This window comes from Thermobia domestica, chromosome 18 (genome assembly GCF_964235325.1).
Source record: "Thermobia domestica chromosome 18, izTheDome1.hap1.1, whole genome shotgun sequence".
Taxonomy (NCBI): Eukaryota; Metazoa; Arthropoda; class Insecta; order Zygentoma; family Lepismatidae; genus Thermobia; species Thermobia domestica.
Genome location: NC_137471.1, coordinates 127,267,216 through 127,336,811, shown reverse-complemented (window position 1 = coordinate 127,336,811; position 69,596 = coordinate 127,267,216). Strand labels below are relative to the sequence as shown.

Sequence of the window (69,596 nt, the reverse complement as noted above, 5' to 3'; positions counted from 1 at the left end):
AGCAAACAAGGAAGGAGATCAAACGGGAAGGATTTTCGCCGATTCCAAGAGGTTCGTCCAATACATGGCTGAAGTAGCATTCTTATTGGCCACATACGGATGACGTCACAAAGATTCAAGTTCAACTTGCTACTATGCGTGCTGCTTTCGTTTCTTTGTTTTTTTGTGTGTGCGTGTTTAAAAACAAAGAGAGGAGATTACGAATATTATTACCTGTGAAATACATTGAATTATAATTTTTTACGCTTCTTACACGGTGCAAATAAATTATCCTTAAGTAAGTCTTCGTCCAAATAAAAGTGCTGTAAAAGGCTCTTCACATGAATTGCAATTTTAAGATTTTTATTAAATCACAGAAACAATTTTAGCTGATGGTGCTCACAATGAATACACTGGCTATTGCATAAGTCGTGCACTTTGTTATGCAACAACTTTTTTGATTTCAAATTTACATACAGAACTTGGGTTCCACTCAATTGATGATGTAAAATTGAAAACGTCTTGGTTTTGTTACTTTACCACGTTCAAAAACGTTTCTAAGATTAACTTTACTTTACACGCTCCAATTCGTCTTTATTTGCATCCAAAAGTAGATCTGGTTTAGAAGTAGCGTTGCGTGTCGGCAAATAGCGGCAAATAGCGTTGAGTGTCGTTATTGATGAAACATGATCGGTTCAATTGCACGAGAAATGCTCACCAACTTGAACTAGATGGCCACTATTAGCTAGCATTCTTTATGAAAAACATAAGGATACCAACTGGAGTATACGAAATAAATTGCATTATATTTCGTTGGAGTTTAGCATCCCTTTCAACACCGAGGTTATAATGCGACATGTACTTACTGCTTCACGTGGAATCCGAACCGCATGGAATTACGCTGCTAATCGAATCCGGATCTCCTGGGCCAAAGACGCGTACGTTAACAATATAGTGACGATATATTTCCTGTAAAGTTAACCCTGCTTTTCTTTAGAATGAATATACCAGAGTCAACTTTATATCGACTTAGACTTTGAACCAGTGGTTCCCAAGGGCCTTCTGAAGGTGACTTGAAGAACAAGCCAGGGATCACATATTGACTACAGAAATAAACTATCAACTTGTGAAAAAGTTTAACAGATGTTACGTTTTTGATATTTTGTCTTTCTTATACTCCCATTCGAGACTTTTAAGTAATTAAACACTTAATAAATATGAAAACAAGGCGAGTGGTTTGGGGTTTGGAGTCCCGTTCAACAGCAAAGGTATATGAGACGTTAAAATACAGCTTAACGTAAAATCGTTACTACTTAAGTTCTCGCCGAAAATCAAACTCAGATCTCTCGCGCCGAAGACGTCTATGCTAATCATATAGCCATGGGCGGCGATTACGGGGAGCAAAGGGGGCCAGTTTCCCCCAGCTATTTTCAAGTGACCCATTGATGTATATAGTTTCATTTGGAAGTGTAAAGTTATTCTATATATTACTGATTCATAGAAAAGAATGATGCCATATATTTGCCGTTGCGTGAGTACGTATTGGTTATTTCTCTTCCCGTGGTGTTAAGAAAGCTACAAGAAATCCGTTTTAATTGCCACGGAAAATGGTCCAAAAATTTAACCTATTGGAGCGCAATAATTCCAGCGTACTTTCATTTCTTACAATGTTGTTCAGTCGCTTTGAAACTAATTGAGATAACATTTCGAAAAAAGTCTTTTACAAGCTATTATTTAATTGCATAAAAATTGACAGTTCCTAAAATGTAGGTCTATATTCTCCTTTTCTAATAGTAAGGAATATTGAATTAAAACAGTCATAAGAAACAACTACTTTTTCCATTGTTTTGCAGTGTAATATACGAGCGAAGTAGTGTGTTTAGGGATGTACGTGTGTATACACAATTAAATTTAGTGAATTCAACATAATTCTACGTTTCAGAATTCTTTTATATAACTATAGTGTGGACTGTTTCTAAGTATTATTGAGTTGATTTTGAGTTTAACGTCTTGTTCATCAGCCAGGCTATATGAGATGTGGACCTAATGATTAACACGGAATCCGAACCACATGAGCTCCCACCGGAAACTGCACCTAATGGCAACGAAGATATTTCGGGAAGCTACAAATATATTTCTTTAAATGTCGTAGCATACGCTCGTAATATTTACTGTCTTTCTAAGAGTAGTAACATACATTTAATAGCATGTGTGGAATTAAAAATATAAGTTGTTCATCAATCCCCTGTTTCAATGTAACTTTTGCAAAACATGCCTCATTATTCATTACTATGACTAATGTTATCCTTTCTATCTATTTGTTTTGCAAATTTGTTATTAAATAATCTGACCACACAATTTTCCAGACAGAATTTTAAGATGTTCATGAGGAGAAAATCAAACCTCTTCTTACACTTTCGTTGTTTAACAATACAAAGGATTAGTGCCTACTTGCGTTGCTCTTGTCAATTTCCTTAGTAAAATATGAAATACGATATGCGGTATTTTAACCGAAAAAATAGTATCCTATTAGTTATATAACCTTTCGTCAAACAAAGTGTTAGCATTAACCAGGTAAACTAACATTGATAAATAAATATTCAGATCATGCTTCGCCGCCCCACTTTTAACGTCCCTTCGCCGCCACTGCATATTGCTACGAGGAAACTGAAGATGAAAATATGGTCATGATTGCATTATCGTTATAATAATAATTATTATTAATATTATTATTATTGAAGACTTGAGATTTCAATGATGAATCTGAAATAAGACAAAAAGCACATATGCCAATGAGTGGGAGGGAGGTTAGCGAGAAGTACCGAGTATAAGAAGGAGGAGCCAAGTAAACGTTTGGGAACCACTGCTTTAAACATTATCACTTACAATTTATAAGCTCCCACTTGTGCTTCCTGCTTTGTCCTGCCCTTTTGCGGATTTGATGCAAAAGTAGCTTGTACAGACCAGTCAGCACAGATTGACTTGTATTTTACGCACTTGATAATATAATTGCATCAAGAAACCATTATCAATAAAGATACGACAATAACATCTGTTACAAAATATCTCTCCACGTCCAATGCACGTACAAACTACAGGAGTTCATTTTTTAAATTATCTCTATACGAAACTCGTAATGTTTAAATAGGCCTATTCCATCAGCGAATTTTCATTTTGCTACGAATGCTTTCAAAAAAGATTTCCTTCATAATCCTGGCAAGTGTAGGGACCTAAGAAAACAGACACCTGAATAGCATATGGAGTGAGGTTAAGAGCAAGGATAACAGATCTAAAAACACTAGCCGACAATTGTCTGTTGCATTTACTGCAGATTTTGAAACAGGCCGGTAGCCAGCCCAAAAATGTAGGGAGGGCTCGGCTGAAATTAGAAGGGCCCGATCCAACCATATTATAGTTCATTTGCAAGCCTACCGTGAAAATTTTAGGGGGCAGCCCCCTAGGCTTCGCTGGATACGGGCATGTTTTGAAATCACATTCCAAAAGCTGGCAATTTACAGGAAAGATGTAATAATTTAGATTTGATTTTCAAATTCAATTTAGCGTTCCTTTCAGCAGGAGACTTATGAGCTTCTGCGGGGAGTCGAACACGGACCCTCTGCGCCAAAGGTGTGTGCTCTATCCACCTACCATTAGGAAGCTATATGTAATAATTTAGGAACGAAAGAGAATTTCTGAGGAACTAGCTTGTCTATACACTGAACCATGTAAGTATAGTGTTACAAACTTATAAAAAGCAACACTAGACGTCTTCGGCGCGGGAGATCTGAGCTTATTTTCCGACGAGAACTTATGTAGTTTGGATTTTACGTTAAGCAGTAGCTTCAAGTCTAATATAGCTTTGCTGCTAAACGAGTCTCCAAACCTCAAACCACTCGCCTTGTTTTCATATGTTTATATTTATGAAGTGTTTAATTACTTAAAAGTCTCGAATTTGATTATAAGAAAGACAAAATATCAAACATGTAACACATTTTTTTGGACAATTTTATAGTTCATTTCTGTAGTCAGTTTGTTATCCCTTGCTTGTTCTTCAAGTCACCTTCAGAACCACTGGTATATAGTTTAAGGCGATGGAAAGTTGACTCTAGTACAGGGTGCGGCACGTAAAACCGGCCCGTAAAGTGAACACATAAAATGAAATGTAATGTATTGAATATGATTAACTACAACACATAAATGGAATGTAATGTATTGAATATGACTACTCACCTTCACAGCAGCCTTCACAGCAGGTGCTGAAAGTGTCCTCCACCCACTTCAACACACATGTGAGCACGATTTGGGAGATTCATATATACCCTTGTCAGTTCTTGTGTTGTAATGCTATTGGTGACATCCTGGATCCTGGTCTTGAGTTCTTCAATTGTGTGTGGATTTGTTTCGTATACTCTTCCGTTTAACAGTCCCCATAAGTAAAACTCACACGTGGATAAATCTGGTGACCAAGGAGGCCACAAGCCTTTGCTGATTGTCCTCTCTGGTGTAAACATCTCATGCACAAGCGACAATGATGCAGCTGATGTGTGGCATGTTGCACCGTCCTGCTGAAAGTAATATAACTGACGCTCCTCTTCGGTCAAGTGTGTATAAAACTCCTCCAGGATTCCCATGTACACGCCACTGTTCACTGTCGTCTCAAAGAATATGGGCCCAATAACGCGTGTGGCGGAAATGGCACACCAAACACCAATCTTCTCATCATGCAAGTTTACCTGGTGGATTGCGTGTGGATTTTCTGTCGACCAATACCGGTTGTTTTGGGAATTTACGTACCCAGATGGGTGGAACCACGCCTCGTCACTCATGATGAGCATTAGTGGATCCAAGAAACCACTGGCAACACGCTCGGGTATCGAATACGGCATTATCACACACTGACACTTACCCGGCTTAACACAACGAGGCCTTTTTCTTAACTGGTTTCGACAAGTTTCACTGGCTGCGGCTGCACGTAACTGCTGCAGGTCACGTAAGTCGACCCGACCTCGACACGCCGTCTCTTGGTAGGAAGGTAGATTATTTAAGTGTTGCCAAAAACACAATATACCAGAATATTACGACGGGCCGGTTTTACGTGCCGCACCCTGTATATTCATTCTAAAGAAAAGCAGCGTTAACTTTACAGTGTCTGGAACTATATCATGACTGTATCGTTAACACGCGCTTTTGGCCCAGGAGATCCACATTCGATTCCCGGCGTACTCTCATGTAGTTCGGATTCCACGTGAAGCAGTAGGTCCATGTCTCATTATAAACTTGGTGTTGAAAGGGATGCTAAGCTCCAACGAAATATAATACAATTCACATTGTTTGTTCCAGTTGGTACCCTTAAATGGTTCATGAAGAATGTTAGCTAATAATGGCCACCTTGTTCAGTTTGGTGGGCATTTCTCGTGCAATTGAACCGATTATGCCTTATCAATAACGACACTACAACGTTATTTGAGGCAAAATACTTCTAAACCAGACCTACATTTGCATGCAAATAAAGATGAATTGGAGTGTATAATGTAAAGTTAATCTTAGAAACGTTTTTGTACATGGTAAAGTAACAAAGCCAAGACGTTTTTAATTTTACACCATCGACTGAGTGGAACCCAAGTACTGTACGCAAATTTGAAATCAAAAGAAGGTGTTTCATAACAAAGCGCACGATTTCTGCAAAAGCCAGTGTATTCATCGTGAGCACCATCAGTTAATATTGTTTGTGTGATTTAATGAAACTGTAAAAATTGCAATTCATGTGGAGAGCCTTTTATAGCACTTTTATTTGGACGAATACTTATTTAAGGATAATTTATTTGTACCGCGTAAGAAGTGAACATAAATCAAGAATTATAGTGAAATGTATTTCACCGTTAATAATATTCATAATCTCCTCTCTATGTTTTTAAACACTCGCACACCAAAAACAGAGAAACGAAAGCAGCATGCATAGTAGCAAGTTGAACTTGAATCTTTGTGACGTCATCCTTACATGGCCAATGAGTGCTTCTTCAGCCATGTATTGGACAAACATCTTGGGATCGTCGAAAGTGCAAACGGCAATATTGTTTTCAAACCATTGTTGCCACACTTTTTACAATTGTACCAAATTCAGCCCTTTTTGTCGTTCATCGGCCTGTTGGTACCACGCTGGCTTTTTCAGCCCCCTTTGTGGAAAAGTTAGTACTATTCTACCCAATTCAGCACCATTTAACAAATGCTTGTCACATTTTCAAAAGTGTCAGTAAGACTTTCCCTACATCTCTTTTTTTTTTATTGTCTTTCAGGGAAGGTTCTAGGACACTATACGAAGGACCGCGGACACCTGTTACTTACTATGGGTAACCGGCTTGGAATACCCATCCGTCGTACCTGGATCGGTTTTACATTTTCTTTTACAAATGTTATTTTACTCACCTTATATTCTTCTTACATTCTATTATTCTCGTTCGGTCGTGAAATGAGCAACAATAAGAAGCAATAATTTATATTTTTATATTTTATAATGACGTACTATTTTTACACAAACTCAATGGTTGATTTGTTCCTAGTTTTATATTTTTTCATACACTGAGAAAAAAAATTAGGTGACGTACTTAAAAAGCTAGGTTACATGCGTAATTCTTGTAGTTTTTGGACTTAGCGTACAGCTGGCATGACATGTAACTGAAAACGTATGTTTTATAATACTTTCCGTATAAGTGTTCCATCTATACCTACTTTCCATATGAAAGAATATAGGCGGTCGGAAGTACATAACATAAAGCTGAGGAATGTAACATAAGTATATGCATGTGTTATACGGAAAATTGTTAGATGTCAGGCATTCTGCAACGGCACGATGTAACACCTAAGGGCAATGCGTATGTAGCATATGGATAACGTATGCTCCATAATGATTTCTACAGTAAGCAAGAGGATTCCATGTATTTGTACAATATAACGCTGTCCGGAGAATGGATTTTCCTCAGTGTATATATCCATAATACTTTTTTTTTGGTTTATTGCTAACTTTGAATAAAGCGCGTGTGATTTCCGTACAATACTTACTGAAAATGATAACTTTTTCCCTTTTAATTAACGTACAATAAAACTTTAATCTACTTCCACGGTTGTTCTAGTTACTCGTATTTGGATGATTTAAAAAGGGTAGTTTCTTGGTTTGCACTCTTGGAAGTGGGGGATGGGAATTTTCTAGAACTTCACCTCTTTTAGTTTCGCTGGTATAGAATAATGAAATCAGCCCTGTTTTAAACATTAGTCTTTTTTTTGAGTGTGATTGATTGTTTGACCGCGGGTATGTTTCCTCTTATGAGCGTTCTTGTACGCTATTATTACAGTATCCGGGTTCGAACCTTAATCGTCCCTGTGAAGGAAAGCCATATTAATACTGTAAGTGGTTCGTGTCCTGCGGTCCTAAGGTGTGCTTTCGCATTTACTATGGTCTGGGATTCGATTCTCCGTCGTTCGTATGTCTTCTTTAGATTTTAATAACAGGTTGGATCGACCACCAAAGCTGACCATATAGCTGGACAACACGGTCCAGAGTTTGGTCAGAACGTTCTGGGAAATCGACACAAAACCAGATTCTAATTGTACTCTCAGTGTTGATGCAATTTAATAATGTAGAAATTATTACGTTGCATAGGCGCTGGTTATTTGTGCTGAAAAGAAAATTATGTTAGATTATTTCTTAAAACTAACAAATGTAAATTTATGTCATAATAATTATTTGGGTAAAGGATACTCAAACCTTCACTTTACATTTTAATCAACAACACTTAAACTTCACGAACAAATATTACATTGCTTTTAGGCACTTTAATTGGATAACTTATTATGGTGATAATATTTCAATTTAGGCCCATTTATTATTTAGAACGCGGAGGACGCGGTCGTCACGAATTATTTGTTATATTTCATTACGTTATTAATTTCCGCAATTTCACTGGCACTGTTCACTCACATTGGCACTGGAAGGAAAATTATTTTTGGTGATTCCAGGGGGAACGTCCTGAAGGTTGTGGGTTTCCTTCCTTTCATCTTCTTTGCGATGGACAGGTAGGTTTTTACTGCTCCACCGTTTCCCATTATCGAACAATTTTAGATATTACTATTCATGTTGTAGAGACATTCATTTTACGAATACACCTTTAATGTATTATAACGTTACAATTAACGTTGTACGAAGAACATATTATTATTAATACAGTAGTGGGTGTTTATTCGTCTAGTTTAGCCTCCCTGGCAAACACAAACTGTTATCGCACCGAACATAATTGTCAGACTAATACACTTTTCTCTCCGTCTCCTCGTGTTGCTAGGAAACAGCTCGGTTCGCCACGCAGTTTGCTGCTGTCAAAGTTAAAAATTGCTATGACAACCCATAGGTAGGAATTTTTAGAGACGACGTTTGTTCTCTGTGCTGAATTTTAGCTCCTTATTTGGGGAAGCGAGAGGAACACTACGATCTCCGTCGCAGACGAGACGCACATACATATATGCATATTTGTTTGTTGGCTAAGAGAAAAAATCTTGAGAGCTCTTTTATACGAGGTTCATTTAGAAATTAAAATTTTCTTCATTAAAAATCGATCAACTAAACCGTATAGTTAAACTATTTCATTAACGCTACTAGCATAAATGAAAAAGGAAGTATCATGCTCAGTTGCCTATTCGTATTAAACGTGAAGTCATAATGGCCGGTGAGGCGTGTGTTTGGATTCGACAGTGGCTGTGCTAGTGAGTGCCTCGTGGCTGGTGATACTTCGTGAGGAAGAAGATGTAGTGGGCCCTGTGATATACCTACACTACACTTACACTTTCTCTTCCATTTATACGTACATAAATCCCCATCTTTTTTTACACTCTTTCTATTTTCATTTTATACTTCCCACTATCCTCTACTTTTTTGCCCTGTTCACCTTGGATTTTGGCCCTCCTTCTCTATCTGAACTTAATTCCCGATTTTAACTTTTTCCTGATTTTGACTCTTTTCCCGACTTGTGTCCTTTTCCCAATTGTGTCCTGTATTTTATTCTATTTTGCTTTTGAATCATAAATCCTCTGTTTGAGGTACACATTTGACCATTTTTGTAATACTAGCACATATGACTTGTTAGCCGGTGCTTCAACCTATATGACCGATGATGGTCTACGAAAGACAGGACAAGAGGCGTATATTAAGGTGGAATTTATGTGAAAACAAGAAATCGAGAATTGTTGTCCTCAGGAAGATTCACTCGAAGGGAAAGAGTGGACATACGAACTGATGACTGACAACAAAGAATTAATATCATCTACAACGGACGGAGATCAAACAATTGTGAAGGATGTAACTATGTATTCTTCGGATGTGACATTAAACATTGATGCAGTGAAATCAGAATCTGTAGTAGAAGAAGCGTCTGTATTTGAAAATAATGTAGATACCCTAAGAAAAACAGTGGCTGAACACACTTGCACGTCGTACTGTAATGACAACATAGAATTTACTACAAAAAGCTTAGATTCAGTTGGGCCAGAAAGGTAATGTTAAGTTTCCTATATTGTAATTGGTTCAGATTGATAATACAGTTACATGGGTTCTAAAATTTTATAGGTAAAAAGCAATACTTCGCGAGAAATACTTACCTGTGGTAGATTCCTCAAACGTAAGAAGACTCAGACGGTTAATATACAGTTTGGAAGTGCCACGGCACACATAAACCAGCTGTTCACAAGAAGACAATTCATCGATAACATCCATAGAAACCTTACGTAGCTTGTAACTAGTGATGGGTAAATTCCCGGGAAGATACTTTTTGGGAATATTCCCGGGAATTTATGTACAATCACAAAGAAAAGTGCATTCTATTACTTTCTTAAAATTTCGGAGTTTAATTCGTTTTTTTTTTTTATCAAAGTGTATTATTACACTTGTCTCCAGGGGATTCTTTAAAATGAATATTCAGAACGGTACTATGTTGCTATATTAATATTTTGTTATGTTTAGATAATACGCATAAATGTATAGGTATTAATTTACAATATGCTCTAAGAAATTAAATATGTGGAAAAATGGTATAGTAAGTCCACATATTTTTACACCGCTAAACAGTTTAAATTTTTAATTGGATTTTCTATACTTGACTCGACTATTGATATTGTAAACATATTACATTTTTAAATGTTATAAACAGATTGGGTAACGGCCGTAAGATACATGTCTCACATATTTATCAACATTTGCGCATACGCATTTATATTCAGAAAATTTTAGCACGTAACATTCCCATACACGACCTTTCTTCCTACCTATTTCACGAAATCTCTTGCATTAATTCACATGTAAGAGAAGTCCAAGTACCTCTTCAGAAATTCGAGTCAGAGAGAGGTGACAGACCGACGTATATTATTAACTTTGGTTAAGGGTTTATTAATAGCACTTGATTTCTATTTCTACATAATTCTACATTACAAAATAATTTCTTTTCATCATTTGTAAGTTAGTACTTTGCTAATTTTGGCTATTGTTTAGCATTGGGGTTCAGCTTTTGCACCACCTACTTTGCGATATTCTATTCCGATGCGGTTGTTTTATGGTTTCATACGTAAAATTACATTACCAACATTAAATTCAGACAGCACTGTAGAGCGAACGTCAGCGAGTGAAGGCTGGTTAGAGCTCCGCATGGCACGTTGCTTTCTATCTTCGTTACCAACAATTCACTTTCTTTTCTCCCATAAATCATTTTCACTTACGTTAACGGTTTGTACAAATCCCCTACTGCCCTAAAGAAAATTGTGTTCTATAATTTCTTGACTACTTGAACACCACTATCAACTTATTTCTTCCCTAAATCATCCTCTTTTTGTTAGTTTTGCCCCCCCCCAATATTACTATTATTATTAAATTTTTTTAAGTTCTTAAACCCCAATTTCTTTAAACCCTAAAAGTAAATCATAATATATTTAAATAAAGTAATTTGTCATATGGTTCTTATAATTTGGAAGATAAAGTAAACAAATGGAAATAAATTCCTTCCTGGGAATTTATAGGCCAGGGAAAAACCCCGGGAATATTCCCATTTTTTAAATTCCTTCCGACCGGGAATACTCCCGCTGCCTATCACTACTTCTGCCTGAATGAAGTAATGTTTATTATTGATTACCAATTTTGGGATTTGTGCTGTACCTCCGGACCACACGAAAATGGGAAAAATGTACTAAAATGTACTTAATTTGGTTCGACTACGTTACGTTATTTTAGGTTACATTATGTTGAGATAGCGTACGTTGAGTTACAAGTCAGTTACAAACAGGGACATATAAGCTTACAATTTAGAATACGGCGTCGAGATTAGTAATGAGCAGTGGGAATATTCCCGGCAAGAAGAAGAAAAAAAAAGGAAATATTTCATTCTCGTGTCAGCGCTGGTGCAAGCAAGTCATGTGGTACAACCGCTTCTGCAGATTTGCTTTCATTGCAAATATGTCTGACTTGAGTGGTAGTTGCATGAAAAAAATTTCAGCCGTCAATCTGAAAGAAATTATTTCATGTATCTGTCGTTGTGTTTATTATTTTCATGCCAAATGTACATCCTTGAAAAATGGAAAAAATATTCGAACACTAGGTGCAAGAAAAGAGCAGTGGAAGTGCGATGTGTGCAAGTCGGGCAATAGTGCGGAGCGTACGCTAAACCAAGATAGTGATTTGAAAAAGCTAGTGCAGCAAGTGAGTGAAATTCATGCAAATATACCTAAAATTATGCAAATGAAAAATAATATTCGTGATCTAGAGAAAACCATAAACTTTCTGTCGGACAAATTTGATGACTTACTAAGGAAATTTGTGATCTAAAGAAATCAGTTAGTGATCTAACGAAAAAGTCGGAAACTTTGGAAACAGAAAACAAAAAATTGAAAGAAGCAATTGGAACACTAGAGGACAAAGTTAGTGAACTAGAACAAAAACAGTTAGATAAAACTATTGAAATAGTTGGAATTCCCGAGACAAAAGAACAACAAACCACGAAATGGTAATGAAGGTAGCTGGAATAATAATAAAAGTGAAGATATACAAAAATCCTATAGACTGCCCACATCAAGAAGAGACAAGCCGAAAATAATTATAGCTAAACTTTCTTCAAAGGTAATTAGGGCCAACTGGATTCAGAAGTTTTGAGAAAAAAAGAGTTTATTAGCGTCAGAAGTTAAACCTGAGTTCCCGAACAATCGAGTTTTTGTTAATGAACAATTAACACCAAACAATCGAAAAGTGCTATACGAAGCAAAACAAATCGCCAGGAACAATGGTTTCCGATTTGTTTCTGTGCGTGATGGAAAAATGCTTCTAAGGAAAGACGAAACATATCAAAAAGCTAGAAGATCTACAAAGCATGCAAAACTAAGTGGCTCAACAGGACTGTCAACTTCACTCAAGATGGAACAGGTAATTAATGAAATTTTCTTATACCAAAATATAGACAGTAACACCTGTTATAATATAGACTCTTTTAATGAATTATTTAGTGATAAAACAGGAATCACGATTATTCAATTGAATATTAGAAGTGTTAGAAAAAATTTAGATGAATTTTTAGTATTGTTACAAAATATTGCTATAAATGTAGATATAATTGTCTTAACAGAAATATGGAAAAATGAAGCAACTTGTAACATTAGCATAAACGTATGTCACTGTTATTACACAAATAGGTCTTTAGCACGTGCAGATGGAGTCTTGATATTTGTAAACGAGCAAGTTGACATTAACTAGGTAACGGTACTGAATGCTGGCGGTACTGACGCCACTGGAATGCGCTAACATTTAAACAATGCAGAAGGTTGTAACATAATAGCTATATATCGCACTCGAAGTGGTGATGAGAAAGCATTTCTACAATCACTAAATAATGAGCTTAAAAATTCATCAACTTGCTCTTTGCTTTTAGGTGATGTCAATCTAGATATATTAAGTGACAAATACTGTGAAAATATAGACACGTATTTAAACTTACTATATAGTCATGGTTATGTTTCATGCATAAATAAAAACACTAGAGTTACAGAGTATAGTAAGACTTGTGTAGATGATATATTTTTAAAGTACCAAAGTCCACTGAATGTCACATCAGCTGTGTTGCAGACAAGTATAACTGACCACTTTCTCACTAGTATAAATGTTCCCATTACAATGCAAAAGAGGGAAAAAATATCATATGAAACAGCAATTATAGATTATACTTTATTAAATGAAGAATTGAAAAAAAATGTAACTGGAATCTGGTAATACACAGTAATTGTGTTAATAGTGCAACTTCGAATTTCATCCAAATAATGAAAAATTGTATAAGTAATTCACGTATTAACAATAACAATAAAAAAAGTTAGTAAATATCGCAAAATAAAACCATGGATAACAAGAGGATTAGTCAATTCTGTAAGAGAAAGAGATAGATTAAGCCATTTAAAAATAAAAAACCAAAACGATTTAGAATTTAAGGAATATTACAGAAGGTATAGAAATAAACTTATACAATTAATAAAAGAAGTTAAAAATGACTACTATAAAAAATAAATAACATTATGTTATAACAATGTTAGTAAATTATGGAAGGTAATAACAGACATTATAGATAAAAATGACAAAAAGTATGTAGAAATAAATGAACTAAACTAAAAATGGTCTAGTAACGTTTGAACGTGATCCAATGTTAATAGTTGAAAGTTTTAATGAGCATTTTTCCAGTGTTGGCAAAAAAAAAAATAGTTAACAAAGAGATTGATGATAAAATAAATTTGAATTTGAATTCCCAAACTAAAGTAGTAAACTCCATATTCTACACTCATATCACTGAACAGGAAATTGAACGCTTCATAAAGGAATTATCACCAAAAGCAACATCTGGTATAGACGGATTATCAGCAAGTGTATTGAAACATACGAAATCAAGTGTATTAAAACCTTTGCAGTATATCTTTAACCTTAGCTTAGAAACAGGTGTATGTCCTGATGATTTTAAGACTGCTGTAGTAAAACCTACTAGGAATGCAATGGATGTACCCGATTGCATGAAAGAGCTGAGCGAGCTTAAACTACGTAATCATTCCTGGCCATTATGCAATAGTAAATGCCATTTTTAATTATTGACAAAAAAATCGCGTGAAAACTTTTTCCCCATGTTAAGTCTATGCAAGCGTTTTTCGGTGATTATTCCTCGATGGTACATCGGATTTTTGATTTCGACCTATGTTGTCACTCAGCACGACATACTCTATCAGCGTGCTAAGTTTGGTTGAGATCGGCCAAACGGTCTAGGAGGAAGCGTTTTTCGGTCATTATTCCTCGATGGTACATCGGATTTTGATTTCGACCTACGTTGTCACTCAGCACGACATACTCTATCAGCGAGCTAAGTTTGGTTGAAATCGGCCAAACGGTCTAGGAGGAGTTCGCGGACAACCAAACGGCTAACCCGAGTATAAGAGCTTCGCTTCGCTCAGCTCAAGAAAAGGTCCAAAGGCTGATCCTAATAATTATAGACCTATATCAATCCTTAGTAACTGTGCTAAACTGGTAGAAAAATGTATGAAGAGAAGATTCAATACTTTTGTTAATTTTCTTGAACAAAATAAATTATTTTCTTCAAATCAATATGGATTTCAAAAAGGTAAAAGTACATCAGATGCAGTATACAACTTAACAGAGATTGTTTGTAAAAATGTTGATAAAACTGAAAAAGTAATTGCAGTTTTCCTAGACCTAGCTAAAGCATTCGACACAATATCACACAAAATTCTCTTAAATAAACTAGAAAGATGTGGAATAAGGGGGATATCGCTATCTTGGTTTGACAGTTATTTGAAAGACAGAAAACCGGCCGTCCAAATAGGTAATTTTCAAAGCAATTATTTATATGTAAAACAAGGAGTCCCTCAAGGAACTGTATTAGGCCCAATATTATTTTTAATTTATATAAATGATTTATATAATTTAAAAATGGACGGGCATATACAATCATTTGCTGATGACACCTCATTTATATTTACTGGTAAAACATGGACAGATGTATTCAAAAAAACTTAAGCAAAAATGAAGAAAGTAAAACAATGGCTTGATAATCATCAGTTAGTATTAAATGCTGAAAAAAACAGGTATATAACGTTTTCACCAACTTTAACAGGACAGCCAGAAAAATGTCACTAAAATTGCATCATTGTTAAAATATTGAAAAATGTAACTGTAAACCTCTTATTAGTGAAAATAAAGTAAAATATTTAGGTATATTTATTGATAAGCATCTAAAATGGTCTTCTGATATTACACATATCGCCACGATACTAAGAAAATTATTATATAAATTTGTTCAATTACGAAACATTGTAAGCATAAAAATATTACGTACTGTATATTATGCTCTTGTAAATACTATACTTACATATGGTATATTAATTTGGGGAGCTGCTTATTCTACTCATTTAAAACCTGTGATTGTTCAGCAAAATAATATTGTAAGAATATGTTTAAAAAAGGGACTTGAAAGTAGACTAGATAGAATATATGATCTATTCTCAGTATTACCACTTTCAAAATTATATTTGCAGAAAGTATTAATATATGTTAAAAAGAACAGAAACAAATTGGAAGTAATAAAACATTCGTATATAACCAGAAATGTAACAAACAAGAATTTAGAAATTAGAGCAACGAGTAAATCTATAACTCAATACCAAACATATTACAGAGCTCCAAAGATCTATAATAAACTCCCACTCCGAATCAAAGATGAAAGTAATTTCAAAACATATAAAAGGTTAATTTTACCCCGGTTAAAAGAATTAAAAAGTGTTTAAAAAAAAATATTGTTAGTTAAAAGTAAGAATAAACCTCATATGTTACGATAAGAACATAAATAAAACACGAGAATCAGGCTCACACACAAGCATTTGCTTATGTGAGCCATTTTCTTTTTTATTTTTTGCATAAAAAATACAAAAAATTCGCAATATTGAAATAAGTGCATTGAATTAAGTTACCCGATGGGAGATAGACATGACTTCTGGAAGTCCGAAGTCTTGTCATGTCTGAGTGCCGGGTACGTTAAACTCCACCAATAAAGGGAATCTAGGAAGTCCGATTTCCTTTAGAGAAGTATAAGTTGAAATTTTACTTGTTAATTTCTGTAGCAGTTACTTTTCTTATTCTTTTATTTTATTTCATTAATATTTTGTATGTTGTTATTTTGTAATTTAATATGTTTATGCATTTTTATGTATATTCTGTAATATATTGGATACATCTAATATATTAATTTTCTTCTTTAAATAAGTAAAAAAAATTCGGGTTTTTTGCCTGGCATATAAATTCCCGGGAAGGAATTTATTTCAATTTCTTTAACTTCTGAATTGTAAATGCCATGTGACTAATTACCTTATTTTCCAATATTATGATTTGCTTCTATGTTTCATATAATTTGGTGGTTAAGAAAATAAAATTCCTTCACAGTACTTTATATAACTAATAAGGTGATATGTTAAGTTCCATTTCCATTTGCACTAAAAAGTAGCAAAGTACTAATTTACAAATGATGAAAAGGTACCAGTTTTAAAGTAATGTAGAAATAGAGATGAGGAACCACCACCTAATGGACGTCGGTCTGTCTCTTGTCTCTGACTCGAATTTCTGAAAAGATGCTCGTACTTCTGAATTAAGGCATGAAATTTCAAGAAATATGTAGGAAGGAAGGCTGTGTGTGGAATGTTACGTACAAAATTATAAAACTACGTCAGTATCTTCCAAATATTGTGAACATTAGATACGTATATGCAAATGTAAATTCTGAGACATGGAGACATGTGTGTTCTGACAGTTACTCATCCTAATTTGTTTATCAGTAATAGAGGCAACTTTAGAAAATCCACTTATATATAAATTTAAACTATTTAGCGGTGTGAATGTATGTGCACCATAGATGGCCATTTTCCACTGGGCTCGCTCGCGCTCATCTGTCTCAAGTGGGCTCGCGCTCATCTCTTTTCACTGGGCTCGCACTCACTCGCGCCCGCGCTCAGCTTTCTCAACTGGGCTCGCGCTCACTAGCACTCGCGATCACTTCTCTGAACTGAGCTCGCATTCACTCAGGCTCGCGCTCATCTCTCTTCACTGGGCTCGCGCTCGCGATCATTTCTCTCAACTGAGCTAGCACTCACTCAGGCTCGCGTTCACCTCTCTTGACTGGGCTCGCACTCACTCGGGCTCGCGCTCACCTGTCTCAACTGGGCTCGCGCTCACTAGCACTCTCGATTACTTCTCTCAACTGAGCTCGCACTCACTCGGGCTCGCGCTCACCTGTCTCAATTGGGTTCGGGCTCGCGCTCACCTGTCTCAATTGGGCTCGGGCTCGCGATCACTTCTCTCAACTGAGCTCGCGCTCACTGTAGCTTATGTTTCCTTCTCTCGACTAGGCTTGAGCTCACTCGGTCTCACGCTCCCTTCTCTCGACTGGGTTCGCGCTCTCTTTCACTCGGGCTCACTTTTCTCAGTTGGGCTCGCGCCGACTTATTTCATTGGGGATAGGGCTTACTCGGGCTTGGGCTCAATTATTGTGTCCAAGTCCGGTTGAGTTCGAGTTCCGAGCTCGCGAGGTTTGGGTTCGGGAGTTTGGACATCTATGAAATTGGGTGTCAGACATAAGCTCACCGGGCATAAGCTCAGTGCCAAAAACCTCACCGGACATTAGCTCACTGGCAGTTTTATATTACAGGGCGGACAAAAGCTTACCGCTAGCAAACATGAACTCCCTTCAGAAACTTGTAATAAAATTCACCGAATATTGAAATTTACTCTTTGGCTACTTCCTAAACGGAAAATGGAGCTACTATCTTAGATCACTTATCATATATATATATATATATATATATATATATATATATATATATATATATATATATATATATAAGAAAAATAAGGATGTTGCGAAGTTGCGTTGTATTAAAACAAAGTAGAGTTTGAGGAACATCTAATAATATGCGCTGGATATTAAACTCTATCCTTTAACTGTAATTGTAAATAGACCTAATAACTTAGTAGAAAGTAGAGCTATTAATGTCGTATAGCAATTACCAGATACCAGAAAAAATATGGTTGCAAGTTATTTAGGATTTTCCTATAAACAAGAATAGCTCTTAAGAATGTTGAATACCTGCACCATCATGGTTCGCTAAAATTTAACTACTGTATTATATAATTTTAATATTTATAAATAAAAACTAAAACAAAATTACATTTATACACTGGCGCATATCCCGGGGGGATGAAGAGGGTTATGTCCCCATCAATCTTAGAATTGGGGTGCTGTCCCCCCAATAATCCAATGTGAAAAGTGTTTTTTGGGGATAAGTGAGATTTGTGTCCGACTGTCACAAAAGAAAGTGAAATGAAATTGATTTCTCTTGGCTTTTCCATTTCACCTTAATGATGTAAAGATTTGAAACTTCATTACATTAAATTTGTCATTAATTAGTTACTTTATTTCCAACTATTTGTTTAATTCCTGTAGCGATTGCTATAATGCTATTGAAATCAGCATCATATTGTTGTGTCATACATAATTAATTTTCTTTCTTCATAGTTTTGGGGAAGTCATTATTTATATTACTATAAAACAAGGTAATTAAATTTTAATGTGGATCATTGTGGATGCCTCAGTAGAAACATATCAATTATAAATATGAATATATTCAGATTTCAGAATGTGTTCACGACACTGATATGTACCACTACTTCATCTAGATCGCCGGATATGTAATACAACAGAGTTATTAGATTCATCTACTGTAATATGAGTCTCATCTCCCCCTCCCCCCCCCATTCCCAGAATAAGTATCAAATCTGCCCGCCTTCCAATGTTGACGACATTTGTGCTCCCTTCATCTTCCATTGTGCATTGTTTTTCCACTTCATAAATATTTTGAACATCGCTATATATTAAAAAAAAAAAAAAAAAAAAACGTTATGGGAACATTCTTACCCGTCCCCCCGAAAGTTGGACACACATTTGCGCCGCTGCGTTTATATATAAGAATATTTTTAAAGCAAGGAATATTTATAGAAATATTAAATGTAACGCGGAGTGGGTATTTAAATAGATCATTGCAACCTTTCACAACATAATGAGGAATGTTATCAGGACCACAATATGCTTCCGGTTTCAACGCTCGTATAGATTTTTCTATTTCTTCGAGGTTTATTTCATTTCATTCAAAATTATTTAATATATTACATTCGGACCGATTAGAAAGCTGAGTCAACGTTTTATGTGGCGGGTACATTGTTGTAAACTGTATGAAAATAATGTGCAAATGCCTGTGCTATTTCATTGGCACGTTGGATACGATGGCTATTGTACGTAAGGGTGCTTGATGACAAATGTGTTTTGCTTTTAAGAAAACAACAGATCTGGTTTGGGTCTTTTTGGATAGAGCATTCTGAGTTTAAAATAAAAGTATTGTAGGTTAATTTTGTCAGATTTTATTTCTTTAGGCAGTATTTCAAATTGATCGCAATGATAAAGTGCATTTATTGATTCCTTTTTCCACTTGTTAGAGTGGTACGTCTTCAATTTTATTTTCCTAATTATAAGTAAACCTACATATGGATTACTTCCGCTGATATGTCTTTTGGTTGGAACACACAGAAAATATGTTGTTAATCATTTGATAGAAGTTTGTTACTGCAATATTTACATCACCCGATTGCAAAAGGCAATCCCAGTTTACTTTAGAGTTCTATGCACATCTTTTGGAAATCTGTTTTTCTGAAATTAACACCCGATTCGTAACTTATTTCTTATGTTTCTGGAGGTGTTTAAATGGGAAAGAGATAAGTAAAGCTGGGAGATGAAATCATTAGTAACAAGAGAACACACTTTTATTACAGAAACGTCGTTAAGATTTAAGAGTACTGAGTCAAAGATTCGACCATTACTATTTTGAATGTCAATATGGGACATTTAGTCACACAGGGACATGAAGCTATTTAATTCTTTACATTTATCTGTTGAAAGTAGGCCAAAATTATAACATGTTATTTGATTTATATTAAAGTCCCCTATGAAAAGAACGTTACTCCCCTATTGAAACATTACTCTCAATAATTCATAAAACAATTCATATGTCGTTACAGTTGTATTCGGAGGAATGTATATTGCACAAATATACCTCTTTAGTGACTGACTGCAGAGCTTGACAATTACATATTCAAAATTTAGATCACAAGAATTTATATAGGATACATTGTAATTTTGATACTGTTATTATTACAACCTTCCTTTGTAATTATTTGATAGTTCAAGATTTCTGTCTTGACGAAAAACTAAATATCTTTTATCAAAGAATTACCTATCAATATGACAGGCTGCTAAAAAAAAAAAAAAAAACTTTTGATGATTGTGATTACATTATAATTATTTGATAGGGCTCTGGCCCGTAAGCCAAAATTAGTTTGGTAAAAGACTAACAATTTACAGGTATGATTTTGAAGCATGGTTTCCGATACATTCCTATTATCTACAGAGAACGACAATGAACGTGCCTCAAGGCTTGGCAATACAATAAAACTTGAAGTTGAAGGTCTGCTTTAACACATCTGGGATTTGCTAGTTTTTTTGTATACTTACTAATTAATGCAGTTCCTGACCACAAAATTCGCATCCGTTGTAGGTCAATTTCCGCTTTACCGACTCGGGGTTGAGTATTTGGTTTCTTAACAATGGGGATGGGAAGAAAGAGGGTTAACATTCTTCAGAGAACTAACACTTTCACTTTGAATGCCTTAGGCTGATTTGGTGACAGGGTTCAGAGCGAGGCTGACAAGAAAGGTGTAAGCTGGATTGTCGACCGCATAATGGTTCAATACTTGCACTATCACATTCTCAATAGTTTACGTTGACTAAACGATAATAAATAAAATCACCTGTAATTTATTCCTAATAAAAAATGAAAAAAATTATCACAAGCCTTCCGCACTTGTCTAGTGGCTAGTAAGCGTGCCTTTGGTGATCGATTCCCGGTGAGGGAGCTTTGAACGACAGTGTTCCGGATTCCACATTAAAACTGTAGGTCCACGTCTCATATAGTCTAGCTGATGAAAGAAGACGCTAAACGATAATCAACCAATCAATCAGTCAGCAGTAGGCCTATTGCAAATTTCAGCTGCGTAAACAACATCTTGTTGGACTGGTTACATTCATTTTGGTGAAGCAAGTGTTTTAGCAAAATTACAAAATGCTCCGGATTTTTAAATGTTCTTTGGTTACTAGTAAGCCTAGTTCGTCAATACAAAATAGGTTATATGACTAATGTCATATAGGAGATATCAGAATAAAATATTAATAATGTTGCAGACTTCAAGTCTTAAGACTGTCATCATACTTGCAGACCAATACTCATCAAATGAATCTCTTTCTTATTTACTAAGAACAAAACAACAACTTATGAGCCAAAAAAGGCTTAGTGTTAGTAAATAAGAAAGAGAATTCTTTGAGTATTGGTTTGCAAGCACGACGGCAGCACTAAGAAGCAAGGCCTAAAAATATCTAAGTACAATGAATTCGTTAAAAAAAATCAGATTTCCAAATCCTGTTAGCAAGCAAGCAAATTCTATTATGTGAGTATTCATGCCTAATGACGAAATTATTTTAATGCAGCAATGAATTGTCCGGCCTATAAGAAAAATTTGGTCCCAAATTTACACGGTACGTGACGTTTGGACGCCACCGTTTGGGCGCGGACGTTTGGGCTCCGCCGTTTGGGCACTGGACGTTTGGGCGCGAAGCCATTTGGGCGCCAGACGTTTGGACGCGAGTTAAATTAAAAAGTCATTATGTTAGGCGCTGAGTACTAAGTTCCAATCAAGATATCACAAGATGTCTACTGTAGTGGAAGTCCTTGAATTATACTGGATTTTGTTTTACATATTAGAAATACTGGAATTTCAAAATTCTAAAAACTGAATTAACAATTAAATTTTGTAAATTTAAGTTTCAACCAAAGTTAAGTGTGCTTTTTATTTGATAACTTTTCAAGCCAAAGGTAAGTAGACCAGACTAGATATGATTGACTGCATTACATACATAATGAGCCTATTCCATTAAAAAATTTAAACAGGCCTTCTACTGTAGTTATGCAATAAGTGTGAATGTCAAACACATTTCTAGTGGCTAACTGACCAATATATGTACACTTAACAATATTTTTCACTTTGAAATCGTTCTTTTTTTCCTTTCGCCACTTTCTTTAATGCAGATTAAGTGCTTACAATGGGACGAAAAAAAAGTGTGTTAAGTTTTGATTTTTATATTGGAATGTTAATATAAAAAAGTGATACCAGAAATACGGCATACTGCAGTTCCTAAACTCAATGTCTTAGACACCCTGTATTAACATCTTTCCCTCAACTCGATTAGGATTTAGGATTTTTAGATTTCTGGGCTCTCGGCATCTAAGGCCATTTAACACGTCACGTTTGAGGGAGCACACTATCCGGAGAAAGGGAAGGAAGGAAGCGGCCTTGACCTATAAATTAGATACTACCCCGGCACTATTAACAGTTCGTCTGATTCATTCGTTTTCTAGCTTTCTTATATAATACAAAAATTAGATCATTAGATCAGAAGTACAAGAATAGTGAACAAGCGAAAAATCAGTCCATGACGAGGTTAGGCAACAAATACTACAAACGCATTAAACTATTTAATTTAGAAAATATACAGATAAATGAGGTGAGATAAAAACAGAAGTGTAGGAAATGTATATATCTTGATTCGCGCTTAGTTTTCAGTGCCTAGCTTACTTTATATGTCGTAAATTGTGATGTTTACTATGTACCCCGCGCCCAAACGTCTGGCGCCTAAACGGCTTTGCGCCCAAACGTCCGGTGCCCAAACGGCAGCGCCGAAACGTCCGCGCCCAAATGGTGGCGCCCAAACGTCCTGTCCCGAATTTACACGCCAAGTACGGTGTAGTGGAACAAAGCTATGGACGTTTGTGATTTCAACCAAGCAACAATTTTCCGGAGGGCTTCTTAAGACATGAGCAAAACAAGACGATAGAGAACAATAAACAAAAATGGGTGCATATTATAGTAAAGGATCTATACATTTACTTCTTTCACATTGATCACGTTTTGTGGATTGAAGAAGGAATCAAGCATAAATGATGTTCAGTCGTTTAAAGGGGGTGATTGTGACTGATCACTACCTCGTATCAGCGATAATACAACAGAGATTATCGTTGAATAAAGGTAATATTCAATGTCCAAAAACGGAGAGATTTAACTTAAAGATATTAGAAGAGTGCCAAATAAGAGAGGAAGACAAGATTGAAGTTTCGAATAGACTCTCGGTTTTAGAAGATTCGGAGGACACTCGGAAATACGTAGGAACAATCCATGGTTAGACCAGGAATTCATTGAACAAGTAGAGAAGAGAAAACAGGCAAAATTACGCTGGCTACAAAATCCGAATGAAATAACTACATAAAATTTCGCAGATATCAGGCGGCAAATTTCCAAAACTTTTAGAAAAAAGAAACGCGATTTTTTAAAAGCAAAAATTATAGAGCATAAAAATAATAGTAAAAATAAAAATACTCGGGACAAGTATAAAGGAATCAGCGAGTTCAAGAAAGGCTATCAACTTCGTGCTTACATATTAAAGAAAGTTGACGGAAGAGTTCTCACTGATACGGATGGCATCTTAAATAAATAGAAAGATTTCTTTCATGATTTGCTGAACACGCAGCCGAAAACTAATGTGCGTGGAGAAAAGGAGATACACACCGTAGAACCGTGTATTCCAGAACACAATCGAATAGAAATTAACAACCTTCCACCGTCGTGCCTATATAGCATGGGGATGAAATGTAAAATGACGGTCGAAGATCGCTGCTACTCACCATCTAGAATGAGTAGGTACATGATGACGGACAGAAACCACATTAAATGACTTTGAACTAAAACTTTGTATTTTCATTAAGCTTGTGTATTATTGTGATTGATCGTCGACTGAATATAATCGCAAGATCACATATCTTTAAGCAGCTAGGAAGATAACCACGATGAACTCAAACATAGCTGAGATACACGTACCTTTATACAGCTGATGACTGGAACTGCTATCGATGTTCTGGACGATCTCTGTATTGCTGCCAATAGTCTAGAATGGTCGACTACTGTGTACCATTATCCACTATAATGGTCTACTGAACTATTAGATCTCCTGCTCTAATACTGGACTTTAGAATCACAGAGAAGTGACTACTGTGACATGAGCGACTATGTTACTGCTCGACGTATACTAATCTCTTAGACTCAACTCAGAGACTAATGCTCGAAGACTGATCCTCAAAGACGGCTCCTCGAGACTCCTCCGACTGATCCCAATCTCTAAAAACTATAAGGTTTTATACGAAGATTCCAGACATCTTGGAATTCATTCTCGTCGACTTTCTGTATATCTCAGCTATTGGTAAAACGTTGGTTTCACCCGAATTACATCGTGATCAAATTCTCAGACTCACAAATTTCTGCGAACTCAACGATTATATCACAGTCAAAGTGTGTCAATGTGACAATCTGATGACAATTCAAAACATTACAAATACAAATTACAATATCTTACGAATTGACGAGCAAGCGTCTAGCCGTAGAACATTCATTACATACACACAACATTGATGTCAACACATAAACATACACACGTGTTTACGTTACGTGATAACACTTAGTTTCTTAACATTCAATTTTATTAAATATACTTTCCTTTACCAAAATAATATCTTTTGAATAAAATCAATGACATGCCTCAACATGCCCCTCCTTTAAAATAAGAGAACTCCGTTCTCGACTCAATTTCTTCCTTGAAATTGACCGAAAACTAATTACATATATTACATAACATAATCATATATATTCAACCATCACCCTGTATATATCTTTATATTCATTTTTACATTCAAAAGAAATCATCAAAACATTATTTATTTACAATCATTGTTTTCGTTTTAAAAAAAATACTTTTCAAGAGTCCTCATCAGAGTATGAGCTCCTGCCATCTATTAAGTTACATATCTAACTACTTGAAGTTGTGTTGCATTTCCTGTGCTCGGAATTGCTCATATATATATTTTTCCGTTCTCGTTCTTGAAAACTTTCCACTGAAGTTAGTCGCAAAGTTCAACTCAGTGTTTATTGACTCTGCATAGTTTCCACTAATATCAGTGACCATATCACTGATGCTTTCCATAAAAATAATGCACTTCATTATACACTAGATTTGTTGTTGTAAACCACTAATACACTAATAAACAACGTCTCCTATCGCTGCATGATTTTGAAACACAAAAACAAAATTTAAAAATATTATTCACTTCACTTATGGTAAGTTTGCTATCTATAGAGTTAGCAACTCTTGATACACTTCCTTCCGCAAAATGTTAATTCAGCAAACGTTTTGACACTGAACTTGGACAAACTTCCACGTCTTATCCTGTTTGCCGCGTTGCTTCGATGTATAAAGTTAACTTTGAATACGTGCTCCGTATTGTTCGTGAAAATTTCGGCAAAATGTTCACAGAACTAAAATGTCGCAAGGACGCATGTATAGTTTTTCGTGTTTCAAGTTTGTGACTAAATGTTGATCCGTTTTTTCTGCTTCAAAACCGGATAATTCGTGATTTGTGTTACATCCCTCTTTGGTTTTGGTGCAGTGCATACCAACAATGTTTAAATTACCTTGTGGTTCCTTTTTCTGCTCAAGATAGTGATCTGCTTTGTGTTTTGTGCAAATAGTGTGCTTTTTATTTATTTCTGCATAGATTGGAAATAATCCGCAGTTTTCTACGTTACTAATATCGTCATCTACTTTTTTATCCTCTACTCTTCCTTCCTGTTTTTTCTTTCCACTAAATCTACGTAATTTAATAATTAAATAAATAATAATTATAGACGTTGCTAGTACTAAAGTTATTAACGATGTTAAAGCAATAGCCATTACGGTAAACTTCTTTTCCATAATACCTGTAAATATATAACTTAGTGTGAAATCGTGTTTTTATTTTCTTAAAAACTTATATAACTATACCGCGGTCTATAACTCTCTTCTGAACAATATATTCATAATTTCAGCATAGGCCTAATGTTAATGTTCGTTAATCGTTCATTATTTTCTCTAAAATGCATAATCGATGCATATTCTAAATAATGAATAGTGTTCTAATCACTATGTAACCTATTCGGATACAAAACTGCTATCCTTGTTACATTTTCATTCATTTGACGCTGTTATTGTCTTTTTTTTTTTCAAAGTCGGAAAATCCTACATTTTCGTGCATATTTCAGCTCTTAAATGCACTTTATTACTAGTTTTAACGTTGTTTGTAGGTACAGTTATCTTTATTGATGTTAAATCTATCTTATTTTAACATTCCAACACTCTCTATCCTTAGAATTCATTCATAACGCATCAAAATCATTGTGAATACAAGTAGCTAGTCTCCCGTGGGTGTGACTTGTTGCTACGCTGGCGGCCATCTTCTCGTAAACCACGCCCCTTAGCAACCGCTCTCTGCTGCCTGAGCGCTCAGATCCTCGCCAGGATGCAATTGTCTCGTAAGTTGTAAACAGAAAACTACTCAACGGAGTACAGTACTCTCATGAATATCAAAGATACTCATAAACTAAATACAATAACTTATTATAATACAAATAATCTATATACCAATTGATCATTTGATAATAATAATGAATCAATAATTCCTCTCTCATTTTTAAAAAAAACGTGAATTTAGAAAATGAATTTTGATAAAATAATGTGTTCTCATACAACTTAACGTTGATTATTGATATGATGCATTATGATTGTATTCTATTTGCGACTATTTCTCGTGTCTTATCTATGATTTTCCTACTTTTCTATTAAAACTATTTACTTTTTTTTTCAACGACTTTTTCGTACTTTTCCGTACTTTTAACGACTTATTATCGTAGATTTGTAAGCTTACTTGAACTAGTTTATAACACTAGTATCTACTTTATCTATGATTTGTCTATTTATCTAGCTTTACTAATAGACAACTTTTCTATTTTTCTTCTTTTCGCTTTTGTTTTCTATAGCTTGAAGCTACTGATTTCACTAATATTCTGATGTTATTTAACTTAGCTATTATCTATTTACATGCTTTTATCTATGCTTGTCTATGATGATCTATTATCTATGCTTATTTTCTATTGCTTCTTTTCTACCAAAAACAAAGAGTTTTTTCGTACTAGCTCTACGTAACCATTTTATTTTTTTTTTCAACGATTTAATCGTTTTCACCGACTCAACTAGACCAATCCTAGTTTTATCTAGGATGACAACCAAAAGCTTTTCAACTCACAACTACCTCATGCTGTAGGTAAGTATGTCTACATATTACCACTTGTTTTAAATGTTAATTCGATATTCCTTTTCAGGTTTTATTGCAACTTAGATATTTTTTTTTCAAAATAAACTCCATTCTTCTCCATATCCATAAATGTAAAAACTCTATGTTATATACTATTATTACTTACTTATATATACTATAACTATTATTCATTACCTTACTTATACTATTAATTATTTACATATAAAATAAACACGAGTATATAGGAATATATATAATTCTACTAACCTATTCTATTTACTGTATTCAAAACCTGTCTAACGATTAAATTTCTAGTGAGAAGTCCGCATTTCCTCAGACTCCTAGGTGAGGCTTTTGTTGTTAAACTGCCGCCTGACTGGCAGTTGCATCGATAGACCCATTTTGTCTACAGTAATTTTTTAGTCCCTACCTAAATAAAATAGCGTATATACAATTGTCGCGAATCGTGAAAACTCTTGACCAGATTTAGTCCTCGCTTTTAATTAACCTGGTAATTTAATTAAAATGAACTCTAAATCAACAATGTTCAAAAAAAAATTCAATATACTTGCAATGAATGCAATATGTAATAGAATTTTAATTTAATTCATAATCATGAAATTTCAAATGTCAAAACCGTGTTTTTACCCAAATTTCGCGGTTGATAACCATTCAAAACAAAATCTAGGATTTCGTCAAAATCATTGGAAGTTTTATACGTCTACATCTGTATTAATATAAATGTCTTAATCCAGTAACTTATTCTTAAGTAACATATCTCATAAATCATTAACTATTTTCTTCTTAGTATTATAATAACAATAATAATGCCAAATGGCCCATCTTCGATATGGTAATCCTTGTCTTCTTTACGAATAGACTTTTAACTTTAACCACATCTAATATTGTTCCTACTTTTAGGGATAATCTTTCGACCAGTTTTCTCACTGTCTTTTCTTACCCCTACATTTATTCTTACTTCTGAGTATCTCTGACTCATTATATTATATTTCTATACTTCTACATTTCTTGTAGCTACTATAATTATATATCTATATATTCTTCATTATCTCTATTATCTTTCATAATATTCTTATATTTCTCATATATCAGTATATTCTTATTAGTCATTAATCGAGTAAACATTCGTCTATTCAAGTAATCATTAGTCTTATCCTTGTATCTATTAATGTCTCATTATTTTTTTTATCTAATATCTATTCTCTATTTCTATTTATAACTTTATCTATCTGTCAGCTGTAATACTCTCTTATCTATTCCTTCTTCCGAGAACCTTTCGTTGGAAATGTCAATCTAAGATCTACATGTTACTTTCAATATCACTTCCTTTTACATTACTCCAACTGTCCTACTGTCTCATACTTGTATTCTGGAATAGTCTAATCTGATCTAACATATTCAATATATCTCTCTATATTCTATATTTATTTCTCTTCTTCTAGTTCTCAAATCATGTCGTCTAAACCATATATTTAACTTTTTTTTTCTTTTTTCCTATAACTCTATGTCTATATTTAAATTATCTATCCATACTCCTAGTACTACAAAAATATAATCACTTATTTCTACTCAATAATATATTCTTCAAATAATTAATCCCGTAACCTGATATCTTATATTTACAAACTTAACACTATCTTCAGCTTACTACATACTAATAATTAACCTACTATAATATAGAATATAATATCTTTAACCTAGTCTTAACCTACATTCATTTAACCTACACCATGTTGTTCACTAGCAAAATAGGAATTTATTTCTTTCTACAAATAAACCAGCAAATGCTGCTAGGTCTAGGAACATACTTTCGTTAGCTACAATGATCTTTGACTTTTTCTCGTAACACTTAAATGTTTCGACCAAATCCGCGATTTGAATGGCTGTCGAACACTCAAAATTGTATCTAAACCTCTCGAGCCAACTGTCAACTCTCAGTTGATCAACGCACTCCCTAAATATAGCACAAATTTCATAATTCGGATCTGTAAACGTGAGTGCAAAAAATGTTGCATTTCTCAAACTTAGAGAAGTCTCAACTACTCTTGACACTGTAGCCAAAAAGTGTCGTCTAAATCCTAGGTCAATAAGATCATTTAAATTAAAATTCTTTTGTTTAAATTGAACCATAAACCAACGCTGCCTTTTCCAAGTTTGAACATTGTCTTTAAATATTTCCTCTTTATTTTCACCGTATGTTGGACCATACTCAGTGAAACTTCTTAACACCCCTAAGTCCAATTTATAAAATTTTGATGATGAGAACATTGTTGCGGGAGTTCCATTATCCTGTAGCACAGGGTAATGTTCCCTATGGTTATTCACTAGCGATAACATATTGATTATTTACTACTACTTCTTAAGTACTACCTAACAATTAATGCGGGTGGGTGGTGAGGGTTAACGTATTACTTATTCTACTTAAGTCAATTACCTTTAGTCATTCGAGATCCGAACCAACTTTCATCTTTGAGTGGTGAACGATTATAATAGCTGATTTCACCATAAGACTGGTGCAACCTACTTTTAACACTGTTCGGGAATCGAACCAAAATATCTCCACCATAAAACTGGTCTGGAATTGCTACAAAAACCAGCATCTCCGCCATAACAACCTTCCACCGTCGTGCCTATATAGCATGGGGATGAAATGTAAAATGACGGTCGAAGATCGCTGCTACTCACCATCTAGAATGAGTAGGTACATGATGACGGACAGAAACCACATTAAATGACTTTGAACTAAAACTTTGTATTTTCATTAAGCTTGTGTATTATTGTGATTGATCGTCGACTGAATATAATCGCAAGATCACATATCTTTAAGCAGCTAGGAAGATAACCACGATGAACTCAAACATAGCTGAGATACACGTACCTTTATACAGCTGATGACTGGAACTGCTATCGATGTTCTGGACGATCTCTGTATTGCTGCCAATAGTCTAGAATGGTCGACTACTGTGTACCATTATCCACTATAATGGTCTACTGAACTATTAGATCTCCTGCTCTAATACTGGACTTTAGAATCACAGAGAAGTGACTACTGTGACATGAGCGACTATGTTACTGCTCGACGTATACTAATCTCTTAGACTCAACTCAGAGACTAATGCTCGAAGACTGATCCTCAAAGACGGCTCCTCGAGACTCCTCCGACTGATCCCAATCTCTAAAAACTATAAGGTTTTATACGAAGATTCCAGACATCTTGGAATTCATTCTCGTCGACTTTCTGTATATCTCAGCTATTGGTAAAACGTTGGTTTCACCCGAATTACATCGTGATCAAATTCTCAGACTCACAAATTTCTGCGAACTCAACGATTATATCACAGTCAAAGTGTGTCAATGTGACAATCTGATGACAATTCAAAACATTACAAATACAAATTACAATATCTTACGAATTGACGAGCAAGCGTCTAGCCGTAGAACATTCATTACATACACACAACATTGATGTCAACACATAAACATACACACGTGTTTACGTTACGTGATAACACTTAGTTTCTTAACATTCAATTTTATTAAATATACTTTCCTTTACCAAAATAATATCTTTTGAATAAAATCAATGACATGCCTCAACAAAATAGAAACCGGTATAAAGAAATTAAAGAAACAAATCTCCGGGTGAAGATGAAATTCCGCCTGATTTAATTTTAGCTCGAGGCGAAAAATTGTGAAAAAAAGATACACAAACTCATTCTCCTTATCTGGAACAAGGAAGAATCGCCACAAGAGTGGAAAGAATCAATCATTGTTCCAAATCAAAAGAAAGGCGACAAAACTGACTGTAATACTTATCGAGGCATTCCTCTTCTGTCAACATCGGGGCGCGGTGGCTCAGTGGTAGAGTGTTCACCTCTGGTTCTTGGGGTCCCGAGTTCGATCCCAGCCCCCGCCAAGTAAACTTTGTTGTGGACAAAATCCGTGCTCGTGGGATTTCTCGGAGTTCTCCCATTTCCTCCCACTTTCTTCATTCCACCTTTTCACTCACCTCTCATCATCACCGTCTCCCTTATCCTAACCGGCATAACCGTAGGACATAAAACTCAAAGATTTCATTTCATTTTTCTTTTGACAAGATTCTATAAAATCCTTTCAAACATTCTATTAGTAAGATTGACCCCATACGCAGGTGAAATAATTGGAGATTATCAGTGCGTATTTATACAAATCGACCAACTATCAACCAAATATTTACCAGTCGCCAAATACTCGAAAAGATGTGAATACAATACCTGGGAACATTAACTATTTTTTTGATTTTAGAAACGAGTACGACTCGGTTAGGAGAGAAATATTATACATAACTTCGAATACCAGGAAAGCTAATTAGATTAAGATATGTTTAAATGAATCCCAAAGTGAAGTCCCGGTAGGAAGAGTTTTGCCCACGAGCTTTCACGTCGAGAATGGCCTGAAAAAAGGAGATGCGTTGTCACCATTATTATTCAACTTTGTCCTGGAATACGCTATAAGGAAAATCAAAGATAGCAACCAGGTTATGGCATATGCTAATGATGTAAATTTAATAGGGGATGATAGGAGAACAATAGTAGGAAATACAGAGATCTCATTAAAGGCTTGCAGGGACATGGGTTTAGATGTAAATGCAGAGAAAACTAAATACATGAAAGTGCGTCGGGGCAGTAATACGGGAAATTATGGATGCGGTAACTTATTAAATAATAGTTTTAATAAAGTTGATACTTTCAAATATTTAGGATCAATATTAACAGGCGAAAATCATATTCACGAAGAAATTAGATTTTACCTAAAAGCAGGGAATTCGTGTTACTATTCGGTTCAAAATCGCTTGTCGTCGCGAATTCTGTAGAGGAATTTGAAGGTCAAAATATGTAAAACGATAATCATGCCTCTTCTTCTTTATATTTGCGAAACATGGTCGCTTACTCTAAGGGAAGAACATAGACTGAAAGTATTTGAAAACAAGATCCTGAGACAAATTATCGGACCCAAGAGGAACGGGAGTGGGGAATGTTGGAAACTTCATAACGAGGAACTGCATAATTTATACGGTTTATCGAACATCGATAATGTCATGCAGCACGTCATATAGCTATAATGGAAAAGTAGAAACGCTTTCAAAATCTTGACTGGAAGACCAAACGAAAATGACCAGTGGGAAGAAATAGGCGCAGATGGGAAGAAAATATGTAGGTGGATCTCTTAGAGATAGTAATACAAAGTAGAAACTGGATTAAGTTAGCTAAGAATAACAGTCAGTGGAGAGCTTTTGTAGACGGGGCATTGAACCTCAGGGTTCCCTATGCTGTGGAGTTAGTTAGTTAGTTTGTTAACTGAATTCGTTTGTCTTAAAAGAATGACATGACTTAATGTTGTACCCCCTATCGTTGAAGCAGAATATCCGTCATTAATAGGACAAAATTTGAAACATTACAAAGTGAACGACTGGGAATTTTTTCATTTCTCTTGGTTAGGGCTCTCTTACACGTTTCTTGGTTTCAGAAAATAATAACTCTTAACTTATATCTCCCATCGAGTACAGATAACATGATTCGAAATGAAACACTTCCACGCGACTTTCTTCGAGTGGTATAAATAAGAGGTCAAAATTTGAAATAACTGAAAAATAAATAGAACCGACATCCTACGGACATTCTTTCATCCTGTAGGTTTTGAATGATAAAAAACAATTTATCTCACTCAACTAATAGGCATTTTATTTCCTTCAGATTGTATTTAGAGTTAAATTCTTTGGGTTGAGAACCAGAAAAAATACATTTACCATTCGAAGTTCGAGAATATTCCAAATAGAATGATTGAAAAGTTTCTCGTAAAATGTTTCGCTCTTACGCGTTTTAATACTGACTATTCTACTTCAAATTGTGAATTGTATTATTTAACATCTCGAAATTTTTATTAGATAAGTGTCAAAATTATGAGTTTACCTTCCTATAACTTAAATAAATCTAAGAATCTCCCTAGGTACAAATCTCGAGCAAAGTTCCGTTCGTTCTATTTGAAACACATTCCGAATTTGAACATCTTGTTTGCGTCTCACTTGACTCTATTGTAGGTGTATTTAACATCATGCTATCTCTAGTAGCAGAGTGAAGTAAATCGTATTATTTTTCGAGAATTAAGTAGGGCGTAGGAGGTTCTCTGCTGACGAACAATTAAAATAATCACGATCATTGTATTTAAACTTGTTACAATCTTGTCACCTAAACTACTTCTTCTCTCTTTGTAAGTGGCCATGTCTTTTCTTTTAGGCAAGTAAAATTGATATCTTATATTAAGAATTTGGAGAATTGTAAGAAGATCCAAGAATACAAACCATTAAAATTTGATAAGCTCTTCTACTAGGAATATGTTTTGAACTTGTACCACTGATTGTGTGTTATTTTGCTTTTAACTGCAGAGGGTATAATCTTAGATCAGGTCTTACTTACTAGGTGAGTGAAATAAGTCATGACTTACTTTCTGTGTTTGTTTTAGACGGACGTAACAGTGGCCTTAAATACAAACCACGAAGTATTATAGATTTGTTCATTTTAGAAGATTGGTGCAGCTAGTAATATTATTTGCTACACAGTCGCTTCTAACTGACGATAAGGTTTCGACCTTACCGTAGTTTTATTATATCAACGAAATATTTTTTTTTCAATTCTTAGGAGTGAATAACAGATTGTTAAATCAAGGATTTGAATTTCATTTCTACAGTTATATATCAACGAAATAAATATTTTTCTTTTCAACTATTGTGAGTGAATAACAGATTGTTAAATCAAGGATTTGAATTTCATTTCTACACTTAAAATTATAATTATTATACTTTCCATACTTATATTTTATCATATATGACTGTTGCTTTGTTTCATTTTCTTTCATTTAATTGTCTATTAGAATGCTAATCTTATTGAAAATTTTCTATTGCTTTCTTGATCCGATACGCGATACCCGATCTTCTACACCACATTCGGTTCTTGTGTGCAGGTTTCCTTTGTATGGAAATAATCGTTAACACTGTAAATCGATATCTAAGCAAAAGTAGTCTCAATTTTTATTATAGAGCACTATCGTTCTCTCAGAAAAAATCAGCGAAGCTTTATTTATTTATATTTTAGTCTGCCTTCCGGATTGTATCACGCCTTTCAGATAAAAGTTTCGTAGTAGCATAAAAAATTGCACCTCTTAAGCGGCTTTTCATTTTTCGATGCAAGCTTACATTAGGAAAGCACAAAGATATCTATAAATAAAAGATTTTAAGAAAAAAAGTTTTAAGTAAATTGCTTTTCAAAAATCTGTTTCCTACTTTTTAAGTTTCTTGCACGGGGGAATTTATTCCATGATTCAATGGAAAGCGTAGGAGGATGAGTGTAAGAAGCAACTAAGACATACGAGTGCGTTATGGAGTCATAGGCACTATTTATAATTTACTTATATATCAGTTTTCTAATATACTTTATATTTCCATGTATTTTCCCCTATTTTTATTTAAAACTGTCTCTATTCCATATATTTGATCACACTGCTTTCAATAAAATTCCGCCAAGATATGAGATTTCTAACATGTTGCCAGTATCGTTTGTATTCATAACAATTACCATATTTCATTATTAAGTTTTGAACTAGTGGATTCGTGTACCTGAAGTTGAAAGCGCTGAGCTTTTCCATATAAAGTCAACAAGTTAACATATGGCTCCTTACAAATTGCAGTTAGATATCATATTCTAAAAAATATCACGGTTTAAAAGAAAAAAATGGAATTCCCAGACTGATATGGAAGCCCAGCTTTGAAATTACAGGCTCCCGAATTACTCATAATTAACCTCCGAAAAATATACCTATATGCGTGTCATTCCTTCGATTGGCATTTGTACTTGGCTTAATTGACATGCGATGCTTGTTTGTGTGCTGCCTCTAAGCTTATGTAACATCTGTTAGAAGAGTTTCCATTATGAAACGTGGATTTCTGTTGATATTATTTCTTCCTTTTAGATTATAGTGTGCACTTGTTCCTGCCTTGCAGATTTCGTAGTCTTTTGTATGGTAACTTGTCTCCTACCGTTTCCATTTTCTCTAGTGTTTTTCATTTCGTTTGTTTCCATTTTTCCTTTAGTTATAGCTCTGCAGGTTATGGTTATGCATTTTAGGTGATGCATGGTGTTTGAAGCTTTAATTACTGCACATTCTCTCTCTTTTTCTTCTATTTTTTACGTTATTTTTTTGAATTTGAAAAATATTCCAAAATGATATACATACAGATATGAAAATCCTAAAAGAGTTGTGAGTGAATATAAAAAACTCGTATCTCTTCTTTGTGTTCTTTTAAAAAATAATGTTAATATTTGGATGAATTTCTCGCGATTAACTCAGTTAGCATCTTCTTAAAATAGATAGCATGAAATGAGTTAGAATGAAAGAAAATCAAGGAAATAGTGCTGGAAATCAACTGGAGTCTGTAGTAAAGTTCATTTTTCTTTGTTTCTTTTCTGTTAAACATCATTTTATTGTTTCGTTTTTGTTCACATTCGTTTTGTTGCCATACTAAACACAAACACATCTGAAATCACACATATACATTATAACGATTATTAACAAAATAAGGAAGAGTGATTTAACAATTCAAGGTTATTTTAAAGAAACTTTTTCTTTATAACGTATTTCCACACCTTTGTATATAAAACTCATTATTTTGTGCTAAAGTAATGTATCACTTCTTTCTCGTTTGCATTGTATTCTTCTTCTCAGCACATTCTGTAATATATGTTTAGCTCTGAAATTTCTGAAATAAGTTCTGAAATTTATTTAATACTATATTTTCCTTTCTTGGGTTATCCCCTGTCCATCGTTTTAGCTTAATTCTAATATCCATAATGCCTCATTTGTTGCGGCGTCTTGTATAGCCTGCAGCAATATACACGATTATGTTCAATGTTTAATCTCTTAATAGAGTAGTTCCTTGGACCATGAGCTATAACAAGTTCCATTTTTATCTATTTTTTCCTATCCTAATGGTGGGATTATATTATTTCAATTTATTTTCTTTCGTTCGATTTCCTAATTGTTTTTCCGTTTTTTATTTCGATAATTGCGTCCACCTCTACGTTACTAATCGGATTTTATATTTCTAATATTTTTGCTCATTCTTTGTTTATCAAATTTTTAAATACTTGCGGTATTGCAGCTTACGACTAAAGTTTCTAGTTGTTAGAAGTATAGGAAATACTAGCTCTTTTCTGCAGTAGAATTGTTTGTGTGTACGTCTCATAGCTGGACATCCATGAGAGTACAGACATGCCAAGATGTTCCTCCATTTGGAGCAAGAAAGAGTGAATCTTAGCACCACTGAAAGAACCACGAGATACGTAGGGGAAATTTAATATAAGTTGACCTCTAAAAGATGAAAATTAATGGAAAGGAAAGGAATATAGTGAGATGCATCATGCTGAGGCATAGAAAGTGAAGACAGAGCGATGGAATTTTAAAGCTTAAGGACAAGCAGTTTGCGTCCCCCCTAAACCATTCTCTGTCGTGTTGTTTTCTTCTTTTATGGGAATAAATCTCTTATTCAGCAGCAATCGCGAACCTAATTTACAGTGCTTAATTCCTTGAAACATATACTGTAATCCTATGCTGGGAATCGAACCTTGAACTTTTAGAATGGGGGGTCTTATATCGCTATCTCTATAGCTGCACAGGCCATTACAGACCTATGATTAAATCGGCGACGAAACTCCCAACTATGATCGAGTTACCCCCAGCTCCATTTTAATTTTGAACATTATTTACGGTCTTAAGGCATCTATGAGTCTTCCTCCTTTCGTTTCAGAAATAAAGCATTCGATCTTTTGATCAAGATCAACTAAACTTTATTCGACAATCTTGAAAACTTTCTGTTGCGCCAACATATATATCGAATTGATCGAGGATTAAAAGAGTGAATTCGTAAAACTTCGAAACGAGTCCTAGTTTGTAAAGAAAATATTGGGATATTACTTATTCTCATTTACATAAGTAATTTAAAAAATCCTTCTTAATTTCAGATTCAAACTCTGGACTACCTAATTGTGTTTAATAAAATTTTAAAGTTCCAGTAATAGTCAGAAATCTTTGTATATAACCAAAGTCCAGAAATTCCATTTTCTTTCAAAAGAGTGTCAGTCCGGAGCAGTTACCTTCCGTTGAGATGAAACTGCTTTCCTTGAACTGACGTCCTTTTGAAAAGGAACAATTATATATATGGAGTATATATTTATTTATTTATGTGTTTATGACTTCTTTTACGTTGCGAAGTTAGGGCTCTGCAGCCTTCTCCGAGCACTTAACCACGTGCATACATCCTCTTTTTATATATTTAGAAATCACCAATAATACAAAATATTAACAATTACAAAAGGAAAGTATTGAACCATATAAAAAAAGAATATACTACTTAATTAAAAAAAATAGTTAAACACATCAAAAACAAAAATTGAAAATAATATACAATAGAGGAAACAAAATTACATGGAGAAACCTAAATTGCATGTTGCATATAGCGGTACCCTAAGTATGAATATATATGCTGCACAAATTAAAGGATAGATAACAATTTAATGTCAACCCTTAAAATTATTTTCCGGGATAAGTAGGAGAAAACGGGAAATCACTATTTTAATTAATGTTAATATATAAACATTACTGAAATATCTCTTAATGTCATATATCCACTCGAAACCAAGTAACCGTATTCAAACAGAAAAAGAAATTCGGATGCCAGCTGCAATTTATTACGGTAATATTTACTTTTTTTCTGATGGGGCCTAATCCTCAACACTGTTTTTCCGCAAATTATAGAACACGTTTAATTTATTTTGCAAATTGTCCCTATACGAAGTTTCGTTGCAATTCTCCATATTATTTACAAACTTTTGATGTATGCTTTGATGTATGTTTCGTAACCAATGGTTTAAAAGGTCCGTGACTCACTCAACCGTTTCTTTTCCCAGGAAAATACGAAACCTAATTATCTCATTTTACGTCTAGAATATTATGTGCACCATGTCATTCAATTTGGTGCTCTTCTTCTTGCCTTTTGGGCCTCAAATTTCAAAATTTTAGGGTAGGGTCTTTTGCCACCTAAAACCATTTTTCCGCAGAAAATTAAAAGAAACATATTCGTTTATTTTTTGCGTATTGTCCCTACACAAGGCGTCGTTCCAAGTCTTCATGTCCTTCAAGCACTTCTGAGATACTGTTATTAGCATGTTTGATATTTAACGATCAATGTTTTGGAGGGGTCTGTGTCCCACCTAAACGGTTTTCTTTTTTTTTTTCAGGAAAATAAGAAACCCGTATTCCTCACGGTGGCGACGAAGAAAAATTCGCCTCTAGGGGGATAAATGGCTGATGTCTTTAACTTTTCTAATCAGAGCTCCTTTAATCGTGTATATTCGAGTATATCTTTGGATTAGATAAAATGCACTCACCATATAATTTTATTACAAAATGGCGCGTGTCTGTTTACTTTATTTCATAGTTCTTTCGCATTAACTTTATAATGATCGGCGACAATTTCCAGTTAAGAGTACTGAATACGCTGCCCATTTTAAAATGTTCCCCATTGATTTATAGGTGGAAACTATTCCACTTTTTGAGGCGATACGAGAAGGACTTTAATATCATTGTACTGGTTTCTTCTCTGTAAGTATTAGGTTGTCTGTATCGTAGTTAAATTAATTTATGTGGTATGCAAATTTAATATTATATAAAATACAAAGAAAAATGCGCTAGTGAAGATCGAGAGAATTTGGTCTATTTCTGCTTTGAAATTGAGAGAAACGAAAAAGCTAAGGACAAATTACATTATCTTAGGAAAACATATGATGCATTACTAACGCAATAGGTTAACATTTGTAAGTGAAATTAGTGGAATTCAAATCGTTAACTGCTCGTTTTTCGTAGCTGTATCTTATATTGCCGTCCAGTGGTGAGCTACAGAACTCAGTGATGAGTAGATGTTGGTCTCGCGGACGAATATCAAGCTCGTATGTTTCTGCTACTCTCAGGCGCTAAATTCAAAGTTCAGCACGTGTGTGTTAAAAATCATGCCACGAATAAGTAAAAAAGGTCTTTTGTTTTTATCAACGAAGAGAAAGAAAAGAAGAGGATTTAACTTAAAATCTTTGAGAAAATCGCAATGTTTTGTAAGCGAAGTTCAACGTAAAATATACAATATAATGTTTGTCATTCTAAAGAAACCTTAAATGCATGTTGGAAAGTTACTCAAAAGTTTCAGCTCGTATTTGTTTCAGGCGGGCTCGCGTGTGGCGTTGCCAAATCTTCTGTGCGTGTTCTGAGTGCGGCACAGTCACTATTAGATCAGCTGAGGAAAAAAAGAAAAACTCGCACAATCAGCGATTTTTATTTTCACTATATTTACGTAATAGTTTATTGCTGTATTATCTTTCATAACTAAGTCATGACCTTCTGTCCAGATCACAGTCATCTTCACTAATCTGTGCCAGATCTAGGGCAAGGGACAAACGCTCCGAGCGGCAGCTTAGGGTACGGCAAGCTGCCAAAAGTAAAAAGTAAAAGCTCCTAAATAGGAAATACAATCACTTATTGAATTCAATTTGCCCTAAACGTCTTTCAAATTTCAATACCACTATGCTAATACATTTATAATGTTAATGCATACAACCTACCTTCCTCTGCAATTCAAAATACGTACGCAGGACTCCATTGAAAATTTAAAAATAGAAATGGATTATGTGATACGAGACCATGGTGGCCGTCACGTCGGTTAGTGTTGTGTAGCTAAAAAAAGACGACTCTTCTCTTCACTGCTCCGATCCGGCCATTCAAACGCTCTTTTTCCTTCTATCGAAGCCAGTACTGCCTATTTGTGATAAGTCTTAATGTAAAGGATTGCTAGTGTTAAAAGCGATGCACCCGCCGTTTTGTTGGAAAGGGAGGCTGGTGGAAAGTGCTTTAAAATTGTACGTTACCCTCACATGAAAATATCTAGTTTTTACACCACTAATACATATATATATACAATTGAAAATCACTATGTGACTCTAAATTTCCCGAACCGACCCACCGATCTTGATCAAAATTTAAGCACGGATGAGTTTCACGGCTGGACTGGTTTTAAGCTATTCATTTTGATGTTACAGCTGAGGGTTGGAAGAGGGAGTGTAAAAGAAAAAAATTAATAACTTCTGAACCACTCGATCGATCTTGGTCAAATTTTCAACATAGATGAGGCCCAGACCTGGGATCGTTCTTATAATTTAAATTTGACGCAGCAGCCTGGGGGAGGAGAAGGGGGATATATATATTATTTTAATTGACTGTGTCTATTTTTGTAGTTTAATAACTCTTGAACTATGTGACCGATCGCAATCCAATTTTCAAGATATGTTAGAATTCGATCTGGAAACATTTTTGTAATTTCAGTTTAACGCTACATCCTAGTGCGGTAGGGGGGCGTATAAATAAAACCTAATAAATCCTAATAACATTTTAACCACCCAACCAATCTCAATCAAATTTTCGACATATATGAGGGTCGGGCATAGGGTGTTTTTTATAGTTTCGATTTGACGAGCCAACTTAGGGGAGGGGATGGGGGAGATATATGTAGAAAAATAAAATGAAAATGACTGCCTTTGTACCTTCATCACTCTTGAACCAGCCGACCAATCTAAATCAAATTTGAATATAAATGAGTTCAGGGGGAGAAATTGCTTTATGCTATTCACTTTGATGATGCAACGTAGGAGAGGGGAAGGAAAGAAATATTTAAAAACGATCAAAAATTGACCGATATTAGTGTTGAATACATAGTTTTCGGTCCCGATGTTACACTTCTGATGATGTTTCAATCCAAGTTCAGCCGTAATAGTTGGGGAGTAGGAGGGTACAATAGAGGAGAGGGGATAAACATTTAAAAATGATCGAAAGTGAGTAATATTAGTGTCGAATCAATAGTTTTAGGAGTAGCTGAGATTAACAATGAGAATTCTGAATCCGTGTTCCGCAGCACGGGGAGGGGAGGTATATATAATAACAATCGAAAATGACCAATATTGGTGTCTAATACATAGTTTTCAGGATCATTCTGATGAACTGTGACATTTTCGATCAGGTGTAACTGCAAAATCAGCTCCGCCATTTGCGGGAAAGTGAGAAAGGAATGTATAAAATGATCGATAATGGACACTGTCAGTGTCGAATTTATAGATTTCTGGGTCGCTTAGATGAACAGTAATACTTTCGATCCCATTTAAATTCAAATTCAACCCCAGACTTTGGAGGAGGAGGAGGAAGAGATATTTAGAAATGATCGATACCGATAATTAGTGCTGACTCCACATTTTTGGGGGGTCGCTGAGATGAACAGTCACACTTTCGATGCTCTGGCCCGCAATTTAGGTGGAATATACATATAAATGACCGATAATGATCAATATTGATGTCGAATCCATGATTTTTGGGGTCACCAATATCAATGGTCTTTCCGATGCTGTTTAAATCGATGGCATTAAAAACGAAAACAGTATATTTCACGGATATTGAACACACGAGATACGAAGTTGTGCATTTAAATTTTCATTTTGACCCGGTGAAGCGGGTATTATATGCTAGTAATACTAATAAAGCTCGGGTACTGTCATTTCTCTATTTCGGGTACTGTCCTTTCTCTACAGAAAGTGGTGCATCATCCACTACTTTATGTGTGCTAGTCCCCATATATCCATTAGTCTTACTATTGTGTCGTTGCTTATATTTTGCATTATTTCTCTTGGCACATTTCGACTGAAAATGTCCGTATTCTTTAAAAAATAATATTGGATGTTTTTTTTTCCTTACACACAATTGCGTCTTTGTGTTCTTTTACGATTGGTGAGTTGATTGTTTCTGTAATTTCCCTTGCACTTTTCGGGGTAGACAGCGGGCAGCAAATGCAGTTTTTGTTTGCCCATTATCACACACTTCCACACGCTTCTCGAAAGTATACAATTTGTCTACCAAATTTTGCGTTGTTCTTTTAGATTCGGGTAGTTATTCCCATACGTTTTTGAATTCTTCAAATTCCGGTCCAATAGTTGCAAGATTTTGTCCATGTATGAGCTCCACAGGTATATCTTTCGATGCACGTTTTCTTAGTTCCACATTCGTATCAAAATACAGTTTCTCCACTTTTGCTACGTAAGTTGCAACACTGACTTCACTTTCCCGCTTTATGGTAAAGAACTGTGTCATCAACAGATTTAGCCTTTGTACACTGGACTGTTCATATACATTAACAAGTTTATCGCGTATCTCTTTCGCGTTGTGTAGGTAAGCACCAAGTCCGCCGCTGACTGTCTTAACGATTCCTCAATAAGTGATGCCGGTTTTGCGTTATTACGTTTCTAGTGTGCTAATAACTGTTCATCATTTTGTGAGATTGTCTCTGTATTGAAAACTGGACACTTCCGCGAACCGTCTATTATTCTTACTAAATCGTATTGTTCAAACAAAATTAGCATATTCCACTTCGCACAAATCGAGCTTCCGTCCAATTTTTCAATGTTTACCTTGGGATCGGCCATGTTGGCAGGAAACACTAAATGTTTAACATTGCACTTCTCACAGTCACACACACAATGTTCAATCTAACAGAATTCTCTTCTTGCAAACACTGGAAGAACTACACAGTTCTAGTCTCCTCTTCCTCCACAACTAATTCTTTACTTTTGTATTTTTCTCTGCTTCGCTCGGTGGGCCCATAATTGGCTGAGACAAAACAGGTATGGCAATGGATACACGTAGCTGTGTAGAAAGCGATTATATTTCTTGAAGCAAAATAACAGAATGAACTTGTGTGTAAATATAAAAATACAAATGTTTATATAATCAGGAAATACAAAAATTACATAGTAGACTTTTCTTGTTAAGTGCCTTCATTATATTTTTCTGCTACAAAAGGCAACTTACTCCTCTCCCTCCATGGTAATCAGCGTTGCCAGACTCGCACACACATCCAGCTACCTGAGGTAGTTCCACTTCTCTCTCGGGGATGGCGTAGGCATACACATTAAAGATTTTATTTTCTTCCAACAGAACCAATTTTTATTTGGACAATATCGACTTTGACAATATTCGAACTTAGAAATCAATATATTTAACGTGTTCTAATGGTTGCTACATTCCTGTGGAATGTAGTGAGTGCAACAATGATAATCGTCTTTGTCTATATATGTTGCTTCATTACTTTAAATTTCAGTGTATGCTAACAATGTTTATGATATGGCAGCATGTTACGTAAGCGAACGGCTACCTTTTGCGATATTTTACGTGGAATAATTGTACATAATTTATAACGGCAAAAAATAGTGCTTTTTCTATAAGCATAGAAAAGAAATTTACTTAATAAAGCAACGTAATACGGCATACTATCAAATATTTCTTAAAAATAAATCAAGCACTAGAAGAAATTAAAATCTCGCTGTTCCTCAAAACAATTTATTTAGGAAGAATTTTAGATACGTATTTAGAGTACTCACGTTAATACATATAAGTAGACGTAAAGATTGTAACGTGGATTAAAATTAATGCATGTCAAATCATTTAGATGATAGTAAAATCACTGGTAGAGGTTCGTATACTGCTTGAAATGACGAATTTTGTGGAAAATTTTCGATGTTTTTATACACTCTTTTGTTTATCATTGTGGTATCTATTTTTGGTAGCTGTAATTAAAACAACTTTCGACAATTATTGAATTTTCTGGCTCAAAAATGAATGGTATATTACATAAGCATTTTCAGTGACATCGGACATCGATTTTTACTTATGAGAAAGGAAAGGGTTATTTTCGTAGGGTAACCTACGTTATGTGGTGTATACTGAAGTCTTGTTTCATATTCTAGACACGCACACACACATTCATACATAAATGTACATATATATATATAGGCACATTTTGAGATGGTAAAGCAAAGATATTCTCTAATTTGGAGAATAGGAGAATATAAATTGTAACTCCTGCGTAGTTCTTAGTTTCATATTTCTAAAACAGTTCATGAAATAGTAGAATAATAGAAGTCAGGTATTCCTGAAACATGATGTGTCAATGCCCGGGAAACTCGTTAGATTTGAGATGTATTATTTTATTTCTGTATGTTACATGGAAGCCTATGCATTTCTTTTGTATTTACTATTAATTAGTTCCATTTGGATTTCATTGCTTTTGGAATTTGTTGCAGTTGCCATAAACACACTGTATCCAGAAAAGCAAAAACGTTTGTTACACGAAAACAAACAGTTTCTCATTCAGGTGTTAAATCTGATACTTCCTACCAGGTTAACAAAGGATTTAGTGGAACACACATGTTACCATATGGAAGTGATAAACATCAGACATACCAAAAAGATGAAAGTGGATTTAGTCGAAGTTCAACATCGCCAAGACACATTGTACAATGTACACTTGGGAAGGCTCATAAATGCGAAGAATGTGGAAAAATATTTAAACGAAAAGCAAATCTCTTAGTACACATGACAATACATACAGGTGAAAAAAATCACACATGCCCTGAATGTAGAAGAGCATTTGTTCGATATTGTGATTTGGTATCACATATGTTCATACATACACCTGAAAAACCATATATTTGTCCTGAATGTGGAAAGGGCCTTATTCGACGTTCATATTTGCGAAAGCATATGTTAACACATACAGGTGAAAAACCTCATCTTTGTGAAGAATGTGGAAACGCCTTTACTCGACGGTCAGATTTGGAAAGGCATATGTTAATACATACAGGTGTAAAATCTCATCTTTGTCATGAATGCGGAAAAGCATTTTATCAACGAGCACATTTAGCACGACACATGTTAATACATACAGGTGAGAAACCTCATGTTTGTTAAGAATGCAGAACCCCCTTTACTCGACGGTCAGGTTTGGAAAGGCACATGTTATTTCATAAAGGTGAAAAATCTCATGTTTGTCATTAATGTGGATATGCATTTTCTCAACGAGCACATTTAGCAGCACACATGTTAATACATACAGATGAAAAACCTCATGTTTGTAAACAATGTGGCAAGTCATTTATTCGACGTTCGAATTTTGTGAGGCACATGTTGATACACACAGGTGAAAAACCTCGTAAACTGTACATATTTGTCAAGAATGTGGAAAACGATTTAGGACACGTTCAAATTTGTCCGCGCACACATTATCACACAGGTAAAAAACCTCAAACATGCTAAAAATGTGAAAAAGCATTTATTCGACGTTCAAATTTAGCATATCATATGCTAGTACATACAGGAGAAAATCCTCAAATGTGACAAGAGTTTGGTAACAGATTTTGTCACATTTTAACGTTTTCAACAAACATAACAGTACATATGCTTAATTTGTAAGACATGCTAAGAATGGGCAAGCAATTTAAAAGCCTTCAACTTTTGGAAAGCACAAGTCAATACACGCACGTGAAATTCCTCGTATGTGCCAAGAATGAGGAATTCAAAATAGGCAAATATCAGATTCGGCAACACGTTATTGTGTGGACTGTAAACTGTACATTTTCTTAGAATGCGGAAGGGGAGTTCATAAAAATTCAAATATAGCAAGACACGTTAACACACTCACATACAGGTAATAAACATCAATCATGGAAAGAATTGTTAGAAAGGTTTAGTCGTATTTCCTTTTAGAAGTTTTAATTTATTACGAGGAAGTGGAAAACTAAACAGCTCCCGAGATTTTAGGAAAGAATCTAGCTGACCTTTCTATTTCGTAGTACAAGTGTCTGAACACATAAAATTCTTACCCTTCAAGTATTCTTCCAATCTATATTAAGATACAAGTAAACACTCTACACAGAAACAGTATGGCAGTTTATTTTACATGTAGCACTGTACAGGTAACCCTTTAAAGAAGGCATATCTTGCAAAAATGTTGGAAAGAATTTGGAGAAAAACTCTTTTGCAACGTACAGTAGTGTTTCACGTTAGTGACATCATATATGCCATTAGCTTGGGATATTGATTAGACTCACATTTCGTTGAAAATATTACTACATATAGATCAGAAATTTCATTCACGGCACAAGTTTGAAAAAAAAAGTCTAAAAACTGATGTTAAAAGACATGTGTTAACAGGGTTAATTACATGTTATGTTAAAAGACACAACAACCATAAATTCTATCAGCAGTGTAGAAACGCATAAAATACGTACAGATTAATGCCATTTGTGTTGAAGGGGAAGTTTTTTTTTTTTTTTTTTTTTTTAATAATGTGAGGTCGCTTAAGTGGCGAGCATCCAAGTCAATGTTTTAATAGGAATTTCGGTGTAGAACCCGGAAAAGAAGTTCTAAAACTAAAATTTATCCCCCAATAAATTTTAAGATAGAAATGACTTTTCTATTCATGTATCGCAGTTGCTTTCGACTATGAGCTAGTTTGCAAAATTTTCAGATATAAATGGCCAAGTAAAAAATCAGACTTTCTAATTGCTAAATCCTTTAACTAGTGTCTAGTGCTTCTCTTAGTTTTATAGCTTATTGTGCTTTAAAAATTACCTAGAGAGTACCGCTGGGTGTCATTTGAGTATGATGTTCACCCACCCATTCACTAAAAGTTATTTGGCAGAATGTTTTTACTGAGGGGTAAGTCGCTTAATTTTCTACCTGTCTCCTTGGATTTTATAGTCACTTTATGTTCGAAATATCAGCATTTGTCCTTTAAATTCCAATTTGGCATCAGTGTAGCCATCTCGAACTGTGATGCTGATAAGGAAAGAAGCGGTCTGATAATTTTCACAGATCATTTCAATCTTCGAGAGTGACAATTATTGTTTTCTATTTCCACGTTCTTTAACACAGTCATACATTTTATTTGTCACATTATTGGTCAAGGGAGCTTCGTGAAAAATCACAAAGCCCAATCGGGTTATAGTATATTCATGAATTAAAATCGTTGGTTGGTAAGACAAAGGTGCGAAGTCATTTGTTTGATTGATTTTGAGTTTTACGTCCCGTTCAGCAGCGAGGCTATATGAGACGTGGACCTACTGATTAACGTGGAATCCGAACCACATGAGCTCCCGCCGGGAATCGAACCCGGGACTTCCACGCCACGAAGTCATTTGTGTTTTTTACCATCTCTTTGCTATTAGTTCTTCGCTAAACAAGCATGCTTATGTATGAGTTCTCTTTTGTTAAAGCCAGCAAATGAGCAAAGAATGCGTTTTTAGGACGCACAAAAATGCATTTCCTTGAATGCGTTTCAGCGAGATCTCAACTGGTGTTGAAGAAATCAGAACAAGTGGATCATAATAGAGAATTGTCACGCCCCGTGAGTTATCGATTCCCCCTTGATCCCAAAACTCACCAGTGGGTACATCTTCATTATGTATACTCATCCTCAAAATGATTGTCGCATATCTATAACTTTCTTTTTGTAAGAATCTAATTTCATAATGATTTTGCCGGGTCTTTTAATACAGATACTATTTGTATGACCGGGAAATGTATATTTGTGGTAAATTTCATAGGAAAACTATTAAAATGCGATAATTTGAATGAGTAAAACAAAATGTTGTTAAATTGACAAAGATTCTTTTTCGTTTTATTTTTTTTATCTACTGTTTTTTTGACATGAAATTTGCCACTTACATGTTTTTGCCGTTTATACACACACTAACATTATAAAAATAGCTTGCGACTTCGTTAACAAATTATATTGCTACAACAACATACTTGCAGACATATTACAATTTTTGACATGAATGTGCGTTGTAATTATCTGTAGTTGTTCAGAAGATCAGAACGTGCTCACATACAGCCGCAGAACTCGGCATGCCGTTGTTAACTACTATGAATGAAGAAGTGATTCATGCTTTTTCCTACGCTGCGCTGCACAGAAAAATACTGGTCTGAACAGATATCCAAAATACGTCATTGGTGTGTGCTTAAATTTGCTACAAGAAATCCAATCGGTATGATTACAGGTTGCTATGTGCTGCGGCTATAGTAGGTACGCCTTAGCTCTCTGAGCAACTACAGCTTATTGGAACGTATATAATGAAGAGCATCCACTGGTGTAGTTAGTGTACAAGGGAAATCATTGGTAACTGACGGAGCATGACAATTGATTAATTTGATCCACTTGTCCTGGTTCCTTCCTTACCATTTGAGAGATCTGATTGATACCCCATGCCGTAAACGTCGCCAACACCTAGTGGCCCTTTTGCCGTTAAATGTCGATCGTCACTATAACGATGCGTTGAAGGACACCCTCCAGTGTGTCACAAGCGGGAGGGTTTTGGTTGGTCGAGAAAGATATCTAGAGTCGGAGCATTGACTTTACCACCGCTTAGAAGCGAGGACTTCACTTTGGTCCGCGATTCATCGCGGAGAATCACGAAGGAACCAACACGAATTATCGCCAGACATGGGCATGAGTTATTGTAATATATTATTTTTCCTCCCGAATTGTTTCTAAATTGAGCTACGCGGTTGAAGAATAACCCTTGCCTCTACAACATAGTGAAAAATCTTAAGTACATATAGTTGTATGAATTCAGATGACAAATTTAGCCGATCATTTGATACTGAATATGGGAGAACTATGAAATAAAAGAAGGAGACGCGCGTCCTTTTTTACAAAATCATATTTCGAACGGATTTTATGTAATCTCAAACGGTTATTGTCGTTGAAATACCTCAACGATTTATGCCTCTACAAGCGACGTTTTCTTCATCGCCTACGTGGCCAAGTAGGAAGATCACGCGCTTACTAATCTAAAGGTCGGTTATTCTGCCGCACGTATTTTTTTACTTTCTTAGAAGTGTTTTTTGGAGTCTCTCTCATGTAACAAATTACGCATATAGGCGATTTAACATATTTTGAAAGAGCAATTTAGATGTTCATTGGCGTTTGGTCGCGTGTCTGCCTCTGCTGCTATAATTTTCAAAACAAATCGCCGCGGCGAGTCCTCTAATTTTCCGAGATATCTCTAGTTGCCCATCGGTGGTCCTCCGACGCCTACGTAATGGGGCAGTGTTACTCAAGGAAATATTTTCTTCGTCTATCCCGAAAATCTGCTGGCTTCAGTATCTTATGAAACTCAACACAAAAAAGCTTGATCGGCGATGAAAGAAAGCAAGAGCTTTCAAAAAAGCATAGCACTTTGCAATTTTGCCTTACCAACCATCAATCACAGCGCAGAAATAAAGTATGGCCTGTCTGATTGGGCTTCCTGCTAAGAAGCCTAACTCAACTGCTTCATTTATTCATTTGTATTGGAAACTTTCGAATAGTACTGAAAATCTATTGGAAAACATGAATAGAAAAGATGGAATTTTTTAGCTTAAAATTGTTTTTTCAACAAAACCATAAGTAAACGGCATAGCTAATAACCCCTGAGGCAACAATTTACCATATTTGTCAGAAATAAAACATTAATCAACAACAATGTAGTCTAAAGTACATAAAATCCCTAAACAATTACATTCTGTCAAATTGTTATCCGCGTCACTTAAACAAATCACTACCAAAATGTCAAGGTCGATGCTAACTAAAGTAACACCCAGAAATCTGAAAAGAAAAAAATCGGAAGCTTTTTGGTCCCAAATTAGCCACTTTTCCGCAACACATCTTAACATTTTAAAAAAAGGTTTTTTCGGTACACCCTAGTAAACACATACGCGTAAATAATTATGTGTACCTTATATACTCAATTAATTTTACTTGTACACACATTGTATTGTAAGATTAGAGATATCGTACAGAATCTTGATGATGGGCACTCGTTTTGAAATTTGCTGAACATCTAAACTGTTTCCTTATTTAATTCTCCTTTCAATATTTTCTGCAAGCACAAACTCATTTTTGTAAAAGTTTTCAGGGAAAATATAGAAACAGAAAAACTCCTTGAAATTTTAGTAACTCTTTTATGACACCTTTTTTTCAAATGTTTCTTCGTTCAAAGATCGGTAACTTAGATTAAAATTTTTAATTGCAACACTTGCGTATCCTTGTTATAAATGCATTGATCCATCAAAGTAGCTCATACGAATTTTATCACGTTTTTTTCTTTCGTTTTTTGTAAATATGACACTGTTATCTTTAACTAAGATTTTCTGTGCAACAAGTCATTAAGATTGGTCTAAAGCCATTAAATAGTATCATTAGAAGAAGTACAATTTTACGTTCACAGGGGGCACAGCTTTCAGTTTTTACGAAAATTACAAAAATAAATGGCAGTGTTGTCGAACTTAAATTGAAAGATAGAACAAGACCTTTGAGTTAAAGTTTACCTCCCCTTCTTTATTCTTTTTCCTCGCGAAGGATGGGGCAGAGGGTGTGGGATGTCGTATGTCTGCGACCTTCGTAGGAATTTTCTTTTTCGATACTTCCATCCCTCTAAGTAACCTGGCACCACTGTCTAGTAATCTGCAGCTTGTGCGGAAGAGGAATTTGAAGCTAATCGTTCCATTTCTTGTAAGGTACGCTGAACAGCGAAAATGCCGATTGCTGAGAACACTTTTTTTTTTTCAGTATTTGCAGTATATTGCTTGTCCTAGTTCACGAGATACTGGAATTGCAATTAAATACATTTGCTCAGCACATATTTAATCAAAGATGTCATAAAAAATGACAACTCGAATTGAATACAAGAACCTGCACTGGCGTACACACAACATTATAAAGAGGAGTTCAAGCACCCAAGTTCATATCGTATACCATTCATCTGTACAATATATTAACGGGTAAAGTAAAAAAAATGAATTCTTTATCCAGCACAAGAGTTTTGAAATGCTTTACTTAGTTTTAAAACTTAATGTACTGTCGTTGTCGAGCCATACTGCTATTTAGTGAAGAAGACAACATAAGAAAGAGAGGTATTTACGAAGATACAATAGTTATTATCAAATATTTTGAATTAATGAAAGAAGTGGTTAAATTGTTAGTCCATTTTAGATTAGTATCTTATTTACGAAATTTTAGTATATAAATTATAGCAAATCGCATCGTAAATAAATATTTCATTAGATTCCCCACAATATTCATAAGTTATTTCCCATGGAAAGGAGTAGTATGCACTTTGGGGTTAGTTTCCTTCCGACACAGATTTTCGAAAACGTCTCTTATGATTTTGTTCATATTTCATAAGTAATATTCCACTATTAAGTACAGCATGTCCTGATTTAATTTTAATATGTGGTTTGGGTTTGAAGTTTTGTGTTTTTCGGTCTTATGCAACAATGCAACTTAGAAATTATAAAGGACGGAACCAACTATTAATTTCGAACCACAAACGGGGCTTGAGTGCTGTGTAATTGGCTAGTGCATAGAGCAACGTGAAAAATCGATCCTCACAGTGTATTCCATTCCCCAACATAATCTCCTTCAGGAAATATAAGGAGAACGAGACCCGTACTTTTTATTTTTTTTTTCGGATGAAGAAACCTAGTGTAGTGAGATTTCTTGCTAAGTTTATTGTTATACATAAAAATTGTACTCTTACATGGTAGAGAGTATATTTTTATATATGAACTCCCTTCCTATGCATTATGAGATGCAAAAAAAGATGAAACGTGTAAATTCGATTTTTTTGTTAAGAGAGCTTGTAACGTATATACATGCAATGAAGCAATAGCGGTGGGCGTCAGTTTTGTATTTATAGAGAAAAGAGCTGTTACAGTGTATCTATTTTTTTTCAAAGTAGTAATTTAAAATACTATATGCCTAATATATGTAAGTACAAAATAGTATATAAGCTATTGCCTATATGCGTAGCGTAAGCGTCTTCGGCGCAGGAGACCCATATTTGATTCCCGGTGGGAGCTCATATGGTTTGGATTCCACGTAAGCCGTAGATTAGCCCTCCTTGCTATAACCAATCAACTAAAAAAAAAAAAAAGTTCTATAGGAGCATATCAACTGAAGAGTGAAGCATCGGTATACATCATACGATTCACTTAATTGTGTAAAATGGAGTAATTTTTCATTTTACTCGCAATTTTGAATATATGTATGCACAGAATGATAAAGTTGTTGCACGACTGTATAAAAATAAAACCATCAAAAACAATATATTGGTATTTTGATATGTGTATGTAGCCTTTAACTTTTTAAATTTCGATTGAAAACCAAAATCAGTCCTTTGCTATTGACAGTTTTGAAAAAAAGAAATAGTACGTTCGAAACAATTCAGTATATATTTACAAAATGAAGCTGGCCAACTTCATACTGACCCGTCTTTTACACTTTCAAACTATGCTGTGCATAAGGGGCGCTGTCCGTCTCTTGACAAATATCAGAGCAAAAACGGCAAGAGATATCGTGATGCGAATTTTTGCAATCGATTCAGAATACCAAGGATAGTTGCTTTCTCCTCCGTTAGCTCTATTCAAACCGGAAGTGGTTAAAATTAGACACTTCCAGTTTCAATGTTTATCACCATAGAACGAAAACGGTAACATATATCGAAAAGTGGTTTTCTGGAAACGATTTATCGTTTCAAGAGTAAGGTCCACTTACTTCGTTAACTCTCTTTTATTACAGGAAGTGATTCAAATAAGCTATTTCCGGTTCAGGTTTCAACTTTCTCACCATAGAACGAAAACGATAACAGATAGAAATAAACTGTTTTTACAAACGCTTCAGAGTCTCAAGACAACACAACATGACTATCCACAACACTGCAAAAACAAGAAGTTGTTCAAATTTACAATTACTTCCGGTTTCATTGTTTATGACCATTAACTTATGTCGGTAACAGATAGCCAAAAGCTTTTTTTCTTGTAAACGATTGAGTGTCATGTTATGATTATCCACAAACTGTACCGAAACCGAAATTGACTAAAATATACTATTGCTTCCGGTTTCGTTACTGATTTCCGTAAAGCGAAAACTATAAATGATATCAAGATGTGGTTTTTGCAATTAATTCAGTGTCCCAAAAATAGGTTAGATCTCCGTCCTTAGGCATCTATTCAATCCGAAAATGGTTGAAATAAACGATTTTTTGTTTCAACCTTTATCGCCATAGGATAAAGGAATGACAGCGACTAATGGCTTGTTGATATGAATTCAGCGTCCGAGTAACAGGTTCTACCTTTGATCTTATTACTCTATTGCAATAAGTGCTTCAGATGCACTTCTTCATGTTTGAGTATTTAATTCACATAGTTTGGAAGACTTAATTCCACACAGCAAAACGATATTCACTTATTTTCAAAATTTCGATTCAAGGCCCAAGCCTATCTTTATATATATAATGTGTGTGCGTGTGTGTGTGTGTAAATTATCAATATAAATATGTATTATGTAGAAATTTATTTTTATATTTTTCAAACAAGCGATGGCTTTAGATTTTGAATTCGCCGAGTCGAGACAGCATTTTCTTGACACGAGTAGGAACAGACTTAAATTTCGACTTGTCTTGTCTTGTTCGCGTCCCTAGTTTTCCATCAAATTTTGAAAATTGAGGGTAGTGTGAAGTATGAGCTTTATTTTTTAAATATATCGTTTTTGTTTTTGAATTAAATTATTTCTTCTTGAAAACAATCAATCACAAATAGAATACAAATTATTGATTTGGCTTTGGATCGAAATTTAGAAGGGGGACAATTTCACACTTTTTCATCTGACGTATTTCTAATTTTTTCGAGTGCTTTAATATGTTTTAATGTGTTATAAAATTTGCACTGCCTATTGATTTTTGTCAGTCATCAACCGTTGCCAAAATACTTCTGTTAACTACCGAAAGTTATTTTCGACAATGCTGTATAATATGGCCTGTTTCTACAATGCTATTGTTGTATAATTGTTATTTCATAATAAGGAATTAATATGTTTGAAACAGCATATGATGTGAAGAAGTACCATAATTTTAGTAAGGTCGGGAACATATATACAAATGTTCGGCTTGTATTACGGCCAATACGGTGTTTGGTTTATCATTATGCGAGCCTGCGTTGTATATATTGAAATAGCAAAGATCAGGTAGAGAACGTTACTTGTTTTCCGTGTTTAATAACAAAGTTAATTATTGACAGCACACAAATTCGATTGTCGTGTATTTAGAAACCACAATAATTGTGGTAAAAATTCTACTTTGAAGACCAAGTCAAATCACGAATTTGATACTAGACAGTGTATTTAAGCATGATTTGTTTGGAGAATGCGAGAATGAGTCTATATGAGACGTGTCGTTACATGCTTATCTGCATCCTAACTAGGGCTGTGCGATATTTCGTTATATTGATCCATTTATAAGATATTATTGAATATCTAAACATCAATATCGAAACATTTACGAATCGATGTTTTCGGCATTTGATATTTTCAATATTTAATGTTTTCGATTTTTTGATATTTCAATATCTTTTCATATCTGTTTTTTGTTTTTCTTATAACATGTTTGATGTTGCGATATAGATAGTCTACTACTGATGGAATAGGTCACGAACTTACTAGAGATGATTCGATACCGGGACCAAGTACCTGAGGAAAGCATATATATATAGTCTGAAAACCCTTGCCATGAGAAGTACGAAACCCCTTTCAAATTACGGGCAAACCCGCAAACTGACACTATAAGGGGCATGTTTGTTGGTGATCGTGATCCTATGTATGGCATATACGACAGAAGTAAAAGTGAATGTTATGATGCATTACGCATAAACGTCTGAACTCTTCACGTTCTTTTTTGGCTCATTCCTAGAACGTGAATCGGGTAAGGGTTTGATAATATCACTTTGCACCCAGACGCACTCATTTGGTCAGTGTTGCCAACGAATTTTAAATACGATCTTTTAGATGGTTTCTGTACCACTGGATGTATATGCATGAAGCGTAGCATAAACATCATTCGTCACTAGTGAAATTATACTGTGGGCGTATTCCTATCCCAAGGATTGCAGTTTGTCAGTGTTGCCAACCAATTTTTAAAATGAGAAGTTGTAAAACAGATTGAGTACGATGAGACGTTTATACACTAAGCTTGGCAGAAATATCACATGATACTATAGCGAAAAGATGTTGAGTGTGACCGTCTTCCAACCAGTCTAGGTTGTCAATGTTGCCAACCTATTTTAAATACCACAATGTTGTGAATGGCGTGCGTGCCATTGAACGAATATATAACAAATGTGACAGAAGCAGCACTGGAGAATGGAAAACATAGTGTGAATGTCCCTGTCTTCCAAGCACACCAGTTTGACATCGTTGCCAACCAATGCGAACATTCAAGATTTTCGCATGAAATCTACAGTGTTGGCGGTCATAATTAGACTGTGACCCATGCTAGGTTTCTAGTATGTTATTGTAAACGCTGAGGCATGCATATTGTCAGTGATTCCAATCATTCTAAAATATGTTTTCTCTAAAGGTTGCCTAACCATTGCATGCAGAGACAAAACTTGTTACGAACCACAGTACATTTGCTGTTGAGTCGAATGATGTTTATGCTGTCTTGTCTTTATGCATGTAATGGTCGGGCAGTCTTTCGAGAAAACGTATTTTAAAATGATTGGAAACATTGGGGGCAAAGTGGATAGGCCTGGGTGCAAAGTGATATCATCAAACGATTGCCGGAGTCACGTTCTAGGAATGAACCAAAAAGGAACGTGATGGGCTCACGCGTTTATGCATGATGCACCGTAACATTCATTGTTACTTCTGTCGTATATGCCATACCTAGTGTCAAGATCACTAACAAACATGCCCCTTATGGGGCCAGTTTGCGAGTTTGCCCGTGATTTGAAAACGGCTTCGTACTTCTGATGACAAGGGCTTCCAGACGATATAAAGGCTTTCCTCAGGTACTTGGTCCCGGTATGGAATCATCCCTAGTTAGTGAAACATGACTCGGAAGACACACTGCAATCAGACCCAGAAAGACCCATGACTGAGAAACCACGACCCATCATCCGGAATGACCCGACGATTCGATAGAACCCAAAGAAGGAACGTCGTCATATACATGAGTAGTGTGTGTGAGGCTACTAATGCAGTTCTAACAAACCTGATTCTTTCTCCTCTCTCATCGCCTTTTCAATAAATATAATTTTATTTTTCGCCCTTTGTGACAAGTATTGCACTAGAAGATAACTACAAAGTTTATAAGGGTACCAACATTCATAAACGCAAAGAAAAATAAGTCACATCTTTCTCTTATGAGAGATCGTTAATGTTTAATCGACCTGTAAATCTTCTTGTTTGGAACATAAAAATTACCGGTGAGGTTAATCAGTTTTTGTTAATTCTTTTTTGTATAGGCCATAATCAAAAACCGCACGCTTGAAGACGAATAAATATAAAATTATATTTGAAATATTCAAAACATGGTATCTTGATTAAGAAATGTCACATCAAGAATCGGACAAATGAGTGTTCTAGCTCAAGCATAAAATAATCATCATAGCATCATTAATCAAGCATAAAATAAAATTTTGCAGTAATTCTGCAGAGCTATTTGGGTTGCTTCTCAATCACCAGGTGTATCTAAGTTTCCGGATAAGATTGGGTCTCCAGGTTCGTTCAGTCAGCGAATCAGACCGAGTCTGAAAAGCGAGACCCACACCCAGTCCAATTTCATCACTGGTATATGCATAATCGAATAGTCCGATTCTCAGTAATGCTTTAATTCAACAACACTTTTGGTTGCTTTGGATAATTTTTACTTTACAGTGACGATAAGAGAACATGGTGACTGTAATGGAAGTGAATGATTATGATAAAATAGGCGGAATGAGAATGTTTTTGGAAATGGAAAAGTTCCGAGAAAACTACGGCTACAGTGTTGTCCACCACAAATTTGCGTTGGCAGAATAAAGCCAGGGATGTCTCACACTAGAGGTGAACGCTCTACCAGTGACTCATTCTATTATCCTCCAAGCGGCAAAGATTGAATTGAAATTGGAAGTAATTACATATCTTACTAAAATCTTATGATTTCAGTCTCTAAGGGTCTATATAGTTGGCAAATGTGTTGGCCATCACCGTGCTCGTGGGTTTTCTTGGGGTTCTCCCGTTTCCTTCCACTTTCTTCATTCCACCATTTAATTCATTTCTCATAATCACTGTCTTCTTTGGCCTAACCGGTATAGGCTACATGGGACGTAAAACTCAAAGATTTCATTTCATAGTTGGGAAGATGTACAGATTCTTATACGAACAACACTCGAATAAAGAAAGGGCTTTGCAATTCAAAAGTGGAGAAGAGTAAAACATTTATTTTAGTTTGTCTTTTGATAGTAAGTATACAAATTTGACACGTGTCCTCAAATGAGCACATACAGCGCACAAAGGGACAAAAAGAGACGATTTTAAAAAAAGTTGATGAGGCTAAGTTCACTTCGAGAAATGAGTGCATTTCATTCATTGTCAATTGCGAGTAATCTTGGGAAGATTAATAAATTAACTGATAATGCTTTTGAATACAAATAATCGTGTTTGTGGAAATTTCGGAAACATATTTAATAATTTTGTTTTATTAAAGGTAACAAGCAAGTGTAAGCAATCCTTGGTTTAGTTTTTATTTATTTATTTAAATATTTTACATCATTCCATAAGGTCAGTTTAGTGATGTAAAGACAAAATAAGTCGAAGGTTTATGCTGTCAGCGGTAAACGGTTTATCCAATCTAAACCAGTCCTTTTAAATTAGTTTTATGGATGCAGTAATAAGACATTGAAACAATATTATTGTTTCCCCTCAACAACAAGCGGCGAGTTGTCATACTGCATTTGCTCGATTGAAAAACGTATTTGTATTTATCAAATTTGAAACTAAAATTTTCTAATATCTCAGTTTCAGAGTTACATAATTATTCTAAATTGCTCATAAATGTTCGTGAGAAACCTTTGAGTGATTGGAATTTGTTTCCACATATAATGTGTAACAGAAAGAGAGAGATAGGTGTGTGTGTGTGTGTGTGTGTGTGTGTTTGGTGTTCAGAGAGAAATTCATAGGACTGTCCTGACCAGTGTCTTTAGAAAAATGTTATTCCTCCCCTCAAGGACAGTGAAACGAAGTGGAGGGAGGACCGAAATTGGAGACTTGGAAAGAAAGATGTGAAAGAAAGCGGAGAAAAACTGTGGGTTCGGTAAGCTGAACATCTCCATGTATTATAATACCGAGAATAACAAAATCATTTTGCACAAATTAAGTTGGTTCACAACAATGGTTGGTTTACAAACTTACAACAATGAAAAGAATAAATTGGAGTAAAATTTTCATCTAAAAACTCATAAATCACTTGGTCCTGTACTAAATGACAGAATTTCAGAGACCTAGGACAAGCGATGACGGGAGAGAAATCTAATTTCTCTACAACAATTAAAAGCTTACAACAATGGAAAGAACAAAATATCGAAAAATAATTACCTTATGAATCATACACTACATCACGGTATACCAAAGGCCGAAATTTCAGAATCTTAGAATAAACGATAACGGGAAAAGCATTGGATTCCTTCAACAATTAAAAGCTTACAAGGATGGAAAGAACAAAATGCTGTAAAATTTTCGCCTTGAAATTCATATATTACTTCATTCTGTACTCAGTGACAGTATTTCATGTCCTTCTGCAAACGATAACGGGAAAGGGATCAGATTTCTCCACAACAAAAGATTACAACAATGGAAACGAAAATACATAATGAAAGTTTCGCCTTAATATTCGTACATTACTACATTCTTTGCTAAATGCAAGAATTTCAAAGTCCTAGAACAAGCAGTAACGCGAGAAGTATTGGATTCCTCTCCAACAATTAAAAGCTTACAATTGAAAGAAAATTTAAAAATATGTCAACTTGTGATTCATATATTACATCACGCTATACTAAATGCCAGAATTTCAGTGTCCTAGAACAACGAAAAATTATCACCTTGGAACCTATAAATTACATCATGCCTTACTAAATACCAGAATTCCAGAGTCATAGAACAAATTGTAAGGGGAGAGGCATTGAATTCCTCTGCCACAATTAGTTGAACTCAACAATGAACGAGTCAACAATTCGAAAATCTGCACGGAACAATTGCTGCGTATAGTCATTATCTTCAAACAGACTGACAGTGAAGAACATAGTTCAGTATTTGTAAAAGTTATTAGCCATTTTTGTGAATATTAATTTACATTGAAAAGATAGGACGATAGCAACGCCATCTCTTATCACAGAAACAAACTTTTTGTGGCTTTAGACCATCCTTAATATACAATATTTTAGTATGAGTTTTGTATTTACACAACTTTTTCCGATAAATAAAAAATATTTACTGGTTCGCTCTGACTGAGAAATACGATTACGTTTACCTCGTTGAAGAAGGCAGTGCTCCATCCTACTAGAAGATTCTAGAAACAAACACCTTTGTACTGCAGTGTTGGCATTGCAAATAATATATAGTTCACAAAAGTTACAATTTTGAATTTTATGTAAAATAAAGAAGTTACATAATCTTTATTACAACTACTATAGTGCAATATGTCACATAATAGTAAATTTACTTCATGTGGGTGGCTATATTTATTTAGTATTGATATAGTTTGGTAATAGGGAAAACATAAACTATATTGAGACGTGCTATTAAAAATGTATTACAAGTGGGGAATTCCAAAAGTGTTTAGTTAAATATATTTCTTTTATTAACTGTTCAATTATTTCTGCTTCATCTGGTAGAACTGTAGGTAAGAAATGTAATGTGTGTTTGGCGTTGCCAATGTGTGTGTAATTACACAAAAAGTGTGCAATTTTTCCTTGTGTATTCATTTTGTGTGTAATCCCAATCTGTGTGTATTTTGTGTGCACTGTGGTCAATTCAAAATTTTTATCATTGATTTTGATCATAATGAAGTTCCTTTCATTCGAATATTCATTATTTCCATTTTTTTTCTGAAAATTGCTTTTCAAAAACTACGATTGCCAACGTCTGACTTCAGGGCGGCGCAATAAAATCTACCCTGCTTCCATGGTACCTCACTTCTCGTTTTCGAGAAGCAGGTGTCACGACTGTTAGCCCACATCCCCAAAGCAAAGCCTCTTTGTTGAAGCCAAGCAATATGAAAGAATGTTGACTATCGATGTTATCCAAAACATGAGGCGGTGGGGGGTAAGAAGTCTTTTTTGTCTTCTCACTACTAGTCAGGAAAATGTCCTTTTTCAAGCAGATGAACGACAGAGTGAACGAGATGGATGGGATGTTTTTTATTGAACAAAGTATAAAAATAGAAAAAAGAGAGAAGTTAAATCAAAGACTCAATACTCTTTCTGTGACAATGGGCGGGAAGAAGATGTCGGTTTTACTATAATAATAATAAATGAAACGCTGAATCTTTGAACAATGGCTGGTCGATCTACGTATAATCATGTACATAATCAGACATAATGTACATATATATAGGTTGTTACGTATTGTGCAATCTTACGTGCATTGTCATCCAGTTTGTGTGTAAAATTGTGCAATTTGGACGGAAGGTGTGTGTAATTTCACTTGGCATGTCTGGCAACACTTGTTTGGAAGGTTCACTACCTATGCAGCTGCAAACACGCTATTGAAGCACGGATGTACAAATCCTGTGAATTAAAACATGTTCCACCTATTGTCACGAAGCTTATAACATGTTTATGTAATATGTTATAACATTGCAAAATGGCAAAGCACTGTCTCCAGGAGGCAGAGATTCTAACCCTCTATTTCATTCTTTTAAGTCCACTTTGATTTACACTTTAAGGTTTTTGTAATTATTTGGTCATGAACATTTCACTCCACATACAAATTAGTAACATTAGTAGTTTCCATATTGATCTTTCTATCCGTTTCTTGCAATAAGTTTTTCTATCTGTATGTCTACCAAACATGTTCATATAATCTAGTATGAATTTAGGAAAGAATACTTATTTTATTAAAATTAAATAACTAAAGCACTTAAATTATTTGTTGCTTACATATTCATCAAATAAAATTGCAAAAATTAATTATAATTAAATTTTTACATATGTATGTGACCGTCTGCTCGGCCACAAAACTATGTTTTTGGATGACCAGTGTATTTCTTTTTAACTTTTATTCATGCAACGAAATTATTATTTTACTCATAGAAATGAAAAGCTATTTCTCTTTTGTTGAGAATTTCAACTTTTTCTTTGTATGCAGGTGTTCTTCGGCCGTTCTTATCGTTTCTGACGATAGAACAAAGAACTCTTTGTTATTCAATGCAACGCTTATCATCTAGACAGAGTGCTTCGTTGCAGCAAACTTATTTTTCTTTCCCTAAAATAGTTTCCAACTTATAGTCTTCGTTACCATGACTGTTCCGCATATACTTTTTTCATAACATTTATTAAGATTGGGAATATTTTTGAATACGAAGTTGATATTGTGTGTGAATGATATTGTGTTTGTCGTGTTCTCACGAACCCATATTACGTCATCCTTCCTGCCGTGAGAACAAGTGTTCATGTCCTGTAGGAGTCGTAGGTGAAATGACTCATATACACAATTACCATCGTTCGCTCCTTTCTACTGAACTGTTTTACGTATAACAGCAGTGCATTTATTAGTTTAGACTGCTACACTTTTCCAACTGTTATTCCCAAGCTTCTTTCCCACGGGACCAAATCCAATGTTGCCAGTGTTCTCTATTGTAACATCGACCTATTGACATTGTGTATGAATGCAGAAAACTTTAACATTTTCTTTATTATTTTACATAATGCATTGTCAACCCTAAGTCTAGCGGACGGGTTGTTCCCGAGTGTGAGTAGAAGCGGGAGTTAGCAAAAGGAGTTCGTCGCAAAAGGAGTTAGCAAAAGTTCGTCGTAGAGAGAACCAGTGCAAGACATCGTAGGAAGTGATAGTATGAAGAACACTATGTCGCTACATTAGTATATAGGGTGTGAAGCTAAAAAAGCGAACGAATACCTCCTGGACATGTAACATCCTTGTGAAGTCAAGAAACTTCATCAATTGTATTTCCCCATTCCCCTTGCCATTATCACGCAGTTAAAGTCCTATCTCAGTGCTAATAGCAAATTTATAGTGCAAGTGATATCTAAACAAGGGCTATGTCTCTAGTGTTCGTACATAGTGTGTGCATATCTATATTTATCACACAAGATTAAGTGTTTTATTCTTCATTTCGTTCACTCGATTGTCTCAGTGCAATTTCTTCTGTTTGAGCATTTAGCTGTGTGAAGTGAGAATTTTGTGAGTTGTCAATATATATATATATATATATATATATATATATATATATATATATATATATATATATATGTATGTATATATATATACATATATATATATATATATATATATATATATATATATATATATATATATACCCACATATATCCATATTCAATAAATAGGAATTTACCTAAGTAAATATTATCGTCTTCATTCATGTGTGTGAGTGAGTTCCGGTTGCGTGTATGTATGCGTGTGCATACGCAAAAGTATATTACAACCTGAGTCTCAAAAGCACCAACGTGGCTCATGTCAAATCACTTGTCATATTTCTATATTATCAATCTGCGCCCAAACAGAGTATGAGTCTGGACTAGAATTGTTATCATATGTTTTCTTAGGGAGTTCTTCGGGAGCCAGCACCCAAGGAAAGCGGTGGGTAGCATGTATTTAAATAAGTAAATTACGTACCAAATGCAGATTTACTTGAGACCGTGTGCTATTTACGAGTACTATATTAAAAAAATAATCTTAAATATTTCGTCCGAAAACCAATAGTACTTCAAATGAACTTGTTTTCCAGTAAGATACATTATCTGTTCCGTTCCTATACAGTATGAGATTTTAGTAATCTCTGCATCTATGAAACACGTAATCATTCATATTGTAATATTCTTTAATGCAATACATTTTAAGATTCAACATTAATTACTGCAGCTTGTTAAAGTTTCAATGCTGTTCCAAGGAGTAACCAGTTCGCCTTTATCAACGTAGTGGGTGATAAATCACTACACCAGATAAAACGATCCGGCTCTAAATTACTTGGTTTTAAAATTATCTGGCATTGATAAAGTGTGCTTAATTTCCTATTTCCTGCAATCATGTACATAAGAAAACATCCACCGACGACCAGTGGCAGATACGAAAGGAGCATTTGTGGCGCGGGTTTCAACAAAAGAAAGTTAACCTCCTTCTCTGTTATCTTAATCACAAAATCGTTTTAGACAACACAGTAGATAGAGTTTATAACTCCGGAAATCAAAATTACAATCACCGCCTCAAAATTCCCTATGATGTAGGCCTAAGTGTGAATTGTGTCTGTTTGGACCCATCGACAGGAAAGAAATATACTGTGGTGTTCAAAAATGTATTAGCACCTCTATTCTCCACATATTTAGTAAATTCACTAATAAACTTAGTAGATACATTATGATGAACATTATTAAGGAGTCGGTATTGATCATTTTATTATATTTACGAATAACTATCGCCTTATTTAAAATTATTCAAACAAATGAAGAAACCTATATCAATTCTTATGAGACAATTTTTGACTTTGAAAATTAAATTTACTCTTTAAACTTACACTTCGACTACCGAACATTGGTTTAATAAGTCCGAAGAAAGTAAGTTCGAAGTTTAAGGAAAGTAGTTGTATACAGCGGGGAAGTTAAACTAAACAAAGCAACAAACATTATACTTACGAATTGCATAAGAGTTATTTGCCAACCATATATTGACAATTTAAGTTCATCCCTAAATTTATGCCACAGAAATATCATGAAGATGGAGACTTGTGTGAAGATGTCTCTAAAAACTTACCATTATTGTTTCTGCATAAACTTTCAATTTAGTTATTCTATTCTTATCTTCCTCGGAACAATCTTTGCACAAATAAAAAAGATGTTAGGCTAATAATCTAACCGAATGTATTGGAATGAGATAATTATCTAGTGCTGACTTACGTCTTCACTTAAGGTAGTCCTCCATTTTCATAGATGCAAAATGTAATCAATAGTTTCACTTTTTTTACTTATGATAAGTTGTTTGAGAAGAGAACGATCGTGTAGGTATAAATAAATATAAATATCTGATACTGATAATTTGTGAAAAGTATCAACAGGAATCATGAAATTTTAGTTCAATATGATTATATTCTTTTCGTATAATAATTGCATCATTATTATCGCTGTTAATTGGCTATTTACAATGAAGAATTTTCTTATAACTTCTCGCTTTATTAATACTTCTTAATAGGAAAAGGAAGTATTTATCTGGGCAGCGTTATTTCAGTGACAAGTTAATTATGTGACGTTAGCTAGTCTCTTCTTTGAGATAATCATCAATTCTAACGGTTTGAAAAGTGATATCAATAGTTCACATTTCTCGTGTCCCTAATAAATTAATTTTTAGAACGAAACGGTCATTAACGCTGAAATATTGTAATATCTGATAATATTTGTTTCGCAAAATCATCAAAATGCTGGTAAATAAGAGTCAAAATGAAATATAATTAAACTTTTTGAGTTTAACGTCCGACGTTTATGCCATTTAGAGTAAGGGAGATGGATGATTGAGATACATGAATTATGATGGAAAAATTGGTAAAATAAGAATGTTTTAGGAAACAGGAGTATTCTGAGAAAATCTATGAACACGGCGTTATCCACCACAAAATTACTTGCCCGGAGATCAAAACAGAAATTATACGTACCCGAGGTAAGTGTTTGATTATTAATCCATAGTGCTCCATAATAGAAATATGAAATATGTGCAAGTATGTTGTTATAATACAATTTTTGTCATAAAGTTTTCAATGATTGATAAATTAGCGAGAATTATATGCTTTCATTGTTAACGTTTTTCATTGAAACTAAATATTTGACCTTATTAGTGTTTCCCAATAATAATAAAATACATTCATGTTAACTCAAGAATAAAATTCGAACGAAAAATCTAAATGTGTAATTTCCAAAAATGCTATTATTGAGTACAATCCACTATTGTGACTGAAGAGGGTGTGTTATCATTGGTTTCATTACCTCGTGTTTACTAAACATTGACATTTATTGAGAAGAAGAAGTGCTTTCGCGCATTTACAATAGAAGGAATGTCCGGTAAAACTAATGTAATTGTTTTCAAATTATTGACATTTACGAAATAGAAGGCTGAAATATTATGATTATCATGCAATAGCTGTGATAGAGCTCGGACTGACTGTTATATTAGCATTTAATTTAGAAAAACATTAATTCTTTCTTTCATTTGTGAATCGCAAAGTAGCAGATATGGGTGATAAAGCAGGTTTCCTTTGTCGATTGTTTACTGTCATATAAATCATTTTATTAGTATCAGGAAGATACTGGAGACTGAACAAGTTTCATTTATTGATCATTTACTGGCAAGTGAATAATTTTGTTACTATCTGGAAAATATTAATAAAATAGTTCATATAACTGTAAATAGTCGATAAATGCAACCTGTTTTGTCACAAATATCTACTACTTTGGATACACAAATGGAAGGATTAATACTCGTCTAAATTAAATGCTAATGTATCATTCAGTCCGAGGTATATCAAAGCTATTACATTATTATAATAAAATATTTCAGTCTTTTATTTCGGAAATGTCAATAATTTGAAAACAATTACAGAAGTATTATCGGACATTCCTTTTATTGTAAATGCGCGAAAGCACGTCTTTTCAATAAATGTAAATCTTTAGATACCGGGAAAAAATGATACCCGTGACAGCATACCCCGTTCAGTAACAATGCTGGATATGATTTTGAAGAAATTATATGGTACTACCAATCTCACTACTATTGCGTCATTGAAATCTTATTCGTTTAAAACGTACTGCATGTGACATATTCCGTAATTTAAAAATAAAGAATAAAAATGTTATGTGAATGTTCAAAAATTTTATTAATTTCTTTTCTGGAAGTAGAGGTTAAAGATAATTATACGAGTAAGCTATGACAAGATTCCAAGTCTCGTAGTGCACAACGCTGTAACCTTTCTCCTGTCATTTTCATCGATTTCCTTCCAACACACAATTTAAATATGTTATTTCAAAGATTTACTAACTTTCCTTATTCACGCACATTACAACTGAAAGAAAATGTACCATGTAAAATTTCACAAAATATTACCTCTTGCTCTCACAGTCAGTATTGCCAATCACAAACTGTATATTCTATGCCTAGTATCTCCGCCAACACGTAAACATCTACATCAATATTAAATGTAAACATCTACATCAATATTAAATCACAAGCAATCACAAAACTTTTAAATCACGAATCATTACACAATCGTAGTAACCACCATCAAACATATGTCAAGCAACACAATATTTTTATCTCGAAATACCTGGTAACCGGAACACTTTGTGCAGAATGAGTGCTGAAATCGATCGATAACACCAAAAGTAACGGTTATAATGATCTGACACGACACGCGGGTGAAACCAAGGAAAGATAAAACATAATAAAAGGTATCAAATTATTTAAAAAGGTAAGTAGTCCAACAGACGCAGCAACTATGTGAGACAAGCACCTGGGAACCAAACCGTATGAGTTCACACCAGGTTTACCATACCTTTTTAGATTGCATCACAATCAGTTTTATAGTGAAAACTTATAACAAGATATATTATCCGAATCGTGATTCAAGATAATCTAGGTAACCTATCCCATAGCTTTCTGTTAAAACATATGACATTGATCTTCAATATACATACTCGTACCTAACACAAAACCTTTTCACAAGTCTTTAGTATCAGAAAAAAATGTTACTAAGCAGCCATAACCTTGCATCGATAGGAACACCTATAAAACCTTTACGTACATTCAAAAATGCACTATGTTACAGTACAAATTTTCATCTCTGTGGTACTGTTTTGCGTTACGTATTTGCCTTTAGTAATCTTATTTAACCAAATATTTATGCTTTAATTTTCAGTGATGCTGTTTTAAAACTCCAAAAACCATGGCACTTACAATGCACTGGTTATATCGTACATACACAATAAATCGGTTTTGAAACTCAGACAAGAATTCAACACTGTTGATTTATTGCACTCTCAAATTGTCACTTGCTGCATACCGTTATGTACAGCTGCGCAACGCAGCGCTAAAATTGAATTGTCATGACGACAATGTGATTCTCAATACTAGAAAAGAATACTCTTTGTACACCAAACATATATTTCAACCTGATTGGTAATTTTGTGTTACTACTATGTGCTCAATCATTGTCGTGCAGATAATTAATTATATTGAGCTACTGAAAGAGAAAAAAGTGATTATCTGTAAACGTATATGCCATAACAGATAAAAAATATTATATTGTGCACGGGATCTGATGAGTACTTTGTAAAGTAATATTCATTAATAATTGTCAATTTTAAAAATCAGAATTTCACTTATTTTGTGTACGTGTTTAATTTTTCGCAGTATTAATTAACATAAATTGTATTTAAAATAATAGTTACTTAAATATAATCGAAAGAATTAAACGATTTTAAAAATAAAGAATTATTTAAAATTATACGTACAGCTCAGGAATGCAGATAATATATTTTTAGTTATCTATCTCTACCTGAAAATAATATACTAAGTAAAAGTATTAAATAACATCAGTTAACAATATTGCTATAAGGGAAACTTCTTATATTATAGGTGTTTCTAGGAACTTCAGCTTAATCTTCATTACTCTTGAAGCTTAATCTTATGTTTAACTTTCAACATAACTCCACATAAAGAGACTGGTTGGTTGTGATGTCTCTTTTATATTTTTAAACTTAAATATATCCTAACCGTCTCCTTTAGCTTGACCGCCATAATTGTGGCAAGTAAAACTTAAAGATTTCATTTCATTTTAAATGTATCCTAAATTCGACCTTGTAAAAGTAAATTATAGCTAGTATTTGTAACTACAGTTAAGTAAGGCCCGAGACTTCAGTACTTACAAGGAAAGTACTTGGGCTCGAACGGGTGAGAACTGACAAAAAGGGAAACATGTGGAATGCTAGCACCTCGGAGGAAAACAGTAATGTTCGTTTTATCTGCAAGATGGTGCAAATGTCCGTAAGAACAGAAAAGAATAGAGCACGTGCCATACCGACAGGGCATCTATGACTTCTGACCTGGGCCAATTTTGCTGAAAAAAGTTTAGGTGATTGAAACACCAGCGCACACTTATCCCATTATTTTTCGGGGCACGTATTGCTCCAGGGCCCCTCCGAAGGGTCCCAAACAAGATCCAACAATAAGTTTCAAATGGCAAGGGTGTCAAGTAGTATTACGTGTGAAAAGTTTTGTGAAAAGAAACATGCTGCAACGGGTTTCTCGTCTGTATGTGTACTTTATGCAAAATGGTGGTGGTACTCTTTCATGGCAACTGTGTTGATATTTTGATTGTCCTCCATTTTCTACAGGGTGAGCGTAGAGACTTGGGACATGCTTCGTCTTGTTTCTTTTCACAATAGATTTCCAACGATATACTACTTGATCCCTCATAGCATTTGAAAACTTTGTTTGACCCTGTCTGGTACTCTCCTCGAGAAATTCTGGGACATAACTTTTTCATTGAAAATATATGCCCCTAAAACTAATGGTATACGTATTCGCCGATTTTTCTATCCAGTGCTAAAATGGCTTGGGCTTAGAGGTTATAGAAGCCCTGTATTTATGGCACGAGCTCTACTTCGTCTTGCTGTTGCAGACGTTTATAGCATCTTGCAGAAAATTGGACAACACTGCTTGCTTCCGGGGTGCTAACTTACCTTTCCTTGCACATGCTTGCATTTTTGTACGTATTAACCCGTTCGAGCCCAATTATTATTCTTGTTAGTGTTTGAATTCTTCTGAAACGATCCATCATACATGAAACTCCATAACTACCAAACTTGTATTGTACTACTACAAGTATATATATATATATATATATATATATATATATATATATATATATATATATATATATATATATATATATATATATATATATAATATATATATATACACTAGTGATTACGTAGTTCATTGTAATAAATAGCTTCTATCATTTTCATGTAATCTTTCTTTTGCTTCATTTTTAGTATTGAAGTGGGATAATTTTCAAAATGTACTATGCAGGAACACAAGGTAATGAATGTTGTTTAGTTTCGTA

The 69,596-nt window shown here is 34.6% G+C and overlaps 1 protein-coding gene across 1 annotated transcript; it reads left to right on the top strand.

Annotated features, from left to right (window-relative positions):
• Nucleotides 1–9,121: 9,121 nt before the first annotated feature.
• LOC145675786 (uncharacterized) lies at nucleotides 9,122–47,871 on the top strand. Its single transcript, XM_081746485.1, has 2 exons — nucleotides 9,122–9,513; nucleotides 44,685–47,871. The coding sequence occupies exons 1-2, from the start codon at nucleotides 9,257–9,259 to the stop codon at nucleotides 45,349–45,351; spliced, it is 924 nt and encodes a 307-aa protein (XP_081602611.1). The 5' UTR covers nucleotides 9,122–9,256; the 3' UTR covers nucleotides 45,352–47,871.
• The last annotated feature ends 21,725 nt before the right edge of the window (nucleotides 47,872–69,596 follow it).

What these genes read in the sequence shown, in the direction of transcription:
- LOC145675786 (XM_081746485.1), top strand. Translation starts at nt 9,257, where the DNA reads ATGACTGACAACAAAGAATTAATATCATCTACAACGGACGGAGATCAA. An exon ending in GATTCAGTTGGGCCAGAAAG is followed by an intron (nt 9,514 to 44,684) that starts GTAATGTTAAGT and finishes AATTTGTTGCAG; the next exon opens with TTGCCATAAACACACTGTAT.